This window comes from Eretmochelys imbricata, chromosome 2 (genome assembly GCF_965152235.1).
Source record: "Eretmochelys imbricata isolate rEreImb1 chromosome 2, rEreImb1.hap1, whole genome shotgun sequence".
NCBI lineage: Eukaryota > Metazoa > Chordata > Testudines > Cheloniidae > Eretmochelys > Eretmochelys imbricata.
The window spans coordinates 189,619,006-189,691,094 of record NC_135573.1 but is presented as its reverse complement, the minus strand read 5'-3'; the positions used below and the strand labels follow the sequence as shown (position 1 = coordinate 189,691,094).

The following is a 72,089-nucleotide window of genomic DNA, read 5'->3' as shown; positions in this document are numbered from 1 at the left end:
AATCTTTGACACTTGCTTGGGATACAGGCTTCAAATAGCTTCTGGGACTTTAACTTAGAGTAATTCGAAGCCTCCTCCACATTGAAATCCTTGAGTTTTTCAGCCCAGTCCACTTCCCGAACTAATTCCCTTAATTTTTTAAAGTTTTCCCTTTAGAAATCAAGGGCCTTAGATGTAGATCTATTTTTGTCTATCCTTCCATTTAGTTTAAACTGAATTAGCTCATGATTACCGGAACCAAGGCTGTCCTGTACAACCAGTTCTTCTGTGAGGTCCTTGGTGCTTACCAATACTAAATCTAAAATGGATCTCCTCTTGTTGATTCAGTGACTATTTGGTGAAGAAATATGTCAGCTATCACATCTAGGAATGTCTGGGCCCTATCAATATTAGTAGCACTTGTCCTCTAATATAGAGCTGGGAATTAAAGTTTCCCATAATCACACAATTCCCAGTAGTATTTATTTCATTAAAATATTAAAGAGGTCTCTATCCATATACAAAATTGGATCCTCGGGATCTGTAGCAGACCCTAAGCACTATCCCAGCACAGCGTCTCTTACCTTTCTTCCCCAAAGTGACTTTGACCCAAACCAATCCTGTGTTATCCATTCCCTCAGGTCTAATTTCTTTTCAGTGTAACTCACCATTTATAATACTACTCTGCCAGTGTTCCCTCTAATTTTTCCCACGCGTGTGTGGAATTAATTTTGTTATGTGCATCAATATGGGGGTGAGACATGACACATCACCTCCGTATTGGTGCACATAACAAAATTCATGTGGCGGGACTAGGGCCGAGGTGTTTGGCGCGTGGGAGGGGGCTCAGGACTGGGGCAGAGGGTTGAGGCGCAGGGGGTGAGGATTCCCACTGGGGACATGGGCTCTCCCCCAGCTGCAGCAGGTCCAGAGCTGAGGGAGAGCTTTGCATTGCTATATGGACACCTGAGTAGTTTCCGCTCAGCTTTGCCCAGATTTCTCTCCTGTTTAGGTACAGTCTTTCTACTGCCAGTATCACCTACATCAGGGGTTCTCTTGCTGAGACCCCCCTCAACATTCTATAAAAACTCCAGGGCCCAGCGGGGGTGAGGGGAGAACTTGGGGCTCTGGGCTGTGTGGGGACTCTTGGGCATAGGTGTAGTTTTACTTCTATTTGGGGGGGAGGGGGCAAGGTTCTGGCAGGGCTCAACCCAGCTCCACACAGCGGTGTCCAGAGCGCGAGTACCACCTCCACCCCTTGACTCACTCAGGAGGCCACCCAGCCCGTCTGGGCTGTGGGGGGATGCAACCAAAAAATATATCTCAAAGGGGGGACTCAGTTCAAAAAGTCTGAAAACCACTCAGGGTGCAGGCAGGAGATAGCTAGGGACCATGTGAAGTGAGGGGGAGTAGCGCAGGGTGCAGGTAGGGGGTAGCTAGGATCTGTGTATGGACTGGGGGGGAAATACCAGTGCAGTTCCTAGCTTCAGCAAGGTGGGAGGGTGCTGGGGCTCCCAGCTTCAGCCCTGCACTGCTCCCAGCTTTGGGGGTTGTCACCTTCAGCCCCAGACTGCACCTGGTTGGGGATAGGGGCTCCAGCTTCAGGCCTGCACGGCTCCCAGCTTGGGGGCGGAGGAGGGTTCCACCTTCATCCCCATGCCAGACATGCCAAAGCCCTCCTTGTAACACTACTGCCTGAGCCAGCTGTTGACCATCATAATCTTGTGTCACCTTCGCTCTCCTCCTCTAAGGACAGATAGAATCCCACTGAAGATCACCTGAGCCTCCATTTCTTCAAGCAGCTTCCCCAGCCTGGCATAAGTCAGGTCTACACTGGCAAAGTTAAAGCGCTTCAGTGGCTCATGTAGTTGCGGCAGAGCGCTGGGAGAGAGCTCTCCCGACGCTCTAAAAAACCCCACCTCAACAAGGGGCGTGGCTACCAGCTCTTGGAGTGCAGCTCCCAGTGCTGGGGCACTGTCTACACTGGCGCTTTACAGCGCTGAAACTTGCTGCGCTCAGGGGGGTGTTTTTGTACCCCCCTGAACGAGAAAGTTGCAGTGCCGTAAAGTGCCAGTGTAGACAAGCCCTTAGTCTCCTTTGATGCTTCCCAGCGAGAATCTAGCTGTATCACTTGTTCCCACATGAAGGACACTCAGTGGATTCTTTCCTGCTCCCATTAGGATCCTCTTCAGCCTCACGTCTATGTCCTGTATCTGAGCTCCCAGCAGATAGTACACCCTTCTGTTCTCTGGATCAGCTCTGGTGACAGGCCCGTCTGTTCTTCAAAGCAGAGAGTCCCCAGTCATGTAGACCTGCTTCTTCCTGGTGTTGGTATGATTCTCTGAGTCACAGACAATGTGTGTGTGTGTGTATATATATATTTTTTTTACTCTGTTTACATAGTGTACATATAGAATAAGTTGGAAGGAGGCAGGGACTTGAAGGGGTAACAGCTCCCCTTCTCCAAGGTTTGAAGCTTTGGTTAGATTGAAGCTAAACCATCTAGTCACCCACCATGTGCACAGACCAGGCCAGAATCTGCAACAATACCCAGCAAAACTGGCCTGTACACATGAAAAGTGTGTGTGTGAAGATGTGCAATAAGAACACAATTCATACTTTGCCCCCATCAAAAAGTATCCTGCAGGTTCCCCCATTCATGGCTCAGAAGGTGGGAGGAGGATAGGAGAGTAAAAAGCCAAGGAGATAGCTGTCCTCTGCAGAATCATCCCAAAAAATGCCTGTGAGAAGTTACTGTGCAAGGATATGGGTTTCTTGGCGGATGATTCTGCAGGCAGCATGTCCTAAAGATGCCTAAAATATGCATCCCTGGGTTACTTTGAAGCGACAAGCAGACAGAGCTAACAATCATCTCTCTGAATGTACACAAGCAGAAATTATTAGACTCAAGCTTTTAAAAAAATGCAAATAGTGATTTCCTTTGCAATTTGCATAGAAGATCCTACTCCTCAAAAATCTTTCTTAATTGAGAATGTCTGTGAGGTTGAGGGGAATGAATTTTTTTGCAGATATTTTAGAAAATATATTTCTTGTTTGTACTAACTGCAAAATGTTGATATTTCATTGTATGTGTTTGCTTCCTCACCCACATTTCCTTCTCACATGAGATAGATGCACTTGTGGTTTGGCCTTGCAGACAGTCTGTTTCAGGGAAGGATCTTGATACTAGAGCTCCTCTTTTGCTTCCCTCACAAAATTTACCCTCTAAATCTCCACCAAATGAAGATTACTTGATCCAGAGAACAGATCAATTAAATCACATTACACACAAATTATCCTTTGACTTTAAATGTCCAAAGCAAAGTATCAAGATAAATAGTGAGTGGAAATTCTTTGCTACTTTCATCAGATAAACTGAATAATATCTTAACCCTTATAAAGTATTCGCTGCTTGATAGTGACCAGTAAAATGTGTTTATGAAATTATTATTTCTTTCCATCATAGTAGCAGCTACGGAGATTGAGGTCCCATTGTTCTAGGCCAGTGGTGGGCAACATGCAGCCCACAGACCGTACTTGGTCCGTAAGGGTAATCCGCTGGTGGACCATGAGACAGTTTGTTAACATTGACCATCCACAGGCACAGACGCCTGCAGCTCCCAGTGGCCATGTACATGTGGGATTGCTAGTTTGTGCAGAAGGTATTTATAAACACTTTCGTATTCACCTTTTCCTGTTTACTAATCTATCTATTTTGCCTCTGCACTTATTCTGTAGCTATTGAGAATCTATAAAACAAATATAGATCACAAATGCCCATCAGTCTCCACCACCAAGGGAAAAGAGCATTTGGACACATCGGTACCAAGGGAAGAATAGGACATGTTAGAACAGATACCAAACCAACAGAAACTGAAAGACCAAGTCCTGCTTCCTTAGTCAAAGATAAAATCCATCTATATTAAATAAACTGTTGTCTTAACTGTAGTTTACTAACTATAGTCAGTAAGAGAGGCACACTTTGAGATCTACTAGTCTCTAAATAATCTAGAAAGTGATGCTATATCAACTTGGATTGTTAGGCCAACTGAGGTGGAGAAGGGAGAAGAGGTCCTCCCTGGAAAGTGGTATGCTTTGGAAGTTGTAAAGATGAGAGGGAATCTTCAGCATAAGAATAGCCTAAACTTCAAAGATGCTAAGCACCTGCAGCTCCTATTCATTTCAGGGGATTATACCTCTGTAAATTAAATACAATTCATCTGATTCTGATCTATTTATATTTCATATATTTTAAAATAGTTTGATTCTCCATATCTGTTGCTTTATAAATATTAAACGTAATTATAGAATTATATGTTAATTACATTGGAATTATAGTAGAGACTTAAATTAGACAACATATTGCATTGCTCCTCTCTCATTCCTTACTATTTTTAACAAAAGATCTTTGCATGAAAACAGATGTTTACAAAAAGAAATAGAAATTCTCTGTATATAACGTGCTGATTGTCTGCTATAGGACATCACACGAAAGATTTAGAAGTTTGGATGAGGAAGGACAGACTTCAACAGCAGTCTAGATAGTAAATTACAGTCCTGATTTCCCGTCCCCTCCCTCCTGACCCAGCACAAAGGGGAGCCTCCATTCATACATTTTCCCGCTTTGGAACAGATGGGAGGCTCAATCACTTCAACAGGACCATTCAGAGCTTGTGCAGAGGTAGAGGGAATCTGCCAGGTTAAGAAGGACAAAGCCCACTTCCCCAGTAGCACGGTATAGATTTATGTGAGAAAATCCTCATGGAGATCTCCTTCCTTTAAGTCCCCTCCCTCTCCCCTTCCACCTCCCACCCCCTCTGCCGCAGGTGCTGATGATCTGTGTCAAAAATAACCAATTAATAATGATATCTATGGATGAAATGAGCTAGGTCTCAAAGTTCTGGATCAACCTTTAAGAAACAAAGAACCTGTTTTCAAGATTGTGTTAGTGATGTAGAGCAAGAAAATGCAAACGTTTTACAAATTAGTGATCCCTACATCAGGCCACAGCAGCACATCACCACCTGGGTCCACAGCTTCCGAGGATGGTCTCTCCATCATCTTCCACCCCTCCAGCATGACTGCCACCTTCTTTGCCTCCATCTCAAGCATCTTCACCTTTGCCTGTACTGGCTTCAATCTGCCTCCAACTGGAGCAACATCTGTCATAGGCTTGCAAGGGATATCTTCCTCCAGCTCCCTCTATCCTCTCTATCTGATGTCTTCCCACATGGTGAGACCAATCACCATCAGGATGTACCAGGGATGGCTCCTCCCTGGGAAGGTCGCTATCTGGGCCTGTCCCATCCCAAGCTGTAGAAGGGCTTGCCTCTTTCACCTGATTCGAGCCCCACTTATGAGAAGGCTCTGCACCAATATCAGAAGGGTCATGCTGCAGATGCAGGGGTGCTTGGACCTACTGGTCTATGATCACTCACGAGCAATGCAAGAGAGCATTGCAGATATAAATTTTAAGCTGGATAGCCAGACTGCAGCGGTTAAGCACTCAGCTGACGTACTTCAACTTCTGGATGACCATTAGTGTTACCAGGTTGCTAGCATTCTCCCCAGGGGGCAACCCACACCAGCAGAATTTCCACATCCTCTACCTAGCTCTGCCAGAGACTAGTCCCTGACACTGCCCCCTCCTTCCAGCCCCAGCCCCCCATGGAACCTGGCCAGCTGGATCTTTGCCCTGCCATCACCCCCCACCCTGTCCCTTCTCCTGATACCCTTGGGTCTGATGGCCCTAACTCTCTTGCTCCTAACCCCCTTGTCAGTGAGTCTCCATCTCATTTACCACTGTCTGTCACCCCTCCTCACCAGAGAGGAGCTGCATCTCCCTCGACTTCCCCCCAGCGAGATGTCCCATCAACCCCGCTGGACCTTCCCATTGCCGTTGGTCTGTCTGTAGGCCCTTGGGTACAGGTATCGCACATTGGCTTCCCTGTGGCCCCCATGTGGCACTTATGCAAGGCTATGGGGCCCTGCACCTATTGGTGCCCTGCATTCTGCCCCCTGTGCTGGGGGAGGATGTCAAGCATGGTCTGAGCACACCTACTGAATCAGGCCCCGCAGACAACATGGACATGTGGACACCGATCCCTAGGTGCTTTATGTATTGCTCTGGGGCTTGAGGTGGGAGATAAGTGCTTGGAGTGAGGCAGCAGTGTGCCTGCCGACAGACACTGAGCTACCTAGGGACCTTTTACAGCACAAACTTAGGTGCCTAGTGAGTTTAGACACCTACAGAGTTAGGTGAAGGGTTTTATGCATTGCAGTGGTGCAAAAACTGGGACTTGAACACCTGAAACAGGAATTCAGGAGCCTAAATCCTTTTGTGAATCCAGGTCTAGCTAGTTGTCTAGGATATTCTGCAAACCAGACTTCTCTAAGGTGTCTCAGGATGAAGGATCCAAAAATTGAGGCACCCCAAAAAATCACTAATCTCTTTTGAAAATCTTGACCCTAATATTGTTAAGTGGCATGAAATGAAATTCTTCAGCCTATGCAGAGAGAAACCCTAAACATTGGGTTTGATTTTCTAAAGTGAAAAATTGAAATAAAACAAAGAACTCTGCTGCTCAGCTTGAGTAAAATTGTTACTTAGAGCTATAATGCTAGGGGATGGTTTAGACAATCAGAAGACTGACTTCTGTAAAACGGCATATCTTATCAGCATGGGCGGCCAGTAGCATAGGCAGCCTGGTGTGGACCCCCCTCCCGCCCCCCGCTCCACCCTCAGGTTCCCTCCTGCCCCCAGCTCCCTTCCCGCTCTTCTGTGGCCTAGAGGCTGGGGCGGGCAGCCGGTGCACCCAGGGCTGGGGGGCACTGGGACTGCGCCATGTGCCTGGCGCTCTGGGGCTGGGGGCGCTCCAGCTGCACCGCCCACCTAGCATTCCAGGGCGGGAGACGCTCCAGCCGCAGCACCGCCACCCAACGCTCTGGGGCTGGGGGCGCTCTGGCCGCGCCGTGCCGCCCACCCAGCACTGGGAGCACTCAGGGGCTGGGGGCGCTCTGGCTGCACTGCCCACCAGCACTCTGGGGCTGGGAGCACTTCGGACACATCACCCACCCTAGTAGGGGGGTGTGCTCTGGGCTCCAGTGGGGAACAGGGGGCAGAAGGGGAGGGGCGGGGCAGAGGAGGAGGGACTGGGGGTAGCCTCCCCCAATGGCAAATTCACCTGCCGCCCATACTTATCAGTATTTTAATACACAGAGAGAGCCAGATTCTGCTGTGCTTAGCCCTGGCCTCCACACAATGTTTCTACCAGAATAACTATGTCAGTTAGGGTTGTGATTTTTTTTTTTAAACTAACACAGTTATATCGATATAACCCTCTAGCGTGGTTGTTGCAGTGATACCAGTATAAAAGGTGCATTATACTGATATAGCTTATTGTCTCATATGGAAGTAAACTATACCAGTATAACTGCATCCAAAGTCGGGACATTGTATTGCTTTAATTATACCCGTATAGTTAAAATGGTATAATATTCAAGCCTTTACATTGATCAGTACCTTATTCTTCTCTGACCTGCTATTTGTTTTCCTTCTCCCATTTCAAGCTCACTATGTTTCACAGCAATGGATTTTCAGAAATGCAGCATGTAAAATAATGGCTGGCATTTATTACATAGGTTTTTACATTAGCACTTTTTATGCCGTCATGAGCACAGACAAGTACATAGCAATGTTTATGCTATGGGAGTTCAGACAGCCGCTTTTAGCATAATTGTAAGCTTAATCCTGTGGCTGATGGCTGGTTTGGGTTCCACACCAAATATGGTGTTTAACCAAGAAATGGAAATTGTGACTTCCGCGACCTCCATGACAGACATGGGGCACTAATTATCAGTGGTTCACAGTCAAGCTGGAAGGGCATATCCCTGCAGGATTCCACTGGATAAGTTCTAGGTCTGGTTCTGTTCAATATCTTCAATTATTTAGATAATGGCAAGAGAGCACACTTATAAAGTTTGTAGATGATACTAAGCTGGGAGGGGTTGCAAGTGCTTTGGAGGATGGGATTAAAATTCAAAATGAGCTGGACAAACTGGAGAAATGGTCTGAAGTAAATAGGATGAAATTCAGTAAGGAAAAATGGAAAGTTCTCCACTTAGGAAGGAACAATCAGTTGCACACATACAAAATGGGAAATGACTGCCTAGGAAGGAGTACTGCGGAAAGGGATCTGGGGGTCATAGGGGATCACAAGCTAAATGAGTCAACAGTGTAACGTTGTTGCAAAACAAGCAAACAGCATTTTGGGATGTATTAGCAGGGGTGTTGCAAGCAAGACACAAGAAGTGATTCTCCTGCTCTACTCTGCACTGATTAGGCCTCAGCTGGAGTATTGTGTCCAGTTCTGGGTGCCACATTTCAGGGAAGATGTGGGCAAACTGGAGAGAGTCCAGAGAAGAGCAACAAAAATGATTAAAGGTCTAGAAAACATGAGTTATGAGGGAAGATTAAGAAAAAAAATGGATTTGTTTAGTCTGGAGAAGAGAAGACTGAGGGGGACATAACAGTTTTCAAGTTCATAAAAGGTTGTTAAAAGGAGGAGGGAGGTAAATTGTTCTCATTTATCTCTGAGGATAGAACAAGAAACAATGGGCTTAAATTGCAGCAAGAGAGGTTTAGGTTGGACATTAGGAAAAACTTCCTAACTGTCAGGGTAGTTAAGTACTGGAACAAATTGCCTAGGGCAGGAGTGGCGAGTTCTATGGGCCCATGGTGCCCGGGCTCCAGTAAATTCAGGGCCCGGGGGTCCCGGCTCCACCAATGTTCAGGGCTAGGTCTCTCCCCCGGCCCCTGGCCCCATGCACCTCCTCCAAAAGTCCCTGCCTCTCTGGCCCCCAGCCCCAGGGCAGCCTGCCCTGTTGCACCCCAACCTCCCCATGCCCCACACCCCAACCCTCTGTCCCAGCCCACACCCAACACCCAAACCCCCTCCCACACCCAGCATCCCAACCCCCCTCCTGCACCCATACCCCCTGACCCAGCCCAGAGCCCTCATCCAGCACCCAAGCTCCCTCCCAGAGCCCACACCCCTCCCACACCCAAGCCCCTTCCCAGGACCTGCACACCACACCCCCCCTGCAACCCCAGCCCCCTGCCCCAGCCCAGAACCTGCACCCAGCACTCAAACTCCATCCCAGAGCTTTAGGCAGGTGGTGGGGGGGGGGGGGAGAGAGAGGAGGACTTGGACCCATTCTGGGCACCACCAAAAATTATACAAACCTGCTGCCCTGGCCTAGGGAGGTTGTGGAATCTCCATCATTGGAGATTTTTAAGAGCTGGTTAGAAAAAAACCTGTTAGGGATGGTCTAGATCAGGGGTGGGCAAACTATGGCCCACGAGCCGCATCCAGCCCACCAGCCATTTTAAGATGGCCTTTGAGCTCCCACTGGGGAGCAGAGTTGGGGGCCGCTCCACGTGGCTCCCGGAAGCCGCAGCATGGCATGCCTCCAGCTCCTACACACTCCAATGGCCCCCTCCAGTGCTCCAATGGGAGCTGCAGGCGTGGTGCCTGTGGATGGGGCAGCGTGCAGAGCAGCCTGGCCGTGCCTTCATCATCCAGTGACCTATCGTCACTGGTTATTCTTTAGACACAGAGGAAAGTTGTCCTAGATTTTGATTCCGACTCCTTCAAAAATTGCAGCGATTTCTCCAACTGCATGGTCTGGTAAGATCCATCTACCCACAGAGATCATACCTAGAAACCCACATATGAGCAGAACATTCCATCACCAACATGATCTACAGGCTTCCATTATCCACAAAGGTGTCAGTGAATGAGGAGGACATAGAATTGTAGGACTCTGTATATGTATATATTTTCAAAATATTATGTATTGTGTATGCTCACTGCCTCTTCTTCATCGTAGTATTTTTCTGTTTTAAGCATGTATTTTTCTTGAATAAAGCAAAATAGCATCTTGCTATAGTCTGGCTTCCTGACAGTTTCTATAGTTTAAAAATCAGAGGGTGGATTAGGTGTACAAGCATTAAAACACAGACTGGGCTGGAAGGAGGGGACATCTGTTGAGTTCTGCCTTCATTTACGATGTGTGTGTGATAGCTTTTTAAAAAAGTTTCCTAGTAAACTTTTAAAGTTTCCTTAGAACTGATTGAAACAGCCATTAGTGCTGATTCACAACTACCAACTAGATCCAGATGTATAAGGCATGATTAGCCCAGTTTTCCTGTAGCTCCACAGCCCCTTACAGGTGACATAGAGGGTGGAGCAGACAGGAATAGATTCATAGATATTTAGGTCTGAAGGGACCATTATGATCATCTAGTCTGACCTCCTGCACAACGCAGGCCACAGAATGCCAGGGTTGAGCCTGAATGGCTGTGTGGTGGCCCAGCATAGGGAACAACCTAGAACACAAAGCGGAACCATGAGTCTTTAGATGTGAAAAGAAGGGACACATCCCTTTGGTAGCTACTGGCTAGTTTTAGATTTTTCCCTAAACTCACAAGTCAAGAAGTTAAATATCTGCTCTCATATAGGCATTTCAGGACAAATAGTCAACACAATTTGCCAGACCTAAATTGTAAGCTTTTGAGATACAGTATAATTTCTGACATTGTTCCCAGGCCCCCCTAGCCACAAAGGAATAGAGAGACTAAGAATTTAATAAAGACTTCAAGTTAGCTCTGCTGAACAGCAAGGTAACTCCTATGCTAGCCCCTATTGCTGGTTATTTCTGTTCACCTCATTTCTCTGAGAAATTACACCATTTCCACTTTGTTTACTCACCAGTGCAGTTAAGTAATTTGTTCAGCATTGAATGAGTGTACATTTTAGTAATCTGTGCATCTGAGTAACATTTGTTAAGAAATCCTCCAAACCTATTTGTTTCCTCAGAACCACAGCAAAAAAACAGTATCAAACCTAAGTCATAAGAGCATAGGAACAGCTATATTGGGTCAGACCAATGGTGCATCTAGTCCAGTATCCTGTCTGCTGACAGTGGCCAGTGCCAAATGCTTCAAAGGGAACAAACATAACAGGGCAATTTCAAGTTAAATTGTTGTCCAGTCCTAGTTTCTGGCAGTTGGAGATTTAGGGTCACCCAGAGCATGGGGTTGTGTCCCTGTCCATCTTGCCTAATACCTATTGATGAACCTATCCTCCATGAATTTATCTAATTCTCTTTTGAACCCAGTTATACTTTTGGCCTTATCATCCCATGGCAATGAGTTTCACAGGTTGACTGTGCCTTGTGTGGAGAAGTACTTCCTTTTGTTGTATTAAATTTGATGCCTATTAGTTTCATCAGGTGACCACTGGTTCTCATGTTATGTGAAGGGGTAAATAACACTTCCTTTTTCACTTTCTCTACACCAGTCATGATTTTAGAGACCTCTATTATATCCCCCCTTAATCACCTCTTTTCCAAGCTGAAAAGTCCCAGTCTTTTTAATCTCTCCTCGTAGGGAAGCTGTTCCATACCTCCCATCATTTTTATTGCCCTTCTCTGGACCTTTTCTGATTCTAATGTACCTTTTTTTTGAGATGGGGTGACCACAACTGCATGAATGTACCGTGGATTTATATACCGGTTTCACAATTCCTAACGTTGTTAGCTTTTTTTTTTTTTTAATGTCAGCTGCACATTGAGCAGATGTTTTCAGAGAACTATCCCTGATTACTCCAAGACCTTTCTTGAGTAGTAACAGCTAATTTAGATGCCATCATTTTGTGTGTATAGTTGGATTATTTTTTCCAGCATGAATTACTTTTCACTCATCAACATTGAGTTTAATTTGCCTCTCTGTTACCCAGTCACCCAGTTTTGCGAGATCCCCTTGTAATTCCTTGCAGTCAGCTTTGGACTTAACTATCTTAAGTAATTTTGTATCATCTGCAAATTTGACCACCTTATTGTTTACCCTCTTTTCCAGATCACTTGTGACGATGTTGAACACCACAGGTCCTAGTACAGATCGTTGGGGGAACCTCATCATTTATCTCTCTCTACTGTGAAAACTGACCATTTATTCCTACCTTGTGTTTCTTGTCTTTTAATGATTTACTCGTCCATGATTGGACCTTTCCTCTTATCCTTGTCTGCATAGTTTGCTCTTAAAAGCCTTTGGCTAGGGACCTTGTCAAACGCTTTCTGAAAGTCCACCTACACTATATTGACTGGATCATCCTTGTGCATGTGCTTGCTGTCCCCCCTCAAATTCCAATAGATTGGTGAAGCATGATTTTCCTTCACAAAAGCCATGTTGATTCTTCCCCAACATATCATGTTTATCCAGTGTCTGATAATTCTGTTCTTTACTATAGTTTCAGCCAATTTGCCTGGAACTAAAGTTAGGCTGACCAGCCTGTAATTGCCTTCTTAAAAAAAAAGAAATCAGCATTACATATACTACCTGTCATGGGGCGCAGACTAACCCGGCAGCACCTCCTGCTGGTCATCTCAGGGAATTAGCATCCAACCTCCAGAGCACCTCCTTCAGGCCAGTGTCTCACCGCCCCGGCCGCCATGTCCCTCTTGGATCCCAGTGCCCTTGTCTTGGGTGCTGCCCCCTGGCAGTACCCCCACAGTTCTGGGTCTCCCCCTCCCAGAGGATCCCCCACCCACTATCCCCACCTCACCTCAGTCTTAGGCTACTGCCAGTCACCAACTAGCCCCCGCGCTGGGGCAGATTGCAGTATGAGCCACTCATCACAGGCAAGGTTGGGTTTGGACCTGCGCTGCCTCTGTCTAACCTTTGGCTGCCCCCTACAACCTCAGTACCTGTTGGGCCTAATGCTAGGCTGCAGCCTGGGGCTTTCCTGGCTGGAGCTCTCCAGCTCCTTCCCCAGCCCTGCTCCAATCTATGCACTCTGCTTAGGTCCCTACAACCAGGTTCCTCCCTCCTTCTCAGAAGCTAGAAAGAGTATCTCTTCTAGGCCTGGCTTCCCTGGCTTTTATAAGGCCCACTGGGTCTGTTTGGGGCATGGCCCCCAGCTGTGGCTGCTCTGCCAATCAGCCCAGCTCTTCCCCTGCCCCAGCCCTCTTCCAGAGCTATTTTAGACCCCTCTGGGCCCGAGTATGTGTCCATCCTGTTACACAACCTTCCAGTTAACTGGTACAGGGGCTGAGATAAACAATAGGTTACATACACAGTTAGTAGTTCTACAATTTTCATGTTTATGTCACACAGAGCCAGATCCAAAAAGGAATGTAAGTGGCTAAATACCTTTGAGTATCTGGGCCATACTCTTTGGGATCCCTTCTCTCCTCAAAGTACAGCTTCTGAACATGAGGTCCCCCACTGCTTGCATCTGCTCCCTTGGGGTAACTTTGAAGAACTGGCCCAGAAATCTGGAGGTCAGTTTTCCTATATTTAACTCTCTCAAGCCTCATAGCAGCTTTGGGTTTCCTTCAGGTGATCCAACAGCAACTGCTGCTTCTCCTCCTTTTCCCCCGTCAGATGTCAAAGCCCCGTATGAGTGTTGCAAACTGTGCTCCCACCTTGTCTCTGCAGTCTATGCACTGCTCCAAGTCCTCTACTGCTGCCATTACAACACTGTTCTTCAAGTTGATTAAAATGTAGCTATAGCCACCTATTCTATGCTCCAGGTGCCTATCATATAAATTAAACCGTAATATAATACAACACAAGAAAAGTACCCATGAATATGATCACCTCAGCTCATTCCCTCCTCAGACTGAGGGAAAAAAATAGAAATATGTTTTGCTCTTAGCTCCAGGATCTGTTTCTCCAGCTCTTGCTTTTCCTGATCAGAACTCTCAATTAGTGTCTGACCCTGAGCTTTCACTTTCAACTACCCACTTTTTCCTTCTCTTGTGGTGTTTCCCCTGTGAAGGCTAGAACTTCCTTGGTCACACAGGACTGTTTCCCTACTCCCAGAAGCCCCTAGGATCTGACTTCTCTTCTTTTATAAATGATACAGGTTTCTAAGGTTAGATCTACACTGCATTGTAAACGCCAGTTCTGTGGAACCCACTCTTGTGGACTCTGTTTCCAAGTCCGCACTTGAGCATTCATATGGCATTGTAAGTCTGGGTTTGAAATTGCTGGACGAAGTCTCACAGCCATGCAAAAATGTACTGCACCACACAGACCTTCTGACTTGAGTCTGTGGCTTGAGTTGTGTCCACCTTACACAATGGCAGGGCTTGGACCTGAGGTCTCAGAGGAATATGGGCTCAGACCCAAACTCCTAGCAAGCTCCCATGACCTGGATTCTGAGTACTTGCTGATCGAGTCAGACAGATTAATGTGTGAACAGTAGGGTTTGGGTTCAAACCTGAGTCTGAGGTGTCAATTAGACACCTGTGGCTGTACTGTGACAGATGACTTGGGCTCATGGGGTTAGAGCTGTGGGGTTGTTTAATTCCAGTGTAGATGTTCGGGTTCAGTGTGCAGGCCATGGGTTTTTAATTGCAGTTGAGACTTACCCTTAGAAGCTAAAGAGTTCCAGATGCTCCCAGGCTCTGTCAATTAACCCTTGCCTTCCCCAGGCTGGGGCCTCATTGCTTTCTCACTTGGTCACATTCCTCAGTGGCCCAGGCCTGTTGTGTTAATTTAGAGGAGATATATGGGCCAAAGGTGTTAACATAACCCAGTCACTATTCAACATTAAGCAAGGTCCAAGTTTTGGTACACAGAGATTTTAGCCTGCTTAGTAGCATGGCAAACACACTAAAACATTCTTGCCAAAGACTAGAAATTTAATTATTGAAACACACAAAAGGAAAAGGTTCAAAACAAGGTAAAGAGCATTGAAACTGAAATGGATTTACTTAAACTTAACCAAAATGTATCAAAGTTCCTTTTTGGAGACAGTGAATATTGGTTAAAGTCTCTTATTTGATCACACAGTCCTTTAGGGGCAGCAGGGAGGTTAGTTCTGTTGTTCAATTCTGAGTTGGGAATGATAGTCACTTTCCTGCTTTAGGCAAAACAGACATAAAAGGAAGAGAAGAAATAGGATAGTAAAGATAGTGAGAATTCAGCTTTTGTTGATGACCTCAGGTTACAGGGTGACTGGTCAGTCATGGATAGATGCTTTGGGCTTGAGAGTCAGCCCTAACTGCTGCTGCTCTGGACCCCAGCTCACTACCCTTGTCAGAGATATCATCTGGTTGACCTGGTAAGATCCTTCTCAGGCAGAGTTAGATGGACCATCTCATCTCACTGTGCTGGTGCCAAGCAGTACAGTCGATTTCAGGATAAGGTGAAAAGCTGAGTGGGAAAGATAGGAGAGGAGGAAGATGGGGGACAGAAAGGAGCACCGATGGAGAGGAAGACAGAGCAGGATCTCACATGTATCATTGGTGCAGTGATGATGGTCAAGGGCCCCCACTGAAGTAACAAGGTCTAGTGTCATGGCAACAATCTTTCTGCTCCAGCTGTGGTGATGGCATGGCCGTCACCTCTCTTGAGTGGAGACCCATGTCTCTTTTCCTCCTGACAATGGTATTTACAGGTTGCTTACACCGTGAATTCCTCAGCAAGGCAGACTGCCTAAGTAGGCCTGCTTGACCTTCCTTTCTCAGAAGCTATAAAAAGTGTAATTGCCCACAGTTAAATTACCTACTGCTCTTCCTATGCAAGCACATTTATTCTTAAGATGAAAGCACTGCAAGGAAAACAAATTAAAACAATAAAAGAACCTACATGTATGCTAATAAGTTTACCAGACATCACCCCAATTCCAGCAAGGGCTTTGGCAGGTAAGGAGTCCTTCAAACCCCACCAAGGGGCATTTCTGTCATTACAAACTCATCACTACCATGGCTCAGAACAAGCACACCTGTGAATCTAAGAGTCACTTCTTTATACAGTTCAGGTCTTTGATCTGTCCTCATGTAACAGATGACTAGCAGACAAAAGGCCCTCTCCTCAAAAGGTTGAGTTCCTGCATGCACCTCACCCTAGAGATTTCCTGGGAAATCCACTTAACTTTTAAAGTTCACATTGTTTCAACTAGTCCTTAAAACTCATAACACTTCCCAGGATTTACATTAGCCATGTCTCCTTCCTAGGGACATTACATACAATCCCAGAATAGTAGATACACATTTGCTTTTTGAATACAATGAACTCCTAAAATAAGTAAACTCACTTCAAAGGTTTAACTTAATTCAATAAGGTTTGTCCACGGTATTGCAGGAAATTGTTGTATCTGTCAGAAATAGACCCTTTAAGTTTAAATTAATTCAGTCTGTCTCCTCACATCTTTTCTTAAAACAGTTTTATGTAACAGGTCATTGTGATAATTCATGAACCTTTAGCCTAAATGGTGAAAGGTGGGTAATAATTAAAGAAGGTGTGCTAGGCCTCAATTATTACAACAGGCTCCTACAGGTAATACCCATATTGTCAGAGGGTACAACATTTTGTTAATTACCCTATATATGTTTTCAAAATGGTATAAAATATTTCAAATTACTCACTTTACAAGTTCGCAAGTTTCCTGACTGATTGTGCCTTCTACACCAGAGTTTTTTAGACTCCGATCCCCAAAGATATTTAGGCATCTAACTCTCGTTGACATTAATGGGAGTTAGATGCCTAAATACTTTTGAGAATTGGGGCCTTAGTGTTTAATCACATTTTATTATAATGAAGCAACTCTTGACTTATTCCCTGATTGTACCCAGTATTGTGAGGCATAATTGAGAGCAGGCAGCTGTTTATAGATCTTCCATTCTGGGGCTGAATGAGGCAGCAATCTTAGAGACACTCAAAATTATCCCTGGATGGCTATGGCCCTTAAGGACTACACAACAGTGGACTTTTAACATAAAGTTCTCTTTTTAAAACAAGTTAAAGTAAGAACTTGTAACAATGCAAATCTTTAAAACTTTGTTTTACAATAAAACTCCTTCAGACAAACCAGTCTTCACCACAGAAATAATGTTTAATCTTAAAATGGTGCAGTGCTCTAATACAGACCATCCCATTGTTTCTTCATCCAGTTATGTCTCTTATTTTCTGTCTAATATGCACCACCTTACACAAATGGAATAAAATGGCCTGTCAAGCCTGGACCTAATAAGCTCTATTGCTTGCAGAACTGAGATACAAAACTTTCTATGGTTTTCAATTTTCTAACGTCTAAATTCTTAATGTTGCCTGGTTATAGCTTTCATTAGGAGCCTGAAAATCTCTGAAGTTTGCTGTATCTTGGTGAATCTCAGATGCCTTTCAGATCTGGAGTCCCTTCCACCAGTAGGTCATAGGCTCCCTTCCTTCCTTTTAGTTGTCTTCTAGGGATGATGGCCCTAAATGACCTAGTAGCCTTCTTCCCTCATCTCTAGTGTCTTTAGTGGGCAACTGGTTGGCCCACTCTCCCTCCTAGATTCTCTGTGGTCGTCAGCTGGTCTGCTCCTTCATCCTGAACCTTAGAATAGGTAGTAATTACAGTTCCCTCCACCACATCCATCTGCTGTTGCCTTTCCAGGACATGGTTGACCTCCACTTGACTAGCCCTTTATCTAGGACTGAGAAATGCTAGAATGTACCTAAGTATTTGAGACTCCCTCATCTCACTGTGAGAAAGTGCCAAATAATGGATTGTGAGTGGTCAGGGACAGACTTACTTGGCAGCTCCCTCAATGAATTGGATTGAGCAAGTGGCTAGTTGGCATTCAGATTCCACAGTGAGAGCACAATGTGGGTATTTAACAGAACACCTAAAAAGCTAGGAAATGGGCCCCCTAAAAACAATGGAAAGAAGAGCAGTTAAAGGCCAGCAGGTCTCTTCACCCAGAAGACAACTGAAGGTCAGGATACGGAAGAGGAAGAATATATCTGTTGGGACAGACTTGTGAGCAAAAATGGTCAGGGTGAGATAAGTTTATTGGTTGTGTAACCCTTCTGCCTGTCAGAGTTGGCAGCAACAAGGGCCGGGTTCAGTATCTAGGGGTTCCATTCCAATAACACAATGCAAAACCGGCTCGAGCCCGCACCCAGTGACCTGGGACAAATATATACCACCCCCACTGCGCGCCTCCAAGAGGCAATACTTCCACTCTCGCAAGCACATAGTCTGAGTGTAACAAAAAGCCTTTTAATAACAGAGAGAAACAATGTGGCATTATGTTGGGGAAACACCACAAACAGGATTCATAACACAACCCATGAGCAAAAAACCCACCCCAAGCAAATTGGGGCATGTCCTTTCCCTTTAGTTCTTGAGTCTAGCAACCCAAAATCACCCAAAGTCCCAAAAGTCCAATGACCCAAAAGTCTCTGTCCCTGGTCAGGGCAGCCCCAGAGTCCAAAAGTTTATCTGCAGAGTTTTACCTCCCAACCTGGGTGGAGATGGGGGGGGGGGGGTTTAAGGGGCACCTTACATGGTCCAAAGCTGATGGCCCCACCTCTCCATGGGGCTCCGCTCTGCCAGCCGCCCTATGGGCTGCTCTAGGCCTCCAACAAACTGCTCTGCTCCACCAGCCCCTCCGCTCTGCTCTGCTCGCTGTCCCGCAAACTGCTCTGCTCCACCAGCCGCTCCGCTCTGCTCGCCGTCCCGCAAACTGCTCCACCATATATCTTCAGGCTCCCCCACTACTTAACACAATACTCAATGATTTCAGCTCTTAGTAAGTTTAGCTCTTTTGTGATTTCAGTTTGTAGTAGGGGAGCCTCAGTGCTATTAGCCCAAAGTGAATTCAGCTCAGCAGCCTGTAACTAGACTCCTAATGGAATCAAAATTAGTTCTGATATTCCACAGTGGAGAGAGGAGGAAGTACAATTAGCATATAAGACCCTCATCAGGGGGGCCCAAGCCACCAAGTATTAATACCTGTTCCCAGCCTTTCTCAATTCACAGAGTTTTGGAACCCATGTCCCTTGCCTAGCGAGTGCTACTTAGTTGATGGCGAGTCCCTCCATCATAACAAAAAGCAAAGTGCAGTTCCACTGTCCTTGATTCTCATAATCAGGGTAATAACAATTTATTCTTCCTGCCCCAATAACAGAGACACTGGGGATCCCACAGCAGCCAAAGTGACCATTTAGGCAGCTATGGCCTCATTCTAGGCAGGATGGGTGTGCCTATGCAAATGAGATCAGCCCCTGAAGTTCTTTTCCACAACCTGCCACACCTCACCACCAGATGTTAGGGTGGAGCTCATCCTGACTCTGCTTACAGTTGGTTTGTTTGATAATATACCTGACAAACCACGCCAATGTTTACTTTGGCTTTAAGGTTTCAGGTGAACCCAAGTGCATCTCAACCAAATTCGTTGTGAGGTTTCTGTAAGTTCTGGTAGCCAGTTAAAGATAGAACTGCTGCATTTTATTTGGTTTTGGTGGCTCTTCATTTGAAGCTCTTTCATCACTCATTTGTGGTTTTCTTTGCAGAACTCTAGATCATCACTTCAAAGAAAAACTGCAAACATGACTGGTTTGCATTGTATACTTTACATTATTTTTTCCGCTAAATTAGACTGTTCAATCCATGAGTAAAAATAGTAGACATACTTGAACAAAACAATTGTAATAGAAATAGCTTATCCACATCTGATCAACTAACTCATTCATTTAGGGTAAAATGACTTGCTCTTGGACAAAGCACCCTGAATTAGATAGGTGTGTCACAACCCACATACAGAACAAAGTCACACTTGAAAACATTACCATGCAGCAATATTTACTAAACCATAGCACTTGAGATTCATAGATTCCAAGGCCAGAAAGGACCATTGTGATCATTTAGTTTGACCTCCTGTGTAACACAGGTCTTACCTAAATAATTCCTAAATAATAATAATCACCTAAATAATTCCTAAAGCAGATCTTTTAGAAAAACATCCAATTTTGATTTAAAAATGGTCAGTGATTGAGACTCCACCATGACCCTTGGTAAGTTGTTGCAATGGTTAATTACTCTCATTGGTAAAAATCTATGCCTTCTTTCCAGTCTAAATTTGTCTAGCTTCAATTTCTAGCCATTGGATTGTGTTATGCCTTGATCTGCTTGATCAAAGAGCCAATTATAAAATATTTGTTCCTCATGTAGGTACTTATAGACTGTAATCAAATCACCCATTAACATTCTCTTTGTTAAGCTAAATAGATTGAGTTCCTTGAGTCTGTCATGCTAAGGCAGGGTTTCTAATTCTTTAATCATTCTCATGGCTCTTTTCTGAACCCCCTCCAATTTATCAACATCCTTCTTGAATTGTGGGCACCAGAACAGGACACAGTATTTCAGCAGCAGTCACACCAGTGCCAAATACAGAGATAAAATAACCTCTCTACTACTTCTCGAGATTCCCCTGTTTATGCACCCCAGGATCATATTAGCTCTTTTGGCGACAGCACAGATTGGGAGCTCAGGTTCAGCTGATTAACCACCACGATCCTCAGATCTATTTCAGAGTCACTGCTTCCCATGATAGTCACCCATTCTGTAAGGATGACCTGCATTCTTTGTTCCTAGATGTATACATTCACATTTAGCTGTATTGCAATGCACATTGTTTGCTTGTGCCCAGTTTACAAAGAAATCCAAATCTCTCTGAATCAGTGACCTGTCCTCTTCATACATACTACTGCCCCAACTCATGTCATCTGCAGACTTTATCAGTAATAATTTTATGTCTTCTTCCAGGTCACTGATAAAAATGTTAAATAATATAGGGCCAAGAACTAAACCCTGTGGGACCCCACTGGAAACATACCAGCTTGATGATTTCCCATTTACAGGTCTCAAAATGTAACTATCAGTTAGACAACTTTTATTCCATTTAATGTGTGCATGTTAATTTTATATCATTCTAATTTTTTAAATCAAAATATCATGCAGTACTAAGTCAAATGCCTTACAGAAGTCTAAGTATATTATGTCAAGAGTTCAGAGTAACAGCCGTGTTAGTCTGTATTCGCAAAAAGAAAAGGAGTACTTGTGGCACCTTAGAGACTAACCAATTTATTTGAGCATAAGCTTTCGTAGCTCACGAAAGCTTATGCTCAAATAAATTGGTTAGTCTCTAAGGTGCCACAAGTACTCCTTTTCTTTTTATGTCAAGAGTATTACCTTTGTCAACCAAACTTGTAATCTCATCAAAAAAAGATATTAAGTTAGCTTGACAGGATATATTTTTCATAAACCCATTTTCATTTGCATTAATTACATTAACCTCCTTTAATTCTTTATTAATCATGTCCCCTACAAGCCACTCTATTATCTTGCTTAGGATCGATGTCAGGCTCCCAGGCCTATAATTACCTGGTTCATCTCATTTACTCTTTTTAAAAATTGGCACATCATTAGCTTTTCTTCCAGTCTTCTGGAACTTCCCCAGTGACCTAAGGCTTATTGAAAATCTACATTAATAGTCCAGCAAGCTCCTCAGTCAGCTTTCTTAAAAACTCTTGGATGCAAGTTATCTGGACTTGCTGATTTTAAAATGTCTAACTTCATTATTTTCTGTTTAACATTCTCCAGGGATACTAGTGGAAGGAAAAGAATGTCATCACCGTATGATGAGACTATAGCATCTGTTTTTACCACAGATATAGAACAGAAATTTTTGAACACTTTTCTGCATTATTATTGATAATTCTATCATGTCCATCTAGTAATGGGCCAATACCACTGTCAGGATTCTTTTTGTTCCTAATATAATTGAAAAACTCCTTCTTATTATCATTAACTCTGCTTGTCACAGAGTCACTTTGTTTCTCTTAAGAAATGTACAAATTAATAACTTCTGATTTCTATTCATTACTATCAACTTCCCCTTTCTTCCATTTGTGGTATATTATTTTTTTATTTTTATAGCTGCTTTCACTTCCCCTCTAAACCAGTTTGATTTTTTTTAAACCAGCACAGCCTTCTTCATTAACTGTGGGATTATGGCTTTTGGGGGAATCTAGTAATGTATCCTTACATGATTCCCCATCATCATTCAAATTTTTGTTCTTAAATTCTTCCTCCCAGCTGATTTGCATCTTGCTTCAGACCCTGCGAGCGAGAGATTCAAGACTCCGGCTTCTGACCCTGCCTGCCTCCTGACACCTGATGCTTTGTTTATCCTCTGGCCCGTCTTGGACTCTGACTGTCTGGTACCCGATTTGGCCTGACTTCCGACTCCCACTCTTATCACTAGGTCTGGCTGCCCATTACCGGGTTGCAACAGTTTGCTCAGACCACCTTTTGACACACACCCCCCCACCAAATCCATCCAACTCTTTCACAGATGATGAAGGGGGTGGGCTGCCTTCCAACCAGCAGCCCCCAGAGGGACCAGGCCCTACAGGATCAAGTCATCTGCCTACAGGCAGAGAACCTTGCATTACACACCTACGCTACGCAGTGTGTGCTGGAAGCACAGTACCTGTGCAAGCAAGTAGCCCAGTTGCAGGATCAGGTGTTACAGCTCACTGCTGAAGCAGCGAGCAACTTGCACACTCACAGGGAGAAGGAGCAATGCTATGTGCCCAAATGGACCATGAATCATTGGAACCAGCCCCCATGGTACCACTACCTGAGTGATTGTGGAAAATTGTGGAATTTTTGTGAGGGATGTGGAAAATTCCCAGGTTTCTGAATCAATGCAGGCTACTCTTCTGTTCCACCCTTGCACATACCCCACAGACAAGATTAAGATGGGGCTAGTAGTCATTTTGCTCTATGGTGAAGCGCTCAATTGTGCCTCCCCCACATTGGAGCAGAACAGCCCAGTGCTTTCGGACTAGGATGCCTTCCTACAACCCTTTGTGACCATCTTTGATGATCTGCATCTCCTCTGTAGATGCTGCCCTCTGGAAGCTTCACTGGGGCAAGGGCCATCCACCTCCTATGCCATCCACTTCCGATGGCTTGTAGCTGATGCTGAGTGTAATGAGGCAGCCCAATTTTACCAGTTCCACTGGGGGCTCAGTGTTGAGGCAAACGACAAGTTAGCTCGTGTTGAAAACCCTACCTGTCTTGGGGCCTTCATTGACCTCGCCCTGTGCATTGCCTCTTGGCTGCTTGAATGAAAGAAGGAAGGGAAGGGTGGTCTGACGTCCCCGCATTAGCCTTCTATGCTAAGGTCTTGTGACAGACTGTACCCCATGTCCATCCTTTGCAAATTTTTATAGGAGATTAATCACCAACTTCTCTCAATTACTAACCCCGCTGAATTCCCTCCTGCACAAAGCCATCTGATTTGCTTGGTCATACAAAGACCAGCTCGCTTTTGACCAGCTAGGGGCCACCTTCACCACAGAACCGATCCTGGCACACCCTGACCCAAATCATCCATTTATAGTGGAAGCAGATATGCCCACTGTGGTCCTAGGAGCAGTACTCTCACAGTAACTCAGACCCCAGTCAGTTCTGCACCCATGTGCATTTTATTCCTGGAAGCTTACCCCCATGGAGATAAACCATGATATACTGGACAAGGAGCTGCTTGCCATAAAAACTGCATTTAAAGAATGGCATCATCGCCTGGAGGGGGCTCGACACCCAGTACTGGTCTTCACCGATCATAAGAACCTCGGGTATTTCTGCAAGGCCTGAACATTGAACTAGAGGTAGCTAAGGTAAGTCTTTTTATTTTCTTGGTTCGAATTCATGATTACCTACAACTCAGGAACGCAAAATGGGAAAGCCGATTCTCTATTGTGGAAGGGGAAATACCACCAGGGAATTGAAGAACCAGCTTCTGAGACCCCTACCTCCTCAAGCCTGGTAACTTTGCCAGTGCCACAATCCAGCGAGACCTGCTCTTCCTCTTCCAGTCTGCCTCAAAGGAAGACCCACTTGCCCTAGGGATACAGCCCCTTTGTTTCGTGTGGGATGGTGTAACGTACTTTGAGCACATATATGTGCCCCCAAGCACCCCTGACTGGAGATGCTATGGTTGTATTATGGTGCTCCATTGGCAGGGCACTTTGTCTGCCAGAAGACCCCCTGCATGGTTGCCAGTTATTTCTGGTGGCCCTGCATGTGGGCTGAGGTCCAAGCATACGTGGATTCCTGTGAGTGATGTGTCCATACTGACACCCTGAACCAGACCCCTTGGCATCTTAGTACCCTGGAGACTTTGACTAGGCCTTGGTCTGCTACTAGCCTAGAATTTATTGTGGAGCTCCCACCGTCTTATGGCTACACCCTAGTCTTGCCAGTTGTGGACTGCCTGATCAAAATGGCCTGCTTCATCCCCTGCAACCAGCTCCCTTCTGCCGAGACTACTGCCCAACTGCTACTGCACAACATGATCCAGCTCCAGGGACTCCCAGACCACATAGTTTCCAAGTGAAGCCCACAATTCATCTCTCACTTCTGGTGTGAAGCATTCAGTCTACTGGACATCTGGATATTCACCTCCACTGCATACCACCCCCAAACATATGGACAAACAGAATGAGTGAACCAAGTATTGGAACAGTACTTGAGATGCTTTATAAATTATCATCAAGACAACTGGTCCATGCTTCTGCTACACTCAGAGTTTTCCTACAATAACTCCAACCATGCCTCTACAGGTAGGAACCCCTTCTTTGCTAATTACAGCTTCCACCCCTGTTTTCAACCAGCATTACCAATGGCCTCCTCAGACCCCACCATCACTGATTGGCTCTGGTTCAGTAAGAACTCAAGAACCACTTAGAGGCTAAGAAGGCCTACAAGAGGCATGTGAACTGTTGGTGAAAAGAAGCTCCAGTATTTACAGTAGGTATGGTTCTCTGCCAAACACCTACAGACCAAGAAACCTTGCTGCAAATTGGACCATGAGTTCCTGGGATTCTTCCCAATATGCCAGCAGAATAACTCGATTACATTGAAACTCAAGCTTCCCCCATCTCTCAAAATACAGAGTTTTCCATGTTTCCCTTCTGAAGCCTTACACAGAGAACCCCTTCCCTGACTGAACCACATGACCACCTCCACCAGTTGAAATCCAGGGCCATTAAAAGGAATATAAAGTGCATGTCACCCTCAAATCCTGATGGGTACATGGCCACCTGTATTATCTGATGGACTGGGAAGTTTATAGCCCTGAAAAGCATGCATGGGAGCCTGCCTTACATATTCACACCCCTGACCTGGTGGAGGAATTTCACAAGGCTCACCCAGACACGCCTGGACTTGCACCACCCCAAAGAGGGACCTGAAGGAGAAGTTGATATAAGAACCTACAGGACTAGAACTGGGGACCATGGGCCACTGACACCTCAACATCACCTCAAAAGACTTAAGCTAGGCTCCCGTGGGAGGACCCTGTGAGGCTGGGCCCAGCAGGAAGTAATGCTCAGCTGGACCTGAGTGGCAGCTTCTTGCAGCCCACTGATTGGCTGGCACTGGTTCATAAGCCAGGAAGCCATGATAGAGAGTTGTCTGAGCAACAGTGCAGACTGCCTTGCTTCAGACCCTCTGTGTGAAAGATCCCAGACTCTGGCTTCTGACCCTGCCTGCCTCCTGATACCTGACTCTTGGTTTGTCCTCTGGCCTGTCTCGGTATCTGACCCTCTGGTACCCAGCTTGGCCTGACTCATGCTCTGTCTACTAAGTCTGACTGTTCACAATCCAGTCGTGGCACAGTATCTGGGCTAGTGTATCTGCAGGATGCACTCTCAAAATTCAGCACTGTAAGGTCTCCATTAAGTTCTAGATGGAACTGGTTGTTGAAGGTCCATTTTTAGAAAAGAAGAACTGCTCCTTCACTTATTGTAATAATGCTTACAAAACATCTGAGATGCAGCAGAGTTCTCTTGACACAGGAAGCTCCATGTTTCCTAGTTTCTGAAGAAGTAGACAGGGTTAATCACCCTACTGGTCACAAAAACAGAGACACAGTTATCTTCCATAAGAAGCTTGGTAAATCAGTGACTATCTTCTCTCTCTCTCTCTCTTTTTCTTTCTCTCTCTCCCTCATGTATGAAAAGGTATAGTAAATGATTAAGAATTAACATGAATGATGGTGTAATGAAACAAGGGATGCAGTCTTTCAGAACCACTTGAGCAGGAAACCGGGTAGGAAACAAGATAGGGATTGAGCTAGTTGGGAATGCAGTGGAATGAGATGCTGACCAAAGCTATAAGGACAAACAGGAGCAGTCTTGTTGAAAAATCTCTGACAAACATTATATTAAAAACAACTCCGGATTTTGGTTTTGAAACAGTTTCTGGAAAACTTTGATTTGAAGATGGCTTCATCTAAGAACACGAGCACATTAAACATAAAACCCTTCATATCTGATCTAGAGGGTGTCAGTTTTATTGCATGCCATGAGCTGAGCTTGCAACTCCTATTGCACTATGCTGAAGCTGTACCATTTAACATCTTATCACCACATGTAAAGAGGCTTTCTACTGCTTAGAGAGAATTAAAATCTGTGGCAGGAGTGGTCCAGAAAAACTGCACTGGAACTTGCAGTACAAACACTTGGTGTAAGCCCTGCTTTCATTATCATGTGCAATTCCATTGTAAATTATCAGTTGCAGTTATATAGGATAGAGCAGTGGTTTGCCTCCTTTTTGGTACTGAGACCCACCTTCCCCATTTAGCAAAATAGGAAGGGCAGGGTGGTCATGACCCTCTGACATCTGGCTGTGAACCCCAGGATAGCAAATCTCTGGTATAGAGCATTATCCCACTTTTTATATATATCATCCCACTCTGAAAGGGTTGTGACTGCAGGAGCTGTTAAATTCTCTAGCCTGTTTGAATTGCTCAATCTGATTTTCTTTGAATCAGTCATATGGGAGGAAGTAGAGCAAAGTAATTAAAGCACAGGACTGGCCTCTGGAGTGCTGAGTCCTATTACCACCTCTGTCACAGACTTGCTTGGTGTCCTTGAGGAATTCACTTCATCTCTTTGTGCCCTGGTTTCTCTTACTCACTGTGCTACGGTAGAACCTCAGAGTTACGAACACCAGAGTTACGAGCTGACTGGTCAACCACGCACCTCATTTGGAACTGGAAGTACACAATCAAGCAGCAGCAGAGACAAAAAAGCAGCAAATAACACAGTACAGTTCTGTGTTAAACATAAACTACTAAAAAAGGGAAAGTTTAAAAAAAAAGATTTGTCAAGGTAAGGAAACTGTTTCTGTACTTGTTTCATTTAAATTAAGATGATTAAAAGCACCATTTTTCTTCTGCATAGTAAAGTTTCAAAGCTGTATTAAGTCAATGTTCAGATGTAAATTTTTGAAAGAACTGTAACGTTTTGTTCAGAGTTACGAACAACCTCCATTCCCGATGTGTTTGTAACTCTGAGGTTCCACTGTATTGTGAAGCTTAATTCATCAATGTTTGTACAATGCTTTCACGGGCACCTCTGCTACAGGGAAAAAAGTATTATACATGTGTTTTTCTGAATATGTTGAGAATATAGGACACGTTGATGCCAAAACAATGTATTTTTGGAAGGTCGGTTACAGCTAGCATCTTGTCTGTGTGTGGAATTAATATTGTGTGGTCTTGCTATACTGATAGTTAATGTTCCACTTTTTTAAATGGGAAGCTACAATGTAAGGACAAACATGATCCTTTAAATCAACTATTTGTATTTAGCAGCAAAAAAGGCTCAGGAACTTGCAATTTTTGCAAGAATGTCATTTTGCTTTTAGTGAGGAATATAAAGCATCTGGGTCTTGGAAGTCCCCAGAGAGCAAAGCCAGGTTTCATCCAGGTAGGGCCAAACCTATCATTTTTCTGACAAATCTTTAGGGATATGGAACCATACTGGCAAGAGGTAAGTGATTTGAGAGCAGATGCAGCTGGGTCTCAGTGTTCAGGGCTCAGCTGTCATGAATAGGAAGGAAGAGGCCAGTATTATCCAAAGAAGATTGACCTCTAGAAAAGACTGTGTTGTGTTTACTAAATTCTACGAAGGGGAAGACTTGCCTTTGGGCTTGGATTATACCTTAGAAAATGGAGTAATAATTTCTGAACAGAATGTAGTTCACACTTACTCCATTTCCTTGGGTTTTATTGGCATTATACTCAACTTAAAAGCATTCTGTCTGTAACACTATAACTTTTGAGCTCCACATCTGATCACTTGCAAAATTTCAGGGAATGTTCTAGGCATCAATGGTCAGAGCTCTCTGTTGGTTTTTGGGAAAATCAGAAAACTGAAAGGGCTGGGGGGGGGGGGAAATGAGGGACACATGGAACCCCTGCTGTTTAGCAGATCCATGGCTTCAAGCACTTCTTTAACTGGCTGTAGACCAAATAACTGGTTGGTGGACACCCATTAACACTTTCTGAATAAAACAATATCTCATCTCTACTTGTCCTCTCACAGACAAAAAGAAGACAAATAATGGAGTGGAGGGAGAGGGAAATAGGGGAGTGCACATAGTCCCTGGTATGGGAGGGGAAGGAGTCCCATAATCCCCTAGTATTGGATTTAAGGATGAGAATGGGGGGCAGACAGGGCCTGTAGCATGGGAGTGGAGGGGGTATTTGAAAAAGGGAAGATTGGGGGCACAGAACCCCTGATGGGGGAATTGAAGGACCTTGTCTGTGGGAAGGTGGCATGGCACACAGAACCCCTGGTGGGTGGGAAGGTGTGAAAGAGAGGGAAGGGAGAAGGGGGGCACATAGAACCCTTGGCAGAGGGAAATTTGGGGAGCTGTAGGGAGTCCTGGAAATAGAGGGGGATGGTTAGGGCCAGCTTTAGGGGTAGATGGTCAAGGCAGCCATCCTGGGCACCAACATTTGGAGGTGCCTAATAAACAAGATTTGTATGACTGCATGTGTGCCTTGTGTAGAGGCACTGAAAACATTTATCTCCCTGAGCAACAAAACACTTGCAGTCAGCCCTGGGGATGGGAGGGTGGCACACGAGGAATTTCAGGGTGGTGAATGGAGTGATGTGTGGAGCCCTTAGTGGGTGAACATGCTTGGCCTACATAAGATACAAAGTGTGTGACTTAGTTGATAACTCAAATAGAGCAAGAGAAGGGTGAACCCTTGCTTTCTCTCCAAGGTTGGCTGGCACAACTGGCAGGCTCTTCAGAAGAGGTACAGTTTTGGAGTAGCAGTACGAGCTGCAGGTCGGGATTAATGGGCAGTGGCAGAGCTGTAAGGGAACCCAGGAGTAGAACAGCAGGACATGCTGCAGGTCAGGACTGAGGTACTAGGGGTTTCCCTGTGGAGAGTCTCAGTGTTCCTTCTGCCCAGAGAGTTACTCCATTAAATCCAGGGCAGAGATATTGAGCCATGCCTGCTGGGAGGAACCAATCAGCAACTCCCTTCCAATGCCTGCGAAGAGGGTGGCTCAGTATTTGATTTCATTTAGATTTGGGGCTTACACAAACTGCATCTGAAACTGCATCTGTGCAAAGCTCTAGCTACCCTTGACAGACTTAACCACAATAACGATTAAGAGTTGCTAAAGGTAAATTCTTCCCCCACCACTAGACCTCATCCAAATCACCAGTCATGTGAACATTGCAGCTTAAATCAAAGAACACCATAGCCTGTTAAAGGGGGGGGCCTCCACTTTTTTTACCTGTTTATCCATTGGCAAGGGAAAGCCTTGTATTTGGACCCTGAAAAGGGAAGGAAAACTTGGGTGTGTGTTTTTGTTCTGTGAGCTAGCACTGCTGATGAGGGAAACTCCACCCTCTGATATGGCTCGTTCTCTTGTAGTTTTGCAACATTCACTCTCACTGACTCCTGTGAGGAGGTTTTGAACAAACCACCTTTGGAGATTTAAATCAACTTAGTTTCAAACGTAGCATGCTCCTTGAGCAATGAGCTGTGATGACATAACTGAGTCAGTCAGAGCTGCAATTCTGAGCCCCTCTTGCTTCTCCAAATGAACAACTTGGGAAATATCTGCTAGTCATACAGCACCATACCATGCTATACCAAACAGACAGCACAAGTGTTAATTTTTCTATATTTAACAGTGTTTTACAAAAATAGAAAGAGAAAAACCATGATCTTCTTGCTGTCCATTGTTTAGGTCTTCACACACAACAGCACAAGATGTGCAGTAACCAAACTCAACATTGATGTACAAAACCTAGTTTTAAAAGTTTACAGCCATTTTAGCATTCACTCACTAAGAATTCATCAGCTTAAAGAGTTTTGTGAATTTGCTGGGGTAGAACACAGTAAAATTCTATGTCATGTAGTCACACGTTGGCTGTCACTTGTACTTGCTATTAACTCAGTAGCAATGTGTTGGAAAGAGCTTACAAGTCACTTTCTATCTTTGGAGACAGATGAATGTCCTAGAGTAATATGGGATAGTTTTGGAATGAAATTGCTGAACTGCACTGTTTCTTCTTGAGCCGTGCTCTAAAAATATTCACAGACACTACTAAAGCTCTGAAGTCAAACTCATTCACAGTAATGTCATTGTTCAAATTGATATCTAGTGTAGACAAGAAACTAGAATGCAGAATAAATGAAAACATTTGTGTTATGTTGTGACTTTCAAACTAAAGAATCTCAGTGAAAGTGAATGAAGGAAGTGAGAAACAGGGGTTCTGCTTTTTTTTATCAGCTAGCTCAAAATTATTTACAAAACAGATATAACCTCAGTGAAAACAATGTGCACAAGAAACTGTCTTATTGGCAAAAGTGTTCCTTTGAAAAATTTACTGAAGCTGAAGCATGCAAAACTGATAAAGTTACTGACATGGATGAGTTATGTGAAGAATTTTGTACAATCTAAAGTCATTTTGTCTCCTGAGTTTCTAGACTGCACAAGTACTGAAGAGAAATACTTTGATTTTCAAGATGACAAACCCAACTGGAAGCAGAAACTTCAAGAATTTGAGAAAAAAACCCTAGGTTCTTACATACTTCCTATTTCATGTAGCGAAGAAGATGCTGAAAGAGTATTTTTGTTAATGAATTCCACATGACAAGATGACAAATCAATTGGAAGTAGACACAGTGAAAGCCAAACTACAGAGTTGTAGCTTCTGAAACTTCTGAAAATGCTGAGTGCAAGGATGTTTCCAGGCCTTGAAGGGGTAAGAGCTGGTGACAGCACCCCTTCTCTAAGGATATGTCTACACTATGAAATTAGGTCAAATTTATAGAAGTTGATTTTTTTAGGAAGTGATTTTATGCAGTCGATTGTGTGTGTCCCCACTAAGCGCATTAGATCGGTGGAGTGCGTCCACAGTACCGAGGCAAGCGTCGACTTTTGGAGTGTTGCACTGTGCGTAGCGATCCCACAGTTCCCACACTCTCTGCTGCCCGTTGGAATTCTGGGTTAAGCTCCCAACGCATGATGGGGCAAAAACATAGTTGCGGGTTGTTTTGGGTATATGTCGTCAGTCGCCCCTCCCTCCGTGAAAGCAATGGCAGACAATCATTTTGCGCCTTTTTTCCGTGCGGCCGCCATACTGCTTTTAGCAGATGGTGCAGTAGGACTGCTAACCATCGTCATTGAACCACTGCTTCCGCTGCCACTCTGCTCTTCTGCTGTCATGAATCCACCTCTCAGGTCCTCTTGTCATTCTCTATAAATATCTATTCTCATGGCATCCGTCGTCAGCCACCGCTTCCGCTGCAACTCTGCTCTCCTGCAGATGCCATACTACAGCAAGCATGGAGCCCACTCAGATCACCACGGCAGTTATGAGCATTGTAAACACCTCATTCATTATCCTGCAGTATGTGCAGAACCAGAACCTGCAAAAGCAGGTGAGGAGGCGACAGCAGCATAGTGACGAGAGTGATGAGGACATGGACACAGACTTCTCTCAAAGTACAGGCCCCGGCAATTTGGACATCCTGGTGGCAATGGGGCAGGCTCATGCCATGGAATGCCAATTCTGGGCTCAGCAAACAAGCACAGACTGGTGGGACCCCATAGTGTTGCAGGTCTGGGACAATTCCCAGTGGCTGCAAAACTTTCGCATGCGTAAGGGCACTTTCATGGAACTTTGTGACTTGCTTTCCCCTGCCCTGAAGTGCAGGAATACCAAGATAAGAGCAGCCCTCACAGTTCACAAGTGAGTGGCGATAGCTCTCTGGAAGCTTGCAATGCCAGACAGCTACCGGTCAGTCGGGAATCAATTTAGAGCGGGCAAATCTACTGTGGGGGCTGCTGTGATCCAAGTAGCCAACGCAATCACTGAGCTGCTGCTATCAAGGGTAGTGACTCTGGGAAATGTGCAGGTCATAGTGGATGGGTTTGCTGCAATGGGGTTCCCTAACTGTGGTGGGGCAATAGACTGAACGCATATCCCTATCTTGGGACTGGACCACCTTGGCAGCCAGTACATAAACCGAAAGGGGTACTTTTCAATGGTGCTGCAAGCACTGGTGGATCACAAGGGACGTTTCACCAACATCAACGTGGGATGGCTGGGGAAGGTACATGGTGCTCGCATCTTCAGGAACTCTGGTCTGTTTGAACAGCTACAGGAAGGGACTTACTTTCCAGACCAGAAAATAACCGTTGGGGATGTTGAAATGCCTATAGTTATCCTTGGGGACCCAGCCTACCCCTTAATGCCATGGCTCATAAAGCCATACTCAGGCAGCCTGGACAGTAGACAGGAGCTGTTCAACTACAGGCTGAGCAAGTGCAGAATGGTGGTAGAATGTGCATTTGGACGTTTAAAAGCGCGCTGGCGCAGTTTACTGACTCGGTTAGACCTCAGCGAAACCAATATTCCCATTATTATTACTGCTTGCTGTGCGCTCCACAATATCTGTGAGAGTAAGGGGGAGACATTTATGGCAAGGTGGGAGGTTGAGGCAAATTACCTGGCTGCTGATTACGCGCAGCCAGACACCAGGGCGGTTAGAAGAGTACAGCAGGGCATGCTGCACATCAGAGAAGCTTTGAAAACCAGTTTCATGACTGGCCAGGCTACAGTGTGACAGTTCTGTTTGTTTCTCCTTGATGAAAACCTGCCCCCTTGGTTCACTCTACTTCCTTGTAAGCCAATCGCCCTCCCCTCCTGCCTTTGATCACCGCTTGCAGAGGCAATAAAGTCATTGTTGTTTCAAATTCATGCATTCTTTATTAATTTCTCACACAAATAGGGGAATAACTGCCAAGGTAGCCCAGGAGGGGTGGGGGAGGAGGGATGCACTGTGTGGGGTAGTAGAGGAGGAGAGAAGGGAAGGACAAGGCCACACTGCACTTCAAAACTTCTTGAATGCCAGGGGGTGGAGTATTTCGGTGCCTGGAGGGCCCCCCCCACATTCTTGGGTGTCTGGGTGAGGAGGATATGGAACTTGGGGAGGAGGGCAGTTGGTTACACAGGGGCTGCAGTGGCGGTCTGTGCTCCTGCTGCCTTTCCTGCAGGTCAACCATATGCCGGAGCATATCTGTTTGATCCTCCAGTAGCCTCAGCATTGCATCCTGCCTCCTCTCATCATGCTGCCACCACCTCTCCTGTTGCTCCCACCACCTCTCCTCTCATGCGTCCCTCCTGTCCTTGCATTCATTTTGTGCTTTCCTGGACTCTGACATTGCTTGCCTCCACACATTCTGCTTAGCTCTTTCAGTGCGGGAGGACTTCATGAGCTCAGAGAACATTTAATCACAAGTGCATTTTTTTCGCCTTCTTATCTGTGCTAGCCTCTGGGATGGAGATGATGGGGGAGCATTGAAACATTTGAAGCTATGGGAGGAAAAAAAGGGAGAGTAGTATTTAAAAAGACACATTTTAGAGAACAATGGGTAGACTCTTTCACGGTGAACCAAGCTGTTAACATTACATAGCACATGTGCTTTCGGTACAAGGTCCCTCCCAGCACCAATTCTCTGGGATGATCGCTTCACCCCTCCCCCCACCACATGGCTAACAGTGGGCATGATTTCTTTTCAGCCACAGGCAAACAGCCCAGCAGGAATGGCCATCTCTGTATGTCCCCTTAATAAAATGTCCCTATTTCAACCAGGTGACCATGAATGATATCACTTTCCTGAGGATAACACAGAGAGATAAAGAATGGATGTTGCTTGAATGCCAGCAAACACTGGGACCATATGCTGCCATGCTTTGTTATGCAATGATTCCAGACTATGTGCTACTGGCCTGGCGTAGTAAAGTGTCCTACCATGGAAGATAGAATAAGGCTGTCTTCCCCAGAAACCTTTTGCAAAGGCTTTGGGAGTACATCCAGGAGAGCTTCACTGAGATGTCCCTGGAGGATTTCCGCTCCATCCCCAGACACGTTAACAGACTTTTCCAGTAGCTGTACTGGCCACAAATGCATCCCAAGTCTTCAGGACAAATTAATCATTAAACATGCTTGCTTTTAAACCATGTGTTATATTTACAAAGGTACACTCACCAGAGGTACCGTCTCTGCCTTCAAGGTCTGGGAGCCCACCTTGGGAGCATTGGGAGGGTATTGGCTCCAGGGTGATAAACAGTTCCTGGCTGTTGGGAAGAACGGTTTCATCCTCATCCTCCTCATCATCTTCCTCTTCCCCAAAATCCTCATCCCCGTTGCGTGCGACTCTCCCCTTGCAGGAGTCCACGTACAGGGGTGCGGTAGTGGTAGGGGCACCACCTAGAATGGCATGCAGCTCATCATAGAAGTGGCATGTCTGGGGGTCTGACCCGGAGCAGCTGTTTGCCTCTTCGGATTTTTGGTAGGCTTGCCTGAGCTCCTTAAGTTTCACATTGCACTGCTGCGGGTACCTGTTATAGCCTCTGTCCTTCATGCCCTTGGAGATTTTTTCAAATATTTTGGCATTTCATCTTTTGGAACAGAGTTCTGATTGCACAGATTCATCTCCCCATACAGCGATCAGATCCAATACCTCCCGTTTGGTCCATGCTGGAGCTCTTTTGCGATTCTGGGACTGCATGGTCACCTGTGCTGATGAGCTCTGCATGGTCACCTCTGCTGATGACCTCGCCACGCTGGCCAAACAGGAAATGAAATTCAAAAGTTCCCGGTGCTTTTCCTGTGTACCTGGCTAGTGCATCTGAGTTGAAAGTGCTGTCCAGAGCGGTCACAATGGAGCACTCTGGGATAGCTCCCCAAGGCCAATACTGTTGAATTGCATCCACACGACCCCAAATTCGACCTGGCGATGTCAATTTCGGTGCTAATCCCCTCATCGGGGAGGAGTACAGAAATCGATTTTAAGAGCCCTTTAAGTTGACAAAAATGGCTTCGTCGTGTGGACAGGTGCAGGGTTAAATCGATCTAATGCTGCTAAATTCGACCTAAACTCATAGTGTAGACCAGGGCTAAAGTCTGAAGCTTTAATTAAATTGAAGTCTAAACCATCTAGTCACCCACCATGTGCACAGACAGGCCAGAAACTGCAAAAATACCCAGCAAAACTGGCCTGTATGTATGGAAGGTCTGTGGGAAGATGAACAACAACAACATAATCCACACTTTACTCCCACAGCAAAAAGTACCCTGCAAGCTTCCCCAGTTTCAGCAGGTGGGTGGAGAGCAGGAGGGGAAGAAGCCAAGAAGATAGCTGTCCTCTGTAGAACCATCCCCCAAAAAAAGCCTATGGGAACCTACTGTGCGAAATGTGGGTTTCTTTGGGGATCATTCTGCAGGCAGCATTTCCTAAAGATGCCTAAAATATCCCTGGGTTACTGTTAAGTGAGAAGCAGACAGACCTCTTTTCAAGAGCTGAACACTCTTCTGCTCTGAATATACACAAGCAGAAATAATTATTAGACTCAATTTCTTAAAAAATACATGCAAATAGTGATTTCCTTTGCAAATTGTATAGAAGATCCTACTCCTTGGAATCATTCTTAACTAGGAATCTCTGTGTGGATGAGAGGAATGAATTTCCTGCTGGTCTTTTAGAGAATACATTTCTAGTTTTATACAAATTGCAAAAAGTTGATACTTTATCGCAGAGGTTTTCAACCTTTTTTCATTTGCGGACCCCTAAAAATTTCAAATGGAGGAAAATCTTAGACATAGTCTGCGGACCACAGGTTGAAAACCACTGCTTTATTGCATGTGCTTGTCTACTCACCCACACTTGATTTGCCCATAAGATAGAAGCAGTTGTGATTTAGCCTTGGAGATGGTGTTTGAGAGAAAAGGGAAACAAAAATGATTAGGGGTATGGAACGGCTTCCGTATGAGGAGAGATTAATAAGACTGGGACTTTTCAGCTTGGAAAAGAGATGACTAAGAGGGGATATGATTGAGGTCTATAAAATCTTAAGTGGTGTGGAAAAATTAAATAAGGAAGTGTTATTTACTCCTTCTCATAACACAAGAACCAGGGGTCACCAAATGAAATTAATAGGCAGCAGGTTTAAAACAAACAAAAGGAAGTATTTCTTCACACAATGTATAGTCAACCTGCGGAACTCTTTGCCAGAGGATGTTGTGAAGGCCAAGACTACAACAGGGTTCAAAAAAGAACTAGACAAATTCATGGAGGATAGCTCCATCAATGGCTATTAGCCAGGATGGGCAAGGGTGGTGTCCCTAGGGTCTATTTTCCAGAAGCTGGGAATGAGTGACAGGGAATGGATCACTTGATGATTACTGGTTCTGTTCATTCCCCCGGGGCACCTGGCATTGGCCACTGTCAGAAGACAGGATACTGGGCTAGATGGACCTTTGGTCTGACCCAGTATGGCTGTTCTTATGTTCTTATGAGAAGGATCTTGATACTAGAGCTCTGCTTTTGTCAAAATTTCCTCAGAAAACTTACCCTCTGAATCTCCACCATATGAAGGTTACATGATCCAGAGAAGGGGAACTGTCACCCACACGTTCTCACAACAGAGCTATCTCTAAACACAAAACGTCCCTCAGAGATGGACATTATCATCCCTACTAAACAGGGTCTTCACATAGTGAAATTTTCCACCCAGATTTTAAGATTGGTGTTGGGGGATGGAACTTTCTACCAAGTATTTGATCTTTCCCCCTTCTCCTTCACTTCTCAATGGTTTATCTCTTTTCATGGCTGGCAGGCTCTGGTTATCCTGCATGCCTCAGTACAGTCTCTTTTGTAGACAACTTTAAAGTAAGAGTGACTGTACACAAAGTACAATAAAATGCTGAGACAGACAAAATTGGATTCTGAATTAGCGAACACTTCTACTAAATTTTGATACAAGATGGATGAGGTAATATATTTTATTGGACCAACTTCTGTTGGTGAGACAGACAAGCTTTTGAGCTAACCCAAAGCTCTTCTTCAGGTCTGTCACTCTAATATCCTGGACTAACTTAGCTACAAGAACACTGCATACAACAAATTTTGACACCAGCAGTCTAAAAGCAGAACATTTCATATGTCAGTTTTTGTTGGTTTGTTTGCTGTTAGATTTTTGTGCTATGTGGGATATTACAGTAGGTCATAAGAGAAAAGCTACATGAGACTGCCATCTATTAGCCTCTTCACATATTGAGAAGAAGAGAGTCTGATTCTGCTGCAATTGTGGGAAAACAGTTATGGATTATGGTAGCGTTTAGCACAAAAAGCTACAAGAGAAGTATCCCCTCTTCATTTAGTGGAAGTATATAGTTCACTGAAGTTAATGGACAGGCTCCTATTGACTTCACTAGGCTCTGGCTCAGAACCTTAAGTCTCTTAATGTGCCATTCAGTGCTCTGGATCACGCAATCCTGCATTTCTACTTGGAAGCAGTAGAAGCCCCTCAGCTACAAAGGTGGGGTCTCAAAACTTATTCCCACCTGTTATCTCAGTCTGGTGAATGTTTGCAGATTCATCCAACCCTTTGAAACTCATCAGCCACCCATGAATGCAGATTGAGGAGTGAGACATTTGAGGTGATTGTCCTGCATTCTCATTATCACTGCAGCTGGTTGTGGGGAAAACCAAAGGGGCGAAGGAATTCTTTTAAAAAAAATAGATAGATAAGAAAATGTTGGAGCATACTAATTTGGGGGGTAGGGGCATGCCATAACTTTTGACCACTGAGCAGTGTTTGGCACAAATCTTTGAAAAGCACCTACTACTAGTGAATCCCTTCCTCAGACAACCGTCAAAATTTACCCTTTTCCCTTGACAGCAAATTCAGATATAGGGGACCCTGAAAACTCCTATTAGCAAGCTCAGGCACAGGGCACTCTGAAAACTCACCCTATTAGCAAATTTAGTCATAAAGGGCCCTCAAAAACCACTTAGCTGTGAGCACAGTTATGGAGCCCCTGGAAACTCATCTTATCAGCATGCTCAGGAACTAAGACTCATGAAAACTCAGATTTCTTATTCTTGAATGGTAGGCTAGCTCTGGATGAAGAAGCCTGAATGGGTCCATTGGACTTACATACAGAACAATCCTGGATTTCACATTATGAACATCAGTTGTAAAGCATCATGAGAATAGGAACCACTGGAGCATCTGAAATGAAATGACATATTCAGAACAAAAGCATGTTCACAATGTTCTTCTGATTATATCTTACAGGCAGTTCTGCCACAGAGTTCTTATGGGACTCTTGACAAGTGACATAAACCAAACTTTTCACAAGAGGTCACTAATTGTGTGTTCCTTTTTTTCTGGGCACCCAGTTTGAGACCCTAGGGTCTGATCTGTAGAAGTGCTAAGCACTCACAACTTCAACTGAAGTCAGTGGGAACTGTGCTTTGAAGTGTTACATAATGCTAGATGGTCTGAAAAATCAGCCCTAAAGATCTCAAATTCGGCACACAAAATTAGTGGACATTTTTTATCTTAATCTTTTTATGCCTCAGTTCCTCCTCTGTAAAATGAGGATAATATCCTTTACCTCAAAGGGCTGTTTTGAAGATAAACTTACTGATGTTTACAAGGCACTCAGATTGTCAAGTGATGAGCACCATAAAAAGTCTTAGGAAATTATTAATTATGTATTCACTGCAGGGCTTGGATGGTGCACAATAAATAAAACATGGAGCCACATATTAAATGATAAGTATATTATAGTTTCTTAAGTAGATACCAGTAAGCATTTTATCTTTATTTTTCTTGTAACCATTTCTGAGTTTTATGCCTTATTACTTGTACTCACTTAAAATCTCTCTCTTTGTAGTTCATACATTTGTTTTACTGTTTTATCTAATCCAATGTGTTTAAATTGACGTGTCTGGATAACTATTTAAGGTAATAAATTGGGATATTATTCCCTTAGAGGAATAATTGGCTCAATATAGTTGTACTGGAGAGCACTGGGCAGCATAGGACATACATTTCTGGGGGGAAATCTGGGACTGGGAGTGTTTTGGGGCCAGCCTGGGGTAATCTTTAAAGCTGGTAAGATCCAAGGTGTGGCTGACTGGCTGCAGCAGAAACAGACATACCTCTGAGTGACTTACATGCTGGTGGCTGTTTGTGAGCAGTCCAGTTTCAGTGGCTACAGTAGCAAGGTATTGAAAAGGGCATTCTAGGTTGTAGGCAGGAGTGAGGTGACACAGCTACTCATTAGTCTGGATTGTGTCCCAGTATGTCACAAACCTACCTTAGGGCTCTGAGTGCATTAATTAACAGGCAACCTTCATTCTGGCATTTCCTGACTTTACAGTGCAAGACTTTGCAGCCTTAATGTTCTTTTAATGTGGGATTTATCTGCAAGTAATATATTTTTGGTTAAACAGGCCAAGCAAACCAGAGGCTGTACAATATTTAACCATCAGCGAGAGAGGGACATGAATTAAGCACTGAATGAAGAGTTCCTCTTGATGCACGCAGATGGTGCCATAATGTCACTGGGGAACTGGGCAGCAAAGCACCTCCTGAAACACTGTACAGTCACAAAGCTGAATCCCAACTTAGCCAGGAAAAACACAACAAAAGATCTGTGCAGTATCACCTATCACCACCAAGAGTTTTGTGTGCTTTGCTCCTCCACTGAAACTGTCATTGCAGAGGAGGTGGCAAACATCACACCCAAAACGTCTGTCCTTTTTCAAATATATTACAGTTGTTCAAAACGCTACAGTTTCCAAGAGTGCTGCTATAAGGCAAGAATGTGTGTAGCCTTTGCTCAACCATGAAAGACTCCTCAGTATTTGCACCCTTTTAATTTGTTTTCTGTAAACATTGGTGTGAGTTATTTGGTTTGCAAGAATGTTCGCAGAAACTCGTGCAAATGCATCCACACCACAGTACACACTGGAAAGGAATTAGTCAAACCCTCCTGTTTATAAAAGTTGCAATCATCTGAGCAAGGAGAGAAACAATATCATGTGATTTAGGTGATCAATTGCACAGTACAAATACTTAATTATAAATAATGAATCTTCAAAGCTATACTCATAGTGAATAATTCATGAGAAATCCATAGGCTGAAATATTTTGTATAAAACCTTTGAAAATTTTTCAATAACAAGCATATTTAAATAGCAAAACTTGTTCACAGATAATTTGCAAACAGCTGCTAATAGCTCCCCTAGCTCTGGTGTTACTGATGGAAAAGATCTATTAAATCATTAACTCCAACCAACTTTCACACCCCAGAGAACAGACATTTCTGATATTGAAGAAATAACATGTTAGAGTTCAGGCAAAAGGCCATTGCAATAAGAGGAAATAAAATCTTGAATCAACTGGATCATTTCAATCTAGTCAGCAGAATCCAGTAATTAGAACAAGATTATCAATTCTAACTATGGATACATTCAAAATGGACATTGTAAGAGTATTTTTTTAAACAAAAGATTTAAAATACAAGAATATGGCACAGAAAATATTATGGTTTCTAAATAATTAGATGGGTTTCAGAGTAACAGCCGTGTTAGTCTGTATTTGCAAAAAGAAAAGGAGTACTTGTGGCACCTTAGAGACCAACCAATTTATTTGCGCATAAGCTTTCGTGAGCTACAGCCCACTTCACGAAAGCTTATGCTCAAATAAATTGGTTAGTCTCTAAGGTGCCACAAGTACTCCTTTAAATAATTAGATGTCATTCAGGGAGGAGTTTGAGTATCAATTTACATATTGTGAATTCTCTTGCAAGTTAGCAGCCCATCACAACATGATGAATATTCCTTGGATGGTAGAGAACAGTGATCGGTTTTCATTAAAAGTCTACATATAAACATTTTTCATTGTTTCGATTTGATCTGAACTGCAAGAGAGGTGAAACTTGCCATTTCATCCCACAGCATAGGTTCTGGTTGTCCACTTTCCTTTTTCCACATTTTCCCAGTTAACAGGTAAATCAGCTGTTTGTTGTATACAAGGAGATTATCACAAAAACAAGAACAAAAAGAGAGCCTGATTCTCATTTACAGAAAGGCCACTTGACATTGCTCTGATGATGTAAAAGATCCTTAAAGTAAAAAATAGATTATATTTATACTCACTTTCTTCAAGGCTCCTTTGCATGACTATAGCAGTTTAAAGTGGCCTGGGTATAAATGAAAATAAGTCCTTAAAGACAAAGAGGAAGAATTTTCTTAACTAAATAGTATAGGCCTTATTCTCATTTACACAAGGGCCCCTTTAATCCACTCTGGTACTATAAAGTGCCCTAAAATTAGGTATAAATGTACATTGATATTAAGGCCATTTTATATTGCCATAGTGGGATAAATGGACCCTGCCAGGCCCTTATTTTTTCCTGAACCAATGGAAACCGAACACGGAAGTACAGAGAAGTCTTTTATGTGAGAAATTTAAGAACTTGTTGAAAGAATAAGCATTAGAAGTAGACAAATAATTTTCAACAAATAATATTTTGCAAATTTTTGCCTGTGGAATGCTACTTAGATGTTCTGCACCCAGAGCCTACCAATGCGCACACACTCATGGCTTATTGCTTTGTTGTGGGCTTGTGACATCTGAATGTGGTTCAGAAAGCTGAAAAATATTAACTGTTTTCTCTTCTTTTCTGTTGGTCTCTTTTTGGTTCATTCTAACACTTCTGAAAACCACTTACTCCCCCTTCCTAGCATCCCAGCTCTGAACTAGTTGCCTCTGCTATTAGTCGGTCAGCCATTAGTTTTCACCTGTGTTATGGTGCCACGTGGTTTAATGAAGACAAACACTTCTCATACATAGTACAAGTGGGAAACAATATTTAGCAAGTTTAAAGAGTAAGTTAATTCTGTATGATTTGTTAACGTGATCTGCAATTTTGTTTTTACATCTTAACATCAGCAGTTGTTATCCTGCCTGCTTACAGCAAAGGGTATTCTGAAGTGAAAATCAACATGCACAGTACATTTTAATGGCTTGTATGAACATATGATTATATCATACAATGTATTTCATTCCTGTGTTTCACTGTGATTCTATACAGTACTCTGTAAATAATCATCCATTTCTTCATTCTTAGGCCAGGGCAAAATGAACACTTCTACTAGTGAACCGGAGATGGAGACACAGACAACAACGTATTACTATGAACAGGATGATGCAGCACCATGTTCAAATGACGTCAAACAATTTGCATCCCAGTTTCTGCCACCGCTGTACTCCTTGGTGCTGATATTTGGCCTGGTGGGCAATGCACTAGTTGTGCTGATCCTGATAAAATACAAGAGGCTGAGAAGCATGACTGACATCTATCTGCTGAATCTGGCAATTTCCGATTTGCTTTTTATTCTTTCCCTGCCATTTTGGGCTTACTACGCAGGACACGAGTGGGATTTTGGAAATGCAATGTGTAAAATTCTTTCAGGGGTCTATCATGCTGGCTTCTACAGTGGAATGTTTTTCATAATACTTTTGACAATAGATAGATATCTGGCCATTGTCCATGCAGTGTTTGCTTTAAAAGCTAGGACAGTTACCTATGGCATCCTCACAAGTGTTGTCGTTTGGGGTGTTGCAATATTAGCCTCTCTTCCAGGGTTAATATTTCATAGTGTTCAAAAGGAAGGTCCTCACTGGACTTGCAGCTCTCATTATCCATCAAATTATGAAAAAGAATGGAAGCAATTCCTGATTTTAAAGATGAACATCCTGGGACTTGTCATTCCATTTGTCATTATGATCTTCTGCTACATAGAAATTATAAAAATATTACTAAGACGTAGGAATGAGAAAAAACACAAGGCAGTCAGGCTTATTTTTATCCTAATGATTGTTTATTTTCTCTTCTGGGCACCATACAACATCATTGTTCTCCTGTACACTTTTCAAGATTCATTTTCCCTAAATAACTGTAAGAGCAGCAGTCAGTTGGAGCTAGCAATCCAAGTGACAGAAGCGATTGCAATGTTCCACTGTTGTGTCAACCCCCTGATCTATGCCTTTGCTGGTGAAAAATTTCGGAAATATCTTTATACCTTTTTCCAAAAAGACATTGCAATCTACCTCTGCAAACCATGTCCAGCTCTTCATGGTGATAAATTAGAACGGGTTAGCTCCACATACACCCCATCCACTGCAGAGCATGATATCTCCATTGGTTTGTAAAGTGCATTAGAAATGTAGCCAGTAAAAGTTTCATCCTCCTTTTAACTTAAAATGTTGTGGAATGAATCAGTTTTGTTATGGTGTTTGCCCTTAAGAACTGTACAGTTACCAGTCCCAGTAGCTATTTTTTTTGTGGCATTGCAGCATTTTTCTGTGTGGCATTGTGGCATTTTCATTCTCTGTGCAGTGAATGCTACCAACTCCACAGAAATTCTAAATACTGCTGTTCGATAAGCATCCACTTCAACATGGAATCCAATATAATAAGGGTTTGTTCTCTGGATGTTGGCCAATGAACAAAGTGTCAGTGCGATTTCCTCAGGAAATATAATTCAGAAGATGGTGCGAAGAGGGCAGAGAATGAGGTATGTCCTCTTTCAAGAACCAGTTCCTATATGCAAAGACCACAAGGAAAACTCTGGGAGGAAGGCAACTATAGGAGAGTGTCTTGGTTATTTACATGAGGTTGATGTGCCTTGTTTTACTTCGACCCTTTTCATTCATGGGAATTGATGACAAAAACAGCTTTACAACAAAATAAGAATAAAAGGATCTAAAATTACCAGGAATTTTAAAAGTTAGTGTTTTTTTCATAATATAATCAACTACCTTTATGGCAGGGGGAGGTTAATGTACAGCTATGCTTCTACCCTATTTTTATCACAGGGCAGGAAGCCTTCTTAAATTGCCATGAAAAAGAGGGTTTGGATAAACAGGGGAATAAAAGATTGTGCACATTTCTGTTGAGGGATATGACCGACCTTCTGTTAACCAGAATTGCAGCAAACAGGTCTATTCTATTAACCAGTGACTATCTCTTTAAAATAATCCTTTCCCCTTGACTATTGCGTTACATTAAACTATTTAGAAGTCAGTTTTATGCATGTAATTAAAACATTCAATTACTTATACCTTTAAGGGCTAACTTTCTTTAAAGGGGCTGTGACAGAGTGTGAATAATCTTAGGCTGACTCACCACTTAGTAAGCATCCTTACATGGGGCAAATTAGGGAAATAATTGGCTAAAGACTAAATGATTAACCAATTAACCAGGTGGCTCATCTCATCAGCTGAGGACAGCTAAAAGAGAGATAGGAAGAGAGGAGAGGGGTAGGCTGCAAGGGAAGACCTGAGAAGCCAAGAGTCTCAAAAAGGTAAGAAAGATCTCTTCTCCCCACACCACCCTACGCCTAGGAGTGTAGGAGACAGACAGACAGACAGACAGACACCCTGGAGCACAGGGCCTGGTGCAAGACCTGAGGCCTGAACCACAGTTGGCAAAGGCAGGCAATGCTATGAGCCAAAGTCAAGCCCTGTCTTAAAGCAAATGCCTGCTTACAAATTCACTGTCCAGTACCTGAACTTGGCAAAAACATGGCTGGCATTGCTAAAACACAGATGCTCCTAAGAAGTACTGGGCACTGAGTATTCATGTAAACACATCCCAGAAGGCTAGTACAGGTATACCCCAATGTAGAGTTATGGTATAAACAAAATCCTGGGAGATGGTACAGGAACACACCGACCCACAGTAAAGACAAGGATAGGAGGACAGAATGATGGGTGGGGATGTTTTGTTTGAACCAGCAGGTACAAGGGGTAGTGTCGGTAACATGTTGGTAATACATCTGGAGTGTAATAAGAGTGTAATATGTAATTTATTTGTATCAATGTATCAAAGAAGGGGCACCTTTGTCCAGCCGAGGGAGCAGCAGAAAGTCCTGCTGCTGACTCATCTGAGTCCATTGTCACGGGCATACATGTGTTAGCGTACCTGTAGACATGGATCCAGGGAGCTAGGCCCATGCTTCGTAGGCAATAAACATGGCCGAGTGCCTTTGCCCCCGAACCAAGTCTGTGGTTTTTCTGGGTAGTGCTATCTAGGTCTGCTGGGCCAGCTAGCTGCACAGAGCTGGTCCAGCGCACGGAGAGAAGACACACATGCATGCCAACTGACAACAGGGAGAATGTAAGAACCTTGAGCTTTGGGGAACTTGTCCTGTTATTTCACACTGTAAATAAAGCATTTGGTGTTGAACTTGCCACGAGTTCTGTGTGAGAATTGTTTGCAGTAAGGAATTCAGGGTGGGGGAACCCTGTCCTGTGACAGCTGCTCAACTCAGCCGCCTCTTTTGGGAGTTAAACTCTGGAGGTAACGGAACATACATCAAGTTGTTAGAAATCTGTAGGCTATTAATTGCAGGGAAAAGTTGCACCTGCAAAACAGGATCTTTTTTCTGAAACAATAGCTTCCTGGCAGCTGATAAAAGAACATGAACCAAACTCAGCAGAGTGAGAAATATAGATCAGTCTTGATGTTTGCAACATATTAAATGGTTGTGTTTGGTTATAAAAAGAATGGCTAGAAATGAATGGCACGGGAGGGAGAGAGAGGGGAAATGGTTTTGTGGGCTGGAAAGCTCAACAGCTCTCTGGCTTTTTTAATAACTGCAAGAAAATGGGAAAGTGGAAACAGATTTAAAATGCCAAAATTTCACAGAGAAGTCTGTCTAAGCCTTACATTCTTCTACAGTTTTTCTGTAGGAAAATACTGCATGAAGCAGCGCAAATATATTTTTGCATACCAAAAAGAGTTAGGAAAAGTTATAGTGTATGCAAAGTTTTCTTGTCCTATTTCCCTGTCAGCCTTGCAAGCAGAAATTAAACACGGCTTATTCTCACGATCCAAAAGAGAATGATAAACAATTCCTCTGCTGTAACTTGTACCTTCCAAATCAGTGTTCCATTATATCCCAATAGTATATTACCTTTCTGAATTCTCTGATGGGCCAGTAGACTGTTGCCTGCTATCCAGCCATGGAATGCTCAGGACACTAATTCCATCAACCATTGGTGCCACAGTCAAAATGTATTGTTTACTGAGCGTTCACCATCAGCTCTGTTAGGAGTTGACACACGTTGCACTAAATTGTCCTGGGCGTGCTAGATGAAGAATATGGGACAGCACAGAAAGGCTGCGTCTATTCTACATTGCTTACACTGGCACAGCTGTACCCATGCAGCTCTCCCGTCAACATAATTAAACCACTCCCAACAAGCGGCGGTAGCCATGTCAGTGGGGGAGAAGCTCTCCCGCCGACATAGCGCTGTACACACTGCCACTTATGTTGGCATAATTTATGTCACTCAGAGGGGTGGAATATTCACACCCCTGAGCGACGTAAGTTTTGCTGACATAAGTGGTAGTGTAGACTTGGCCTACCTGACCATGGACTTGGAGGCCTGAATATATAACGGAAAGAGAAAACCTGGAAAGCAACATCTCCCAGAGAAAAATTTTAAGACCTGCCTCTTCCAGGCTTACATTTAAACTGTTTTTCCCCCTGTAGTGAGGCAGTGTGGTGCCCCACCACCCCGCCGCAGGACAAACCCCCCTAGACATCAAAGTGGGCGGAGCCAATGGATCCTGCGCCTGCCCTGCAGAGGTCAAGGTGCAGGACGGGAAGTAGAAAAGCCCAACCCTGGAGCTCAGCTGGGCCACAGCAGCCGGAGAGGCCAGACTTCCGTGGCCTGGCTCCGACTTGAGAGACCCCGGCAAGCTGCGGCTGACCCGAAGACTGGCCGGACCGGCCGAGGCTTGATGCTGATTGATGCCCAGAGGAGCGGCCGAGCCTACCCCTCGCCAGCTGCCCAGAGGAGCGGCCGAGCCTACCCCTCGCCAGCTGCCCAGAGGAGCGGCCGAGCCTACCCCTCGCCAGCTGCCCAGAGGAGCGGCCGAGTCTACCCCTCGCCAGCTACCCAGAGGAGGCCATGGTGCTGGAACCCTCCGAGGACACCACCCTGATCCAGGTACCCTACGAGGTGGAGTCCGGAAGTAGCCCGGGGGCAGCCGACCCCAGTCTGGCTGCAGCAATGCCAGAGCCAATGTCCGTGTGTTGTGGCCAGGATCCCCACTGACACAGCAGCAGGTCTTCAATCGCTGCTAGGGCCCTGGGCTGGGATGCAGTGGAGTGGGTGGGCCTGCGTCCCCCCCGCCATCCACCTCGCGGGTGGCAATCTCCTCCTCCCCCTGGTTGGTAAAGCCAGGGCCTGGGCTTATGTTGAACAGCCTGAGCCCCTGACTGTTTGTTTGCTGCCCCACCCTGACCCAGGGCCTAGGCTTATACCAAGCTGCTTGTGGGACCCAGCCTGAAGGTCTGGGCCATAGACTGGGTATTCCCCAACCCAGCCGAGAGTGGAGTGAGGCGGTGTGATGCCACACCACCCTGCCGAGGGATGAGCCCCAGCTGAGTTCCCTTACACCCCTCCCCCCCCCATTAGAAACATTTTTCTTGGTCATAAATCTTCTTTTGTGCCACATGAACCAATGTGAAAATTTCTTCCAAAAACAAGAATTTTTGCACCCAAGTGGTATTCAGGCAAAGTTAAAAAGAAGTGCTGGCTTCATTTTTGATTTGGAAATGTTTACTCAGCTAGAGTCCTAACATTTAATCCCACATTGTCCTTTGATGGGCAATGATTTTTCCCATAGATGTCACATGTACCTTGATTTTGACACCACAGACAATTCCAAATGAGAGCGATGTTATATACACAGGATGATAGCGAAGTAGGACTGAGGAGAAAATGGATGGTGTTTCAGCAAGTTCTTGCTTAAGCATTACACTGATCCTGCAAACACTTACTCAGAGGTGAAAGTAAACCAGTACCGTCCGGTACGGCGTACCGGCAAGAGCAAGTACGCAGTGCTGGACTGGACCAGCTTCCCCAGGCTGGCGCTTTAAAGGGACCCAGGCTCCCCACAGTGGAGCCCTGCTGCTGGAGCCCCTGGGGTAGCGGTGGCAGGGCTCTGGCGGAGCTTTAAAGGGCCCAGGGCTCTGGCCGCTGCGGTGAGCCTTGGGCCCTTTAAAGAGCCCCCCGAGCTTGGCTGTGGAAGCCCCGGTGTAGCGGCTGCAGGGCTCTGATGGTGATTTAAAGGGCCTAGAGCTCCACTGCGGTAGAGGCAGCCAGAACCCAAGGCCCTTCAAATTGCCCCGGGGCTCCCAGCTGCCTCTGCAGCTGGTAGCTCCAGGGGTGATTTAAAGGCCCGGAGGCTCCCAGCCACAGCTGGAGCCCTGGGGCCTTTAAATCTTGATTTTAAAGGGCCCAGGTATTTAAAGCCCCCACCTCTTCCGATTTGAGGCCACGCCTCTTCTGGTTAAGGTCATGCCCCCCTGCTCAGGATTCCAGAGTACCGGTAAATCCTTTAAGTTACTTTCACCCCTGCACTTACTCATTCAAGTAGGCGTTACTCATGCTGACAGTCGCACTGACTTTAATCCATTTGCTTCAAATGGAATTACTCATGCATGTAAATCCTGTTCAGACGAGTAAGAGACAGCAGGGTCAGATCTTAATACCCGAGCACTTAAATAATGCTTTACAACTTCATAGCTGCCTTCCCTCAGTCCACGACTGTTTTTAAATTCCTTTAGAAGAACAAAGTAGTCGGGGTATTGCTTTGACAAGCTAAAATCTGTGAGGATCTAAAGGGGCGTTGGAAGAAAAAAAATATTTTAAATTTATTTTAAATTTAAATTTAAAGCAGAGTCAGGATGAGCTGTACCCTGACATCTGGTGGTGAATTGTGGCAAGTTGTGGAAAAGAACTTCAGGGGCTAATCTTGTTTGCATAGGCACACCCACCCCCAGCATGAGCCCACAGCAGCCCAAATGGTCACTTTCTCTGTTATTGGGGCAGGAAGAATAAAGTGTTACCCTGATTATGTGAATCTAGGACAGTGGAACTGTTTTATGACAGAGGGACTTGCCATCAACTAAGTAGCTAGACAAGGGACATGAGTTCCAAAACCCAGTGAATGGGGAGAGGTTGGGGATAGGTATTTGTACCTGGTAGTGTGGGCCTGAAACACCAATTGCACCCTCCCTCTACTGTGGAATATCAGAGCTAATTTTGATTCCATTAGGAGTCTAGTTATAGGCTGCTGAGCTGAATTCACTTTGGACCAATGGTGCACCAACACTGAGGCTCTCCTACTACAAGCTGAAATCACTAAAGAGCTAAACTTACTAAGAGCTGAAATCACTGAGTGCTGTGTTAAGCAGTGGGGGGAGGGGGGCCTGAAGATATATTGCTGAGTGGCTGGTGGAGCAGAGCAGTTTGCAGGACAGCTGGAGTGGCTGGTGGAGCAGTTTATGGGATGGCGGGAGCGGCTCCCAGGACAGCTGGAGGAGCAGAGCGGCATGGCAAGCGGATAGCGTGGTGAACCGAGCCGATAGCACAGCGGCTGGCAGAGAGGCATGGCCAGCAGGATGGTGGGCAGAGTGGAGTGGATAGCAGGGCGGCTGGCAGAGAGGAGCAGCGGGCGGTGAAGACTACAGCAGTCACATGGAGAGGCGTGCCAATTGGCTGTTGACCTGAGCAGTGGAGCATGTGAGATTCCCCCCCCCCACATATCTCCCCCCACTTCCACCCAGGCTGGGAGGTAAACTCTGCGGAGGAACTTCTGAACTCTGGGGGCTGCACTGACCATGGTCAGAAATCTGTGGGTGGGGTGACTGGTGGGTTGCTGGACTTAAGACCCTGAGGGGAATAGGACACTGTCAAACTTACTTTGGGGATGGGTCTTTTGCTCATGGTTTGTGTTATGAATTCTGGTTATGGTGTTTCCCCAACATAATGCCACATTGTTTCCCTCCTTTATTAAAAGGCTTTTGCTACACTCAGACTTTGTGCTTGCGAGAGGAGAAGTATTACCTCTCAGAGGCGCCCAGGGGGGTGGTATGTAATTGTCCCAGGTCACTGGGTGGGGGTTTGAGCCAGTTTTGCCTTGTGATATTAAAATGGAACCCCTAGGTACTTAACCCGGCCCTTGTTGCTGCCAACTCCGACCGGCAGAAGGGTTACAATATTGTACAAAATAGTGCGATAAAAGAACTTTCAGGTTGCAAAATCCAGAGCTCAAAAATTAGGAAATGCCAGTGTTATGGTTGCTTGTGCAACCTAAATTCAGCCCTGCTGTGCATATGCATTCTGACAGTCTTAATTACATGATCACATATTATTTTTTCCACAGGACTCCTGCCATGTCCAGTGCACAGAGTAGGCATGCTCTGGGAATGAATCAGGGTTGTGTAGTGAAGGAGGGTGTTGTCTGTAGGACCCCACCTCATTTGATGCAGAAGTGGGAAGGCATGCAGTGAATGAAGCAGAGGACTGCAGGAAGAGAAAGGAGAGTCTCATGGTTAAGCTTGTTGAATGCTGCTCTGGAGAACTGGTTTCTATCCCTGTGTCTGTCATAGAGTTGCTATAGGATGCTAAACAACATAACATAAGAATGGCCCTACTGGGTCAGGCCAAAGGTCCATCTAGCCCATTATCCTGTTTTCCGACAGTGGCCAGTGCCAGGTGCCCCAGAGGGAATGGACAGAACAGGTAATCATCATCAAGTGATCCATCCCCTGTCGCCCATTCCCAGCTTCTGGTAAACAAGCCATTTTAACAAAAATTTCACAGATGGCCACTAATTGTGAGTTCTGCCCAACTTGAGTCTCTGAGGTCCAATTTGCAGAAGTACTGAACAGTCACTGGAACTGAAGTCAGTGGTAGCTTAGTTTAGAATGTACTAAAGTACTCTGGGGAAAAAAATCGGGTCCTCAGTCTCACACATGGGGCATCCACAATAAGTGGGTACTTTTTATCTTAACCTCTGTGTGCCTGGGCTCTACATCCGTAAACTGGGGCTAATGCCATCCCCTTACCTCACAAGGGTTTTGTGAAAAGAAATTAATAAATGTTTAGATATGACCATGATGAACACCATAGAAAAGCCCAGGAGGCAATTAATAATTCTGTCTTCAGAGCAGGGTTTAAATAGTTTGCAATGGGGCCAGACACTGAACAATGAGGCGAAAACATGATATTGCATAGCTGCTCATTAAGTAAGCATCATCCATCCTGGGCACTGAATGAGGCACAGGGCCTCAGGAATAAAAATAGTATGTGACCATGTCACTAAAGCAGGGCTTGAGTCAGGCCCGAACACGCCAGAAAACCGATCTGGCACTTTTTTGGGGGAGGTGGGGCAAAAAGCGCTATCACTGAAGTATTTCCAATACTGCCATGTGGGGGATAGCTTCGGAGGTACTGCGAATGCTGGAGTGGATTCCCTTTTAATTTAGGACTGGAGCACTGAATTAAAGATTGTATCGTAATGCATACTCACAAAGGGGGTGAATTAAAGTTGCACAAACAATCTTAATTCTGGTATTTCTTAAACTTTGAGTGCTGGACTTTTCAACCTTAATGTTGTATTAACATGGCTTGTGTGTAATATGTGTGTATGTTGCCCTTGGAGCTGAATGAGAGTTGTTCAATGTGGGTTTTAGGCCCTAGCCTGCTCAGAGCTAAGAATTAATTATGATTTGCCAGTGTTACACAGGGGCCTGTGCTTTTGGACTATGAGGATGAGCGTTCTCTCCCCACTGTACCATTGTGAGAGGCTCATATATGCAGCATAATATTGACCAGAGATCCTAGTTTTCCAGGATAAAAAACCCCAAAATTCTCAGATGAAAAACGATAAAAATCTGTGTTTTTTCACAATTAAAATGAAAACTGAATTCCCTAGCAATAGTGTATATATAGGTATCAGTTGAACACAATGTTTTACTGATATACAGTAGTACTCTGTTTATCTGTGCCTCCATTATCTGGCTGTCCATATTAACCAAACCACCAGCTGCCTAGGGCTGAAGTGGTGAGGCTTGGGCTGACAGCCCTGGGTGGCTGGGGTTCAGGCTGTCAGCTCTGGATAGGTTTTCTTAACACTATTGCTACAGCAGATGTACCCAAAACATCTTCAGCTACTAGAGACAAAGTCATGGAAAATTTTGGCAGTGACTGTGTTAATGTTTTTAATCCCAGTAGCCCCAAGATATTTGAACCTGATAGCTGTCCAGGAGCAGACTGTTTAGAATAAAACTATTAGGGCTGTCAAGCGATTAAAAAAATTAATCGCTGTTAATTGCACTGTTAAGCAATAATAGAATACCATTTATTTAAATATTTTGGATGTTTTCTACATTTTAAAATGTATTGATCTCAATTACAACACCGAACACAAAGTGTACAGTGCTCACTTTATATTTATTTTTATCACAAATATTTGTGCTGTAAAAAACAAAAGAAATAGTATTTTTCAATTCAGTCTCTTTATCATGAACGTTGAATGAACAAATGTAGAATTATGTACAAAAAATAACTGCATTCAAAAATAAAACAATGTAAAATTTAGAACCTACAAGTCCATTCAGTACTCTTTCTTGTTCAGCCAATCACTAGACAAACAAGTTTGTTTACATTTGCAGGAGATAAAGCTGCCTGCTTCTTGTTCACAATGTCACCTGAAAATGAGAACAGATGTTTGCATGGCACTATTGTAGCCAGCGTCACAAGATATTTACGTGCCAGATGCGCTAAAGATTCATATGTCCCTTCCTCTTCAACCACCATGCCAGAGGACATGCATCCATGCTGATAATGGGTTCTGCTCGATAACGATCCAAAGCAGCGTAGACCGACGCATGTTCCCTTTCATCATCTGAGTGAGATGCCACCAGCAGAAGGTCGATTTTATTTTTCTGTAGTTTCCACATTGGAACGTTGCTCTTTTAAGACTTCTGGAAGCATGCTCCACACCTCGTCCCTCTCAGATTTTTGGAAGGCACTTCAGATTTTTAAACCTTGGGTCCAGTGCTGTAGCTATCTTTTAAAATTTCCCATTGGCACCTTCTCTGTGTTTTGTCAAATCTGCAGTGAAAGTGTTCTTAAAATGAACATGTGGTGGGTCATCATCTGAGACAGCTATAATATGAAATACATGGCAGAATGCGGGTAAAACAGAGCAGGAGATATACTCCCCAAAGGAGTTCAGTCACAAATTTAATGCATTATTTTTTTTAAATGAGCGTCATCAGCAAGGACGCATATTCTCTGGAGTGGTGGCCGAAGCATGAAGGGGCATACAAATGTTTAGCATATCTGGCATGTAAATACCTTGCAATGCCTGCTACGAAAGTTCCATATGAACATCTGTTCTCACTTTCAGGTGACATTGTAAATAAGAAGCAGGCAGCATTATATCCCGTAAACATAAACAAACTTGTTTGTCTGAGCAATTGGCTGAATAAGAAGTAGGACGGAGTGGACTTGTGGTCTCTAAAGTTTTACTTTGTTTTGTTTTTGAGTGCAGTTATGTAACAAAACAAAATCTATATTTGTAAGTTGCAGTTTCATGATAAAGAGACTGCATTATGGTACTTGTATGAAGTGAATTGAAAAATAAGATTTGTTTACAAATATTTGCTCTGTAAAAATGATAATCAAAAATAATATAAAGTGAGCACTGAACATTTTGTATTCTGTGTTGTAATTTCAATCAACATATTTGAAAATGTAGAAAAACATCCAAAAATATTTAATAAATTTCAATTGGTATTCTATTGTTTAACAGTGTGACTAATATGGTGATTAATTTTTTTTAGTTAATCACTTGAGTTAACTGCAATTAATCAGCAGCCCTAAACAATATTCATACCTCTGGAGCAACCCCATGATATCTTAATGACCGCTTTCCGTGAAGTTCAGACTAAGTGTTTGAGAGAAAAATCACACTGACTAGTCAAAATTCAGAAACTAAGTTCAGAACAGAAACATTTTATTGTAAAACCCAGCCCTTGTCAACCTGAGGGACCATTCCCATGTGATTCTAAGACAAAGAGATGCTTTTCAGCATCTTATTATGAAACCGTGAACGAAGCCATAAGAAGCATGTTGTAGACCAGCGAGGCTGCGGCCGCTGCCTGCTCCGCCTGCTCCACCAGCAGCAGCCCCCACGGGGAGCCGCCGGCGGCCTGCGACAGCAACACGCTCTTCTCCGACAGGCAGCGCATGGCCTCGCCCCCGCCCAGCCACACCCACTTCAGGGCACAGCTGGGCCCGGGGGAGGCGGCGGCGGTGCTGGCGACCTTCATGCTGGGCTGGGAGTGGGAGGGGAATCCGGCGGCGGCAGGACCCTGCGAGGAGCACTGCTACAGACTAGGGACGAAATGGCTCGGCAACAGTTCTGGAGAAAAGGACCTAGGGGTTACAGTGGACGAGAAGCTGGATTTGAGTCAACAGTGTGCCCTTGTTGCCAAGAAGGCCAATGGCATTTTGGGATGTATAGGTAGGGGCATTGCCAGCAGATCGAGGGACGTGATCGTTCCCCTCTATTCGACACTGGTGAGGCCTCATCTGAAGTACTGTGTCCAGTTTTGAGCCCCACACTACAAGAAGGATGTGGAAAAATTGGAAAGAGGCCAGCTGAGGGCAACAAAAATGATTAGGGGACTGGAACACATGACTTATGAGGAGAGGCTGAGTGAACTGGGATTGTTTAGTCTGCGGAAGAGAAGAATGAGGGGGGATTTGATAGCTGCTTTTGACTACCTGAAAGGGGGTTCCAAAGAGGATGGACCCAGACTGTTCTCAGTGGTAGCTGATGACAGAACAAGGAGTAATGGTCTCAAGTTGCAGTGGGGGAAGTTTTGCTTGGATATTAGGAAAAATGTTTTCACTAGGAGGGTGGTGAAACACTGGAATCTGTTACCTAGGGAGGTGGTGGAATCTCCTTCCTTAGATATTTTTAAGGTCAGGCTTGACAAAGCCCTGGCTGGGATGATTTAGTTGGGGATTGGTCCTGCTTTGAGCAGGGGGTTGGACTAGATGACCTCCTGAGGTCCCTTCCAACCCTGATATTCTATGATTCTGTGGACCTCATTTTCAGAGGGGCCTGGCACACCCAGCTCCTGCTAACTTCTGTTGGAGTTGTGAAGTTGTCAGCAGCTCTGACAATCAGGGCCTGTGGCTTTGTTGCTCAATATTCTGGGTGAACTCAATATTCATTCCAGCATATTTATGTTTAGGAGCTAGTGTTCTATCAAGTGTGTCCCTCCCCATGAAAAGGAGCAGCTACTCTAGGTGTCACTTGTGGGAAGCTCTTTGGCAGAGCATTAGTAATAGCAATAATAGTTATTCCAGTTCAAGAACTGTCAAGGTATGTTTGTGAAAGATTATAATTTACAGAGGCTCACTCATAAGGGACTGAACGTAGGAATTTTGAGACCTGCCCTGGAGGCAGGGCGATTGAGAACAAAGGATAGCTGTGCAGAACAGTTCACCTCGCACACTCTCTAGTTTGTTAATAAAAGTTTTATTCCTTTCTCATTCACTCGTGTGTTGATTAATGAACCCCAAGGTCGTTACATGGTACCAGAAGTGCCAAATGAGAAAGAGACTGCATTCATTTTGAGGTTAACTCCCATGCTTGCAACTGAAAACAGGGCAAAGGGGACCACATGCAGCAGCAAACAAAGATGAAAAAAGGTTTTTATACTTATTTTATGAGCACGATAGTAGTCTGACACGCTTAAGAAAGGAAGAAAGCTTTGGAAAGAAATGGCTGTGTTACAACCCCCATCCAGTCTGCAATTGTCAGGCAATGTTGCAGAGAACTGGAAAAAATCTGAACCTAGATTTGAATTATATTTAATGGTGATACGGGAAGAAAAGAAAAATGATAAAGTGAAATCATCAATGTTTTTGCTTCTTGTGCGGGACGAAACATTGGACATTTATAACAACTTTAAATGTGAAAAAGGTGAAAGCATGAAGTTAAGTAAAATACTGATCAAATCTGAGGAACACTGCATGCCAGAAAAGAATGAGACCTCTGAGAGAGACAAATGTTTTGCATGTAAAAATCTGATGACACCATAGAGCAATATGTCACAGAATCAAGACTATTCAGTGAGACCTGTGACTTTGATGAGTTGACAGAGTCTCTGGGCAGAGATAGAATCATTTGTGGCATTAATCCATTGTCTTTAGGTGACAGACTGCTCTGTGAAGCTGATTTAACTTTAGAAAAAGCTCTCCAGATACACAGGACAGCAGAAACTCAGAAAGCACAAGCCAAAGAGCTGAATTCACCAGAAGGGGTTATCCACGTACTAAGTACAAAGGTCAGTTCAAAACATTGAATCACCTGCTATCAAATCAACTGCTGGGAGGGCCTGGGCACAGATGGAAAGTGTGGATTGCAGCATGGCCCCAAACAATGTTTTGCCTTTGGGAAGCTCTGTCATAAACATTGAAAAAATAATAATTTTGCAAAATACTGCTGCTCCCAAATGTGGAAAAGTCAAGTGCATGCAGATGAAGACAACCTGGTTGAGGAGTTTTATGTAGAGATGCTGGAATAAAGCAAGCTCATGAGAGGGACTGGATATTGCCAATGAAAATGAATGAAACAATAATTCTACTCAAACTGGACACAGGTTAATATTCTATCTGAACATGATTATGACAAACTGTAAATAAGGCCAAAACGGAGACCAAAACATAAAAGTAACTGGTTATTCTGGAACAAATATACCAGTGAATGGGAGTTGCATTGCTAGTATCAGATATAAAAACACCATCGACAGGCTCCTGTTCATTGTAGGACCAAAGGAGGTGACACCAATTTTAGGTTTGGCCACCTGTGAAAAACTCGATCTGGTAAAATGGGTGCTGTCATAAAAATAAAGGGAAGGGTAACCACCTTCCTGTATACAGTGCTATAAAATCCCTCCTGGCCAGAGGCAGAACCATTTCACCTGTAAAGGGTAAAGAAGCTAAGATAACCTCACTGGCACCTGACCAAAATGATCAATGAGGAGACAAGATACTTTCAAAGCTGGAGGGGGCAGGGGAACAAAGGGTCTGTCTGTCTTTTGCCGGGAACAGATCAGGAATGCAGCCTTACAACTGTTAGTTAGTAAGTAATCTAGCTAGAAATGCATTAGATTTCCTTTTGTTTAATGGCTGGTAAAATAAGCTGTGCTGAATGGAATGCAGATTCCTGTTTTTCTGTCTTTTTGTAACTTAAGGTTTTGCCTAGAGGGATTCTCTATGTTTTGAATCTGATTATCCTGTAAGGTATTTACCATCCTGATTTTACAGAGGTGATTCTTTTACCTTTTCTTTAATTAAAATTCTTCTTTTAAGAACCTGATTGATTTTTTCCATTGTTCTTAAGATCCAAGGGTTTGGGACTGTGTTCACCTGTACAAATTGGTGAGGATTTTTATCAAGCCTTCCCCAGGAAAGGGGGTGAAGGGTTTGGGGGGATATTTTGGGGGAAGACGTCTCCAAGTGGTCTCTTTCCCTGTTCTTTGTTTAACACGCTTGGTGGTGGCAGCATACGGTTCAAGAACAAGGCAAAGTTTGTACCTTGGGGAAAATTTTTAACCTAAGTTGGTAAGAATAAGCTTAGGGGGTCTTTCATGCAGGTCCCCACATCTGTACCCTAGAGTTCAGAGTGGGGAAGGAACCTTGACAGGTGCTCTCACTACAAGATCATACTGGGCCTGGCTATGAGGCACTCATTCAGGAATATCATGATCTGTTTCTAGGGTCGGGTTTCTTGCAGGGTGAACACATAAATAAGCTAGTGCCTCCACGTAGGAAGGTGTCATTTGCACTTCATGATAAACTCAAGGCTGAGCTTGCAAGGATGGAAGCAACGCAAGTATTACACAAAAATGAGGAACCATCAGAATGGGTAAGCTCCCTAGTCACTGTGGAGAAAAATAACAGCCAGCTTCACATATGCTAAGAAACAAGAGACCTCAACAAAGCTACAAAATAGAACATTTCAAACTGGCAACCAGAGAAGAGAGTATGGCTCAATCTGCGAATGCACCATAGTTCAATAAATTGGATGCACCATAGTTCAATAAATCAGGATTTTGGCAGCTAAAATTAACTGAAGAATATTCAACTACGCACATTTAATACCTCATTTGGAAGATACAAATTCTTACACCTACCTTTTGACATGGCTTGGGCATCTGAAGTGCCATGCATACGATTTATGAACATATTAATGGGGTTGACACCTCAATAGAGGACATCATCATCTGGGGCTCAATTAAAAAGGAGCATGATTTTGACTTTGGGAAGTCTTAGATGCAACTCGAGCTGCAAACTTGAAATTAAAGCAGTGGCTTTCAGGAAACTCCTAGAAAATAAAAATGAATGGTACTAGGATGCAGAATGGAAGGAATCATGAGAAGGTTTGAAACAACAGCTGATGCAAGAGCCAATGCTGAAGTTCTATGCACCAGGCAGGCCTATTAACGTTTCAGCAGATGCTTCACAGTCCGGGGTCGGTAGAGTGATTTTACAGAAATAGGTGATTTTTGCAATCGGTGGCATAGGCATTGTCAAGTTTCCTTTCCCACTCTGAACTCTAGGGTACAGATGTGGGGACCTACATGAAAGACCCCATAAGCTTATTTTTACCAGCTTAGGTTAAAAACTTCCCCAAGGTACAAACTTTGCCTTGTCCTTGAACCATATGCTGCCACCACCAAGCGTGTTAAACAAAGAACAGGGAAAGAGACCACTTGGAGACGTCTTCCCCCAAAATATCCCCCCAAACCCTTCACCCCCTTTCCTGGGGAAGGCTTGATAAAAATCCTCACCAATTTGTACAGGTGAACACAGTCCCAAACCCTTGGATCTTAAGAACAATGGAAAAAATCAATCAGGTTCTTAAAAGAAGAATTTTAATTAAAGAAAAGGTAAAAGAATCACCTCTGTAAAATCAGGATGGTAAATACCTTACAGGGTAATCAGATTCAAAACATAGAGAATCCCTCTAGGCAAAACCTTAAGTTACAAAAAGACGGAAAAACAGGAATCTACATTCCATTCAGCACAGCTTATTTTACCAGCCCTTAAACAAAAGGAAATCTAACGCATTTCTAGCTAGATTACTTTACTAACTAACAGTTGTAAGGCTGCATTCCTGATCTGTTCCCAGCAAAAGCATCACACAGACAGACAGACCCTTTGTTCCCCCGCCCCCTCCAGCTTTGAAAGTATCTTGTCTCCTCATTGATCATTTTGGTCAGGTGCCAGTGAGGTTATCTTAGCTTCTTTACCCTTTACAGGTGAAATGGTTCTGCCTCTGGCCAGGAGGGATTTTATAGCACTGTATACAGAAAGGTGGTTACCCTTCCCTTTATTTTTATGACAGGCATCCAAATCACTGACTGATGCAAAAACCAGATATGCACAAACTGAGAAGGAGCTTTTAAAAATATTGTTTTCCTGTGACAGATTCAGCCAATATCTTTATGGCCAGACAGTGGATGTTGAAACAGACTACAAGCTCCAATAGCATTATTTGGCAAACCACTAAATGACTGTATCATCAGGGTTCAAAGAATGGTGATAAAGCTGCAGAAGTATGATTTGGTTGTGACCTATGTGGCTAGTAAATTCATGTTTAGTGTGGATGTACTTTCTAGAGCAGTGACTCCCTCTACAAAACCAGAGAAGACCTCACAAATAGATACGCAAACCTATGCAAATCTGATTGTAAAGCCGATTCCCGTCACTAACAAAAAACTGCAACAAATAAGAAGGGAAATGGAGAAAGACAAATCATTGGGGATCCTTAAAGAAATGATAATTAAAGTGTGGCCTGAAGAAATAAGCAGTTGCTGACCAAACATAAGTCCCACATGACATTCTGATTAATTAAGCTGGAGAAATGCAGGCTTGGTGGAACTACCATTAAGTGGATATGTGATTCGTTAAACAACCACAAACACAGATTTCAGAGTGGTAGCCGTGTTAGTCTGTATCAGCAAAAAGAACAAAGAGTACTTGTGGCACCTTAGAGACTAACAAATTTATTAGGGCATAAGCTTTCGTGGGCTAAAACCCACTTCATCGGATGCAAACAAACAAAGAGTAACTATTAATGGAATGATGTCAAATTGGAGGGAGGTCTCAAGTGGGGTTCCACAGGGATCTGTTCTGGCTCCAGTTCTGTTCAACATCTTTATTAATTACCTGGATGTTGAAAGAGAGAGCATACTGATCAAATTTGCTAATGACACAAAGCTGGGGTGGGGGAGGGAGGTGCGGTGGTTTCCAACACTTTGGAAGATAGAGCTAAAATTCAGAGGGATCTTGATAAATTGGAGAACTCAGCTTTTGACAACAAAATGAAATTCAACAAAGACAAGCATAAGGTGCTACACTTAGGGAAGAAAAAAATGCACAAGTACAGAATGGGGGAATAACTGGCTTGGCATCAGCACTGCTGAGAAGGATCTGGGAGTTGTGGTGGATCACAACCGCAACATGAGGTTGCAATTCAAGGCAATTCAATGCTGTTGCAAAAAAAGGCAAGTTCAGTTTTAGGTTGCATTAACAGAGGCATAGCAGGCAAGTCAGGGGAGGTGATAGTATCACTGTACTCAGCGCTGGTTAGGTCTCAGCTGGAGTACTGTGTCCAGTTTTGGTTACCAGTGTGTAGAAAGGATGTAGAGAAACTGGAAAGGATCCAGAGGTGAGCGACAGAGATGATCAAAGGGATGGAACGCAAACCATATGAGAAAAGGGTGAAGAAATTGGGTATGTTTAGTTTGGAAAAGTGGAAGTTAAGGGAGCATGATAGCAATCTTCAAATACTTGAAAGGCTGCTGTAAAAAAGAAAAATTGTTTTCTCTTGCCACAGAGTGTAGGACAAGGGGCAATGGGTTCAAACTACAGCATAGCAGATTTAGATTAAATCTCAGGAAAAACTTCCTAACTGTAAGAACAGTAGGACAATGGAACAGACTCCCTAGGGAGGTTGTGAAAGCTCCTTCAGTGGAGGCTCTAAAAAGGAGGCTGGATAGCCATCTATCTACTCTTGGGTGGTTTAGACACAACAAATCCGGCATCTTGGCAGGGGGGTTAGACTAGATAACGCTTGTGGTCCCTTCTAATCCTATGGTTCTATGGCTCTATGACCTGCTAACATGCCTGGAGAAGGGGTATTTGATTGTATCTCTAGGTATATGGATTGTAGTTTATGGAAATGTACTATTTGGGTTGAGAATCTGATATATGTGTTATTAGATATCTGGTAGCTGTTTATAGATGTATATAAGAACTAATTGATATTTTTAGGAGGGAAGATGTAGAGATATGTTTGTGAAAGTTTATAATTTAGAAAGGCTCCTTCATAAGGGACAGTATTATGAATTCTGACAATATTATGAATATAGGGATATGGACATGGCCTAGAAGCAGGGGGGTAGAGAGCAAAGGTTAGCTATGCACAGGAATTCACCAAAGATGCTCTCTAGTTTGTTAGTGTAAGCAGGGTCTGAATGAGCTCTCTCCTGACATCTATTGATGAGCTGGGGGAAAAGACTTCAGGAAGAGACCATGTTTGCATAGACATGCCTACTCTGCCTAGGTATGCGACAGGATGGAGCTGCTTTGCCAAATGATCACTTTTGGCTGGTGGTGTTTTACAAATCACTTTAGCATTGAATGCCAAATTAATGAAATGTTGTTATCTTTATTATATGAGTAAAGGGCAGCAGAACTGTACTTGCCTGCCTGAATGAAGGGGGTCACCCTCAACTGAGCTGCACTCGCTAAGCAGGGGTAGGAATGCCAAATCTCAGTGAAAGAAAAGGGGGTGGGGGTAGATGTTTCTACCTGGTGGTGTAGTGACTGCCTAAAGAGTTCTAGATGCTGTTTAATCTTTTCTCCAAACAGAGATAATTAGACTCAGCTGACAGGCATTGTTTCTGATTAGTGATTACCAGAAATGAATGCTGATAAGCAGGTCTAGGGGCCATGCCTTAGACCTGGCAGAAGGCTAGTGGTGAAAGGAAAGCTAATGTAGAGGCTGTATGGGCAGTGAGGCTCCCTGCTATGCAATGAAATCCCTAAGAGCTGGGTTAAGTGGTGGAATGTCAGAAGGTGTCATCACAGAATTAGCACTAAGTGTCCAACTGCAGCAGCAGAGAAAAGCAGCAGATGCAGCAACAAACAAGCAGTCAAAGAGGCACACAGTAACCACAGAGGCATTTCTCAACACACACCCCCCATTTCTGGGGTGGGAGGTGAACCCCTGTGAACAATCCTCTGAACTGTGGGTCTTCACTAACTAAGGAGAGCCAACTGTGATGCAGTGGAGGGAGATGGGAGTGATGTATTAAAGGTACTTTCATTTGTTGGACTGTCCCATCACAAGGTGGGAAAGTGAGGCAAAGGACACTGCCCAACGCACTGTGGGGTCAGGTTTTGCTTAAGGTTGAGTGCTTTTGAATGTGATTGTGGTGTTTTCCACAAATTAATCCTTGGTTCCCTTTTCCTTGTATTAAAAGGAATTTTATACACAGAATCAGTGCTTGTGAGAGGGGAAGTACTACTTTCCAGATTACTGGCTGGGGACTTGAGCCAGTTCTGTTTTGTGTGGTTAAGAGGAACCCCTAGATATTGAACCCAGCCTTTGTTGTTGCCAATTGCCCCTGCAGAAGGGTGACATTATTAAAAATGTTATTCCTTTCTCATTCACTAGTTTGTTGTTTAACAAACTCCAAGATCATTGCAAGTGTGTATGCCACCTGCTGCTGTTACATGGTGTGCAAACTACCTAGGCTCACTCTGCTGGCTGACTTACATGGAAGGTCTTGGCTTTGCTTAACTAAAGCGCCAGTGTTGGGCCGTGGACAGGTAGCTGAGGGGACAGTCGTTCTCAGTCTTTTTTCATTTGTGGACTCCTTTGGAAATATATTGTCTGTATATGTAGTATATGAATTCTATTAATTCAGTTTTCAGTCTAAGTCTTTCACGGACCCCTTAAACAATGTCTGCAGACCACAGGTTGAGAACTACTGTTTTAGAAGACTGACAGAGGGGTTTGTGGGTTATCTCCAAGAACTGGGGCTGCAAAAGCACTCAATTAGATCAGTCTATTCGTGTCTTTCGATGGTGGTGTGGCTTCTGCAGTAAGCTGGTATTACAGTGATATAACATCAGGGGTAGCTGAAGGAATGACACGAGGACACGTTATATAAAAACCCAACACACTTTAGTGCTGCCAGAGCCCTCATCATGCAGCACCTAGAATGGGCACCACCTGTCACAAGAACACTGGGCTTCAACTGCCATTTCCCCCAGCCTCTCTCTCCAACCACACCCACCTACACCCTGGATTTCAGCAGCAGGAGGAGAGCAAGCCCGTTACATATGTATTTAGTTACACTGCAGTGTCTCTGTAACCCTTACTTCCCATTTCCCTCCCTCTCCCCTACCCTTGCTGTGATAAGTCTAACTTAGGCCATCATCCTGCAAATACCTATGCCCATGAGTAGTCCCATTGACTTCAATACCTGCCCCAGTCCTCTGCATCTCCCTTCCATGCCCTCCTATCGCCAGCCCTGCCCACTTCTCTGTCCTCTGAGCCTTTCCATGTCCCCTCTATGATCCCAACCTCCTCCCCTTCCACGCTCTCCTGTCTCATGCACCCTTTCAGTGCATCCAACTGATACGCTCCACCCATCCTCTGACCTGTGACTCGCTCCGTTTTCTCCTGTGCCCTTATTCCATGACTCACCAAAGATTCAGCCACCTCCCACCAGGGGTGTAGCAAGGCCACTGAGAGCCCTGCTGCAAGAATAAGTTAGGGGCCCCCTTTCTGATTCCAACATCTAAAATTTTCCTTACCTTTGCTGCCTTGAAAAATCAGAACATAGTCTGCATCTTGTGATAGCCATTTTATCCATTAGTATGCAGTCTTCACACAGAAAAGTTCTATATACGCATTTATAGAATATTTAACTAAAATCTTTGGTTTCTAGACTTTTGGTCAGCAAAACAGATCAGTTGTTTTTGATGTGCCAACTCTTCTTGCTTGTTCATTTCCATTCAAATACTTCTGAGGGTATTCTGTGCCAAAAAATTAAAAAAATTTGCACCAGATATTTTAAAATTTTGCAAATTTTATTTGTCAAATGTGGAGGCTCCAGCATGGCACTGGGGAGCACAGGCCACTGGCTGCACAAAGGTGGGAGATTACTGTGCAGCTTTCCCCCCCACCCCCCGGGACACAGATTCAGCGATGAGGTTGCACCCATCCCTGACGCAGCACAAGGACAGGGTCTTCCCCAGAAACACCCCAGGGCCCTGTCCCTCTGTACCAGGTGTGGGCAGGCAGGCTTAGGAAGGCAGGATCCAAATGTGGAGGGGCTTAGTGTGGGGAGATCCAGGTGTGGGTTGAGAGGGTTCTGTGTGGGGCAATCTGGGTGTGGGTGGCTTAGTGGGGGATCCAGGTGCAGGGGGGATTTGGGTGCACAGGGGCTTGTGGGGTTCTGGGTGCAACAGTAATAGGACTCTGCAGGGGGTCCAGGTGAATGTGGTTGGGACTCAGTGGTGTGGGGGATGGGGATAGAGCTCAGCAGGGGGATCTGGGTGTGGGGGTTCCAGATGCTGGGGGAGTGGAGCTCAGTGGGGTGGGGATCCATGTACAGCTGGTTGGGGCTCAGTGGGGTGGGAATCTGGGTGCGGGTGGCTCGTTGAGATAGTCCAGGTGCAGGGGGAGTGGGGCTCATGGAGGGGGGGTTCTGAGTGTGGGGGGTGAGGCTTGGCTGGAGGATTTGGGTATGAGGGGGTCTGGATGCACGGGAGTTGGGCAGATGGGGAGCAGCTCCCTGTACAGGGATCCCTCCTCCTGCAGCTGAGGAGTGATGAGTGCAAGAAGTGGGGGAGGGGTTTTCAGAGCTTCCTGCAGCTGGGGCAGAAATCTGGGGATGGGTCTGATCCAACCCTGGATGCCACATAGGGGAAGAGGAAATCCTGTCCTCCCCAGCCAAGCTGGGACTAACAGCTGAGCCCAGCGCAAGGGTAGGAGCCACCAGCCGGGTCTTCCCCAGTCCCACCTCCTGCCCCACTGTGATTTACCTTTCTGCCAGCTGCCTTGGGCGCCCGAAAGATACTGCTGGACAGAGTCACTCTTGTGGCTTCCCTTTGCTTCCACATCAGAAAGTCCTATTTCTGTGGGGAAGCAAAGAAATCTGCGGGGGACACAAATTTTGCACATGTACAGTGGTGCAGAATTCCCCCAGGACTAGTCTGGATAACCTTATTACTTGCTTCATTCACAGTTTCATAATAAGATGCTGAAAAACGTATGTCTTAGAGTCACATGGGAATGGTCCCTTAGGTTGACAAGGGCTGGGTTTTACAATGAAATGTTTCTGATTTGAACTTAGTTTCTGAACTCGGGATTAAAAACATTTCAGCACAGTCACTGCCAAATTTTCCCATGACTTTGTCTCTGGTAGCTGAAGATGTTTTGGGCATATCCTCTGTTGTGATAGCATCAAGAAAACCATCAGTTTTCGGCAGCTTTGCAATTGGCTTGTTAGTCTCCTTTGAGTTTCTTGCACATAGCAGCTCCACTCAGTTGCTTAGACATTTTTAAACAGTACATAAATTTCTAGCAATACAAACAAATACAAATGACCCAGCATTTATATGTCAATCCATAAACTAAGTAGCAAGGCATATCCAACACATACATGTATTTAGTCAGAAAACCAAAGTGCTTGAGTCACCATTGTCTGAATCCAGTTTCAAGTTGATGCAATTCTACTGGAATTCAATGAATGGGGTTAGACTGCTGTAAAAAGGAAGTAATGCAATAGGGAATCAAGCCCCAAATCTTTATATCTGAACCCACAATTTTGCCCATGGAAAAACTTGCAATTTGAGCACAAACAGGATTTGCTTTGGATTCACCAGTCATGTGGTTGGGCACCAAATACAAACAAACGTTGTCACAAATATACAGACAATGTTGCATTGGAGCTAGACTGCACCAGTGAATCTAGTCTAGTTAGGAGAAACACTTTCTAACAGAGTAAAAAGAGATTAATTCTGATCTGGGACCTCTCCCCATCTGCCTCCTGCAAGCCTCCCCTGGCTCCCTCCACCAGGTCCAGGGACCCACTCCCCATCAACCCTCCCTATCCCCTGCATCCTTCTCCGGCCTCCTCTTCCTCCACCCCCTGGGCTGGGGACCCCCTCAACCCTTTCCCTGGAGCCACTTAGCTCAACCACAACAGGACCTGGGCACTCCCATCAGGCCCCCCCACACTTTGCTCCCTCAACTCATCCCAGCCCACACCCCCTACCTGGCTCCCAGCAACCTCTGCACCTGCCAGTCCACCCCCTTTCTGGATGAGCTACTCGCTATTGAAGCAGCAGCCCCAGTGCGAGTCCAAGGTGGCAGCCGGGACAGGGGCTTGGGGCTGCCTGGGTAGCAGGGCCAATGGGGGTGGGCACCAACATGTAGCCGTGCAGATTGCTGTGCTTGTGACCAAAGCCTGGCAGTACCACTCGGCGTAGCCCCAAGCCACTCAGTGCCTCAGCAGCAGCTGTGATCTTACCCATGCCAGGGAGGGAGTGCTTACCCTGCAGCCTGGCAGGGGACCACTTTCTGATCCTCTGAGCCCTGGCTGGCTATAGGTAGACTGTGGTGTAACTACAACAGTAGAGCAGCCTCTGCTGGTTGAGCCCCCATAACATCATGGACCTAGAGTTACCACCTGGCCGGTATTTGAACAGGCTGGCTGGTTTTTTTTATGGATTTGCTAGTTGCCAGAAAATTAATTTAATCTGCAGGGGTTTTTTACATGGATCTAAAGCTTGTTGTATAATTACAGTTGTTTTTGCAAACTATTTTGGCTTCATTGGGAAGGACTTCCTCTTTGAAGAGTCTGCTGTAAGGGCTTTACTGAACCACTGTCCACAGAGCATTGCGCGCCTACTTGGTGAGTAAAGCAACAATTCTATCATGAGGTCTGCATTTGTGGGCCTGTATGCTTGGATGGAGCCCAAGTGAAATCATTGGAGCTATATAAAGTCACAGACCTGTACAGGCCTTATTGCTGGATAAAGACCTAGAGAAATCTGACATTCTGAAATCATGGTTCCAAAATCTTGTTGAACTATGAATGAAAAAATATCTTATGATCTGTTATAGGAGACTGTGGTTACCAATCACATCATTTTATCAGGAACTTCTGATTGTTGAGGAAGTGGTGGTTGAGGCTGTATAACAAAGAGAGTAAGTGTTCTTGTTCTACAGAAATGGTAGAATGTTCTGATATAAATTACTAGCCAAGTTACTAATGCAAACAAGGCCTTGAATAGTATTGATGTTTAACAGCACTGATTTGGTTTTAACCCCTCAACTTAACTTATAGGCAGTTGAAAAAGAAGTACTTAGTTCTGGAAATGTCCAAGGCAAATCAAACTCTTCAATTCTGCCTTCAATTTAAAATGTAGAATCTTCATGCATTAGTGTATAACTGTATTTCCAGATTCTCATTTGAAACATCCTCTGGTTATAAAGCAACTAGTTTTGAAGGGTTCCATCCACTTGTTGGACCCTAAAATCAGGTCATTCTGATTCCTGTTCTGCTTCTCTGCCTCCTCTTCAAATCCAAAATTACTTTCAACAGCTGGAGAAGGAAGGCAATACTTTATATAGTCTGAAAGCCATTGGGAATCTTGGCCTCTGGATGGAGTAGGGCATTGGTTTGCGGGTGTCTACCAGACTGGAAGGAGGTGTGTGAGTTGTGATGGTTGTGGGTGTCTTTTTGTTTGTATTTTTTTTTTAATTTGGTTTGCTAGCATGATCTCTTCTGCTATATTTATTGTTAATTGTTGACTATGTGGATCCTCTTGGTGGTCCCAAAAATTAAATGAAAGATGACAGACAGTAAGCTCTGTAGAGCAGCACCTCTAAAGCCCTGTGTGCACAACATGGCACAGCATAAATGGGGACTATGATTTGCAGAGGCCCACCTTAAAAGTCAACAGTTGCCACACACTGGCCTCTGTGATACCATCCTGGCACCAGGAAGGATGATCTCATGTTAAGGCACTGGACTGTGACTTGGGAGGTCTCCGTTCAATTCAAGACCCATAGAGTTCTCTGTGGCCTTGGGCAAATCACTTAATCTTTCTACTTCGGTTCCCCGTCTGTAAAATGGGGATAATGTTTCCTTTGCCTTGTCTACTTTGATTGCAAGCTCTTCAGGGCAGTGGCCTTTGTTTAAGTATTTGTATGGCACTCAGTGCAATGGCTCTCTGATCTTGGTAGGGGCCTTAGGCATTAGTATAGTACAAATAATGTAAATCAGGAATAACTCCAGGGAAGCCAATGGAGTTGCAGTGCTATCAAATAGGTGTGAGAATAACTGAAGCTACTGTCCATAAAGTATTACAGAATACAATGTTAAGTAGCTACAATGTAAGGAAAGTGCACAGTCCTGGCTCTCACTCTTTTGAGATACTGTAAACAGAGAAAATGCAAAGGGAAACTAAAATGACACAGGGATTAGAAAGAAACATTTTAAATACATTTTTACTATTTTCCTACATCTTTTCCTTCCTTCCACTAGCTCTACGTTCAGCCTTTTATTTTTTGAAGACATGGCACAGCTAAGCTGGTGGATTTCACCTCTTTGTGCTTCCTCCATTTTGAGGTTACAGCCTTCCTAGTTTCCTAGGACAGAGCATCAGCACTTGTTAATAAGGGGAGAGGGCCAAATTCTAATTAGGCATAATTACACTGAGTGCCACTTATTTGAAAAAAGAGGAGAGAAACTGATATAAACCCACACAGATGGCTATGTAGGAGCCGCACTGTTATTGGTTGGGAAAACGTAAATGATCAAAATATGCTATTTTCAGTGATGCAGTTCATAACTGCCCCTTGCAGCATTTGTTCTCTGTCTTCAGGATGAGCTTTATTTCTGATTTTTTCCTGCCACTGCCTCCCCTTCCTCCCCAAAGACCACCACCTGGGCAGTAATCTGGAGACACTACTCCAATGCGTAACTTCTGACATGCTACTGGGTTTTGTTGCCCTTGACTCACTGGCTGCATCAGCTCATAATTTTCAAGTAGTCTACCCCTCTTGCAAAATAACACATGAAGTAGCAACTGTGGCAATCCTAGTGTAGCCAGGGCTCAGGTGTCTCTACCACCATATCATCTAAACCAGCTCAGAGAAAGTCTATGGGACGCTGTGGTAAAAACCCTGGCAGCTGGTTCACGCTAGCACTTTTGCCATATTGTCTCCTTGGTTCCTCTAGAGGAACCATCACATGGTTTCTCATTGCTTAAATCCATGGGTGTTCATGGAGTTCTGTTGAAATGCACTACCAACAGCATCTTCTTCTTGATGATCGTCTCAAGACCAAAAACTTCTGATGCTTAACAGGTATCTTGTGGTTGTATAAACTTTACTGATAAGCCTGAATTTCATTAAACTTAAAATGGGGGAGAGTTCTGAATTACCTTTCTCTAAAGGTAAAAAAAAATTGTGTCTGGAACATTCTTATTTAATGGCTTTAAGAATGTGTGAAAGAACACAAGAATGAGTTTACCTTACAAATTGACTTATTTAATGGAAGGTTTGTATAACTTCTAGAGGTAGTGATTTTTTTGAATGTGTAAAGTATTCGGTGAGCCCTCTGAGAAAGAGTCCTACCTTGTAATTTTGTAAGGTATTAAATATTTTGCAATATTTTGCAAGGTACCTATATTTCATTTCTTCTGAAAGTACATTGGCACAATAGTTTATAGGCCTTTGTGTTATTTTTAAAGCACAGAAAACCTGCAGAAGTTGATTTGTTCAGTTCACGTTGCCAAAAAAATAACATTCGATAACTAAAATTGTTTCTTTTATGGTTTAATAGCACAGCATCTTTGAAAACGATGGGCAATTAAGGAGACACATTACTGCTGCCCCTTTGGCCTAATCAGTCAGCTACCACTCAGGGCCTTGCAGGGTTTTTTCCATTATGAAAAATCAATGAGTCACATTCTTGTTTATTTATAAGAATGTACCTAGTCCTGTTTCCCTGAACCCAGTAGAAACAAACAGGCAGTTTCCTTGCTCAGAAAGCTCACTGGTGACGCAGACGTGGGGATATGTGCTCAAGAAACTCTGTCCTTTTGCTTCTTCTCAGGGTCACACTCACAACCTCTCCTTGCAACTTTTTGCCACTAATGCAGGTGTGCTGCACAGCTACTACCCTAGCACCTGCCTTTACCCTCAGCCCACACAGCTTAGCTCTGAGCTGCCACGTGCCTGATAGCCCTCTGGTGGAATGTCTACACTGCAGCTGGGAACAAGCCTCCCAGCCTGGGTTAGACAGACTTATGCTAGCATTCTAAAAATAACTGTGTGGACATTGCAGCACTGGCAGCAGCTCGGGTTAGCCACCTGAGCTCACACCCAGGGGCTAGCAGGTGCATGGAGCATAGTTCAGTGGTAGCACATTTGACTACAGTTCAAGTGGTCCCTGGTTCAAATCCAGGTACTCCCTTTGGAGCTGTATTAATGAAAATATAGTTTCAGAGGTTAGACTACATGACCCTTGCAGTCCCTATGATTCAAAGCCCTGCTAACACAAATCTCTCCTCCAGGCTGGGAGTCTTGCTTCCAGCTGCAGTGTAGACATAGTCAGTTACAAAAAGAGTCTCAATTGCTCCTTCCATGGAGTCTGAAAGAGTGCTTGCCACACTCCTTGACTTTAATCAGGTCCATGATTGTCTTTGGCGCAAAGACTCATCTGAGGATAGCCATCAGCACCTTAAAAATGGAACAGTACCACCTATCATGATCTCATCAAAATGTGCAGTATCCTCTACCAGCCTTAAAAGCTGGCTACAGCATTAGTCAGCATCAGGTAAACAGGTACATTACCATATGCAGTTTACTGCCCAACACAACATGATCTATCAATGGATCCATGATGACACTGCAATTTAGAAGCAAAATGCAACAATGGCTGTGCCCCAAATGGCTTCTTCGGTGCAGGAAGGTCCTTCACCACTCTTCAGGATAGGTTTGTAGAATGCAGGCTCATTCTGTTGATTCCAGAGAAGGAGCCTAGGCAAGATGAGCTGTGTGATGGCAAATCAAGTGTGACATGGGAATGCTTTACAGATGTCACTAGTTCCATGCTGCTTTTTGTACCCTAAAGTAAAGGTGTGTGGAGGAGAACAATAAATAATATACTCACAGAAAAACAAAACTCTAAATTCTGGATTCATTTTTTAAGTCCAGAAAGGGGAAGCTGTTATGAAACAGGACCAAAACACCCTGAAGTATTTTTCACCTTCAGAAAAGAGAAGCCAGGGGTTGGAAAAAAAAACACCATAACAAATCTTCTTCCTCATTACAACAAATGTCATCTTATCCCCAATTTTGCCCTTTCAATATCTTTGCTAACAAACCTGTTGTACTGAATGGTTGCTATAGTAACATTGTGCTGACAAGACAGTAGCTAGGACTGCAAAGTTACATTCATTCTAAGATACTTACCCTCCAAAGACCTAAGAATGTGGCACAGGGTGATACTGGCCTTTTAAGAGGAAGTAGGGCTAGTGCACCTGTGCCTCATTAGCGGTCTCCAAATTGCTTTAAAGAAGGGCACCTGTGCCTAGAGGTGAGAGAAACCTGATGAGAGGGAGCTTGGGTGATTTAGACAAGGGGTAGTAGACATGGGGTTTTCTCTGCTTGTCTGGTGACAGAGGGACTTCTTGAGTCGGAGCTCCCAGGGTATGTCTAGATTGCAATTAAAAACCCTTGGGCTTACAGAGCTTGGGCTAAAGGGCATTTAATTGTGGTGTAGATGCCCAGGCTTGGGCTGGAGTCTGGACTCCAGCACCTAGCAATGTGGGAGGGTCTCTGAACTCAGGCTCCAGCCTGAGCCAGAATGTCTACACCACAATTAAACAGCCCTTGTGCCTGAGCCCTGGAAGTCTGAGTCAGCTGTCATGAGCCAGATGTGGGTGTTTAATTGCAGTGTAGACATACCTCCTCCAGCTGTCTCTTCCTTGGAGGTATCTAATGAAGGCTGTAAGGAGCATAGAGAGGAGGAATTACCAGGAAAGCAGTGGAGGGGCTGGCCTGCT

At 44.3% G+C, this 72,089-nt stretch overlaps 1 protein-coding gene across 1 annotated transcript; it reads left to right on the top strand.

Annotated features, from left to right (window-relative positions):
- Positions 1-26,752: 26,752 nt before the first annotated feature.
- On the top strand, positions 26,753-45,033 carry LOC144260606 (C-C chemokine receptor type 5-like). Its single transcript, XM_077809291.1, has 2 exons — positions 26,753-27,007; positions 42,154-45,033. Exon 2 carries the CDS (start codon positions 42,165-42,167, stop codon positions 43,236-43,238), a length of 1,074 nt encoding a protein of 357 aa, XP_077665417.1. The 5' UTR covers positions 26,753-27,007; positions 42,154-42,164; the 3' UTR covers positions 43,239-45,033.
- The last annotated feature ends 27,056 nt before the right edge of the window (positions 45,034-72,089 follow it).

Coding starts and splice junctions, on each gene's coding strand:
- LOC144260606 (XM_077809291.1), top strand. CDS start 42,165: ATGAACACTTCTACTAGTGAACCGGAGATGGAGACACAGACAACAACG.